This window comes from Nuphar pumila, chromosome 15, assembly GCF_984573655.1.
Source record: "Nuphar pumila chromosome 15, dmNupPumi1.hap1.1, whole genome shotgun sequence".
Taxonomy (NCBI): domain Eukaryota; kingdom Viridiplantae; phylum Streptophyta; class Magnoliopsida; order Nymphaeales; family Nymphaeaceae; genus Nuphar; species Nuphar pumila.
The window spans coordinates 16,108,700-16,180,788 of NC_143263.1; the positions used below are offsets into that span (position 1 = coordinate 16,108,700).

A 72,089-nucleotide genomic window follows, 5' to 3' on the forward strand; every position below is an offset into this window, starting at 1 on the left:
TTAAGGTATTGATTTTGATTTTGGCAAATAAAATGAATGTTTAGTTAGGGTTTCTTTTATGCTCTTTTTATTTTCAATTAAGCAAGAATTCATTAATGAATGATTGATTTTAGTTATCAAACCGTTAAATCTTTGATTTTGTTAGGATTTTAAAATTTTATTTTGTGGTTTCAAATTACATGAATATTTAACTAGATTTTCTAGGTATTTTTGAGTTTTTGTTTTCAATCAACATTGGACATGGTGCCATGAATGCATGTTTGATTTTAATTAGGATTTTAAGGTTTTTATTTTCAATTAGCATATCTATCTATGAATGATGTTTGTTGTGATTCGAGGTTTTGATTTGATTTTTAAAACATAGCATAAATGTTTAGTTATGGTTTGTTTTTTTCTGTTTTTTTTCAATTACCATTAGTTATGAATCCATGAATAATTAATGCTTTAGAAGAACTATTTAACTTTTTTAAACATATTATTAATAATTTTTTTTCTATACTTTTGTGCCCACCCTTGTTTAAATTCCTGGCTCCACCTTTGCTTACTCCTTACCTCTTGCCTATGTCTCGGACCTAGTTCAGGCCAATATTGGGCACTTTTCATTAAATATTAGTGCAATATCAGCCAATGAGAACCCCATTATTTGACAGAGGATGGGTCCAATCCAATATTCAAACTAGCCGTCCATCAAACTGTTGCATTCTCACCTCGACGTGGATTGATCATAGTCGTCCAGAAGCGTCAAGTGGATGGCTAGGATAGACATAGGATGGTGACACAAACTTGAAGAGGGGGGGGGGGGACTTCCTAGAAGAGAACGTAGGGGGTAACAAAGATCATTTAAAATGAATATTGTTAATTTTTAAATTGTTGTTATATTAAATTAATGAGATTCGGAAAATCGTCTTCGGAGGGATCAGTTTGGAGGGGATTTACGCAATCGAACGCTCACGTCTTTAGGTTTGTTCCAAAAAGACTTTAGCAATGACAGGAAGTTAAATAAATCAACCTGTACGTAATCTGTTGAAGCCAGGTTGCATCAGCTCAGGTGGCTTCTTTGAGACGTTTCACCAAACAAGTGGTGGACATCTCGCAAATAATGTGCAAATCATTATTGTTCATATCATATGATATGTATCATTACCTTTTAGAAAAATGATATGATATACACTCGTATCCTGGTACGAGTCATACATATTATAATTGTATGATACAGTATCAATGCACTTTAAAAGGGCTTAAAAAGTAATTTTTCATTTTTTAGTTTTAAACACTACTTGAGGGTCGACTCTCTTATTTGTGTAGAGATCATTAGAGAGGTATCTACACATCCAATATAAGAGTACATTTTCATTATGTTTCCACTCAAATAAGTGAGTTAAGGTAAAAAAAAAACATATTTTTTTGCTTCATATTGAGTTTTTTAGGAAAAGATAGCATTAAATGATCTTGCATGACAATGGGACACTCGAGTAATGAGTAGAAACCGATTAAAATTTGAGTGCAACTATTGTCATATTGCTTTTCGGATGATATCTCTCGGTTGAAGCATCATTTAACTGAGACACATTAGAATGTTGCCTTTTGCATGTCAAAAATTTACCGAATATCATGAAATGACAATGTGAACAATTACTAACCGATTTAAGAGAAAAAAGACAAGAAAAAGAGACGAGTGAGGCAGAAACAAGATATATGTAGCCTTGGAAGGACGAAAATAAGCTCTCTACTTCTGATCCTACGGTTAAGTATTAATAAACTTGGTTATTTTGTTTTTTGTTTATGTAATATGAAAGTATGACTCTTGTGGCATGTTCTTAATTGTAATATATTAATATTTTGCATTGTTCTTGTGAGATGATTGATGATGTCTTATGTAGCTCATAGAGACATAAATGTTTCATATGTAATTTTATGGTTACATTTTGTATATTTCATCATAGTTTTGTGTGTTATGATTTTTTAGAATTTTTGCTATTTTTTAACTTTTTTTTATTTTTTATTTTAATTTATGATTTTTTACGATACAATATGTATCTTATTTTGGGTCTGATCAATATGGGTTACGATACAATATTTATAACCTTGACGCAAAGGGTTATGACCTGATTGAAACCACATGGTTTCAACTGTGAATCTAATCCCAATGATGTTCAACAATATATTACGAAAAAATATCATATTTTAAACTAAGAAGTCAGCAAACAAAATTCACTCTAGAAAAATTAGATTTTTCACAACTACTACAAGATTGAAAATAAATAAGATTTTAATGATTTCGCAAAACAAAAAATTAAAGCATAGATTAACGCTGAAACATTTTGATTTAGGGTTTCAAACATAAATACAAAAATATTAGCAAACAAAATTTTTGCATAATGTCCTTGTCCAAAACAAGTTCTCAAATCGGGTTTAATATTTATGCGACAAACAGAAAACATGAATCCAGTGTTTAAAACTAGTGCAAAGAAAAATAATAGTCATGGAAAAAAATATATCAATATTATTCAAATATTTGAGAACAATATTAATAGTCCTACTTTCAATCAAAGAGGACTTCAAAACTGAACCCATAGAGGGTCGGTTTGACATCAAGTGTTGGAAAAAATACATGTTCAATCCTGTTTTTACAACATATTTAAATCAAACAAGAAACCCCAAAATATATTCAATATGAATATTGTGTAAACAAGGTTCTAAATCAGATTCATGCACATACAATATGAATATTATGAATAAGTTTCAGTAAACAATATTTAACAAGAAAGGGGAAACACCCAAATTTGGTTAGCGCCAGCGGTGAGAGGTTGGACAACATAAAATATGGTCTTCTTTCACGAGTTCTTTTCACTCAAAAGGATCTCACAAGGTCAATGCCCGACCAACGATCTTACACAGTGACACACTAAAGAGAGGGGGAGCTCCACGCACTTCCAATGGAGTTTTTTTTTCAAAACACAAGTTTAGGCCTTCTTTTTCTATTTTTAGGGCTAGAGCTTCCAATGTTTTCTTAAAGAAGGGTTTTAGGGTTGTCTTCCCCTAAGCCCAATGAAAGGGATCCAAACCCAACAGTCCTTTTTTCAGGCCAATAAGATCCCTTAGTTCACAATAGCCATATTTGGTAATCTAAAAAGATCCGAAATTTTAAATTAAAAAAAGATCCATAACCAAAATAAAAACTATCCAAAATCCCTTCAACCCTACAATAGCCCTAAAGAGATCCTAACAGACTATTCGATCTAGATTCAGATATGATTATTTAATTGAATTTAAAAAATATATATTTCAAATTAAAAATAAAAAATAATTCCTAAGTCCTAATGAATAACATTTTCAGATAAAAATTAATATCCAAGAAATTCAAAAGTTTAAAAAGTACCAAAAATTTCATCTTATGTTTGTGATGAATCATGCTCATAGGTTGATGAGACATCTTGCTCGAACATGTCTTCCACATGTGTGGTATCAAATGAGATCCTTTCTGGATTATTCATGGATCCTACAATGCATATAAACATGAAAAGTACATCATGACCTCATCCAAAAAAATCATTTCTTTAAATGAGTAATGAGTAGCTTCTAAGCCATTCTAAATGCTTCTAAAATGCATAACTGCATGTGTTTTTTTGCTTAATCATAGTCTATATAGGTGCCCATCATTACTTATTCACTAAAAGTCATGCATTGAATCAAATCTATCGATGCAAAACCATCAATTTTATTTTTACCAAGTTTTAGTGCAATATGAGCCATCGATTCTTGATCACTCAAAATATGCATCTAAACACAAAAAAAATGTTTAATCAAATACATGTTCTATTAAGCTAGCTATAGAAAATACGAGTTAGGGTTAAGCAAACACTCAAAATTTTGTTCCTTTGAAGTCATTTAGGACTATTTAAGAGTCATTCATTACTTGCATTTAAATTGCATATAATATATTTGTCAGTTAGATTAAGGAAACACCTATCCATATGTTTTTTTGAATCAATTTTTATATTATATATATATATATATATATATATATATATATATATATATGTGTGTGTGTGTGTGTGTGTGTGTGTGTGTGTGTGTTAAATGGGTTTTGGGGGGTCTTCCGGTGTTTTTTTCATAAGTCTAACATCATAGATGTGTTTGGCATAGTCCATTTACTAAGAATGAATACCTAAATTATGTTTTTTAAATAAAAAAAAAGATAAGTTTCAAACTCCATCAATGTTTATTAGAATCCTACATCTTTATTTTTCCTTTTTATTGCAAAAATGTAACTAGTTAGAATTCGAGTCGGATAGCCAATACCATACCATGACTAATATAATGTTCACCAATTAGATTCATGTTTAGATGCTCAAAAGCTCATACCGAATCTGTTTTTTTACATGTAACCGGATTCGGATGCCCATCATATTCGATAGCAAAAAATCATAACCATGTTTACATCCAAAATCGGATACATTATTGCCTTACCAAATTCGAGTTAACATAATCAGATTTAGTGATCAGATAAAATCTTCTCCACCAACATCCCTCTTTGACCGTATCAATACGTAGTTCAAAGAAAATCATACCCAAAACTTTTTAAACCCTCATGTACCAATAGGGGTGTCATCTGGTTAGGTTTGGTTCGAAACTAGGTGAAACCACACTTGGACCAGATTTTTGGATATGGTATCAGGTTCGAACCCGGGTCTAATTGGGTCTACTATAAGAGAAACCATACTTGGACCCAATAAGAACTACATGAACCAAACCTGGACCATACCTAGTAAAATAATATTTTTTATCACTTTTACATTGAAAAATTTCAGGTCTTAATCAAAATTTGGGTCGGGCTCAGGTCTGATATAAAATTTCATAAACTATACATCGGTTCATGTATTAATCGGACCTTTGGGTCTAGACCGGGGTCTTAATCGGGTCTTCTTATTTATCACCATACCCGGACCCTATAGGGTTTGGTCAAGGTCGGGCCCGGGTAAACCTGACCCATTGACACCCCCACATACCAGTACCTTAGACCCATATCTTGGATCAAACCCATCTTTGAACAAGCCTCTGAGATGGCCATGTTGCCCAATACCCACCCTAGCCATTTGACAATAATGTCCTTTCTTTTTTGCATAATCTTGAAAATTATAGACACCACATTTTTTAATAAACACCATATTATGATTTAGAAATTTTATAACCACCACATTTTTTAATAGAATATTGCTTGATTAATAAGATAAAAGTAAAGCTAGAGCTTGCATGGCAAAGAAACATATAAACTCATTACAAGTATAGGTAGCAATAGTAGCGACTCAAAAAAGCGGCTGTTGTTGAGTGGGTAATAGCAGCGACATTAAAGGTGGCTACTGATACATAGGTATTAGCAGCCACTTTCTTAAGTGACTTTCGATAATCTACTACATCCACATTAGTGGTTGTTGTTGATTAAGCAACAATTGCCATACTTTTAGTGGATACTAATAACCGTGTATTAGCAACAACTTTCTCAAGTGGCCTTTGAAAATTTACTACAACCACATTAGTGGCTGCTATTGAGTAAACAATAATGGTCATACTTTTAGTGGTTGCTAATACAGTAGCCTTTGTTCATCTACTCTAGCCACTGTTATTGGGTAAGCAATAACAGTCACACTTTTAATGGCTGCTAATACTTGTATATTAGTAGCCACTTTCACAAGTAGCCTTTGATAATCTACTGCAACTACATTAGTGGTTGCTATTGGGTAAACAATAGGTATTAGCAGCCACTTTCTCAAGTGGCTTTTGATAATCTCCTACAGTCTCATTAGTGCTCTTATTGGGTAAGCAATAACTGCCACACTTTTAGTGATTACTGATACCTGTGTATTAGCGGCCACTTTCTCAAGTGGCCTTTGATAATATACTCCAGACACATTAGTGACGACTATTGGGTAAGCAATAATGGCCACACTTTTAGTGGTTGCTAATACCTTAGCAATCACTTTTTCAAGTGGCCTCGCAGTGCCATTGGGTAAGAAATAACGGTCACACTTTTAGTGACTGTTGTGTATTAGCAGTCACTTTCTCAAGTGGCCTTTGATAATCTACTACAACCATATTAGTGCATGTTATTGAGTAAGCAATAACAACTACATGTGTATTAGCATACACTTTTTCAAGTGGCCGTTTTAAATGATCTACTGCAGCCACAAAAGTGGTTGTTATTCGAAAGAAAATGTAATGTTGCTATTGAAAAGTAGTTGCTATTAACATTTTTAGCAGTGACAATGTAATATCGATGATATTTACCTTTTCAATAGCAACCACAATGTAAAGTCGCAGCTATTAACATTATCAAGAAATATAATTTTTTATGCTTGCATATTTACAAAAATTCTGAGATGTTGATTTTCAAGCCTTAAAAGATACTTCTTATACATAGTAATCAGATGAACCAAGAGTTCGTTTCTATGAAATCATGCATTTTGATCGCGTGAAATTTTAGAAAAAAAAAAACTTATGAAAATCTTAGTATATACCAGTTTACATATTTTAGTTACCCTAGATCAAGGAAAACTGGAATATGTAAACTCAGAAAATATATAAACTGGTATGAACCAAGGTTTTTATAGGTCTTTTTGCAAATCTAACATTGCATATACACTCAACATGGTCCATTTGCTTGGAATCAACTATTAGATCATCGTAATAGGATCAAGAAATATGATTTTTTATGCTTATATACGAGAATTTTGAGTTGTTAATTTTCAAGCCTTAAAAGATCATTCTTATACATCGTAATCGGATGATCCAAGAGACTTTTTCTATAAAACCATGCATCTATATCACATTCGTACGGTAAAATTTTAGAAAAAAATAAAAAATACTGTAAAAATCTCACTGCATACCAGTTCACATATTTTAGTTACCTTGGATCAAGGAAAACTGGAACATGTAAACTAACAAAATATGTAAATGGTATGAACCAAGATTTTCATATGTTTTTTTGCAAATCTAACCTTTCAGATGCGTTCGAAGTGGTCCATTTGCTTGGAATCGATTATTGGATCATCGTAATCAGATCAAGAAATATGGTTTTTTATGCTTGCATATTTATGAGAATTCTGAGTCGTTGATTTTTAAGCCTTAAAAAATCATTCTTATACATCGTAATCGGATGATCCAAGAGTCTGTTTCTATAAAACCATGCATCTATATCACATCCGTATGGTGCAATTTTGAAAATAAAAAATAAAAAAAGCCTATGAAAATCTCAGTACCAGTTTATATATTTTAGTTACCATGGTTTAAGAAATATTGGAATATGTAAACTAACAAAATATGTAAACTAGTATGAACCAAGATTTTCATAGGTTTTTTTGTAAATCTAACCCTCCGGATGCATTCGACGTGATCCATTTGCTTGGAAACAACTATTGGATCATCATAATCTGATCAAGAAATGTGATATTTTTTATAATATATTTAATATATAATTTTATTAGTACATGTATAATCATATTTTTATATAATATATATATATATATATGACTCTTCCATGACTCGGCCTAGTTTTGTAAAAAATGAGTTAAACATATTTTTTGACCCAATGATGGATGATTGGGGCTAAGTCAACCGAGTCACCTGGTCAACCGAGCTAGCTTTTAAACTATGATTCAAAGAACCACTTTCCTTATTCATTATTATACACTCTCTTGTCATGTCGTGCTCCAAATTATGCAAAATCAGGGTATTTTCGAAGTAAAGGGAGAAAATTGAGAAAAAAAATAGCTACTTTATTAATGGTAGCAGGTATCTGAACTTTTCATAATTCAAAAAATGGGTCAAGAATATACTTTCTGCATATTTACTGACAATCATAACAATAACTGATCGATAAATTTGGGTTCTGTAAGAGCTTGGGTGTGGGTGACCCCACTAAGGGTTTACCTTTTCCGAGGGTAGGCCCATTAAGTGACCCCGTTCTCGGCGAGGGTTCCTCGTAAAAAAAACTTGGCCAACTCATGGGTACCAAGCCATGTGACAACTTAACTACCCATAGATAACCCATTTTTTTTTGCACAAATAAATTTTGTAGGAAATAAGGCTCAAAGAATTAAACCATTTAGGTTATAAGAACCATGTACATGTTGACAATGTCTCTCTCTCTCTCTCTCTTTCTCTCTCAAGGTTGTCAAGATGACAAAACTAAAATTCATTCTAAAAGTAATTTGCCACAAGAAATCCAAGCCAACAATCAATTCAAAGGAAACTAATCAAACTGAAGATCCCTCAATCCCTATGAAACTACTTTACAGGGTATAGAAATGGATTGGATTTTCCAAAATCAATATAGATAGGCTTCAGACTTTTGTAGGATTTCTAGTCTTGAGAGCATCGAAGGATTTTCGATGTCTGCTGTATTTTGCAAGCAAACCGACGTGCGTCGACTTTTCTAAACTCACCAAAATCTTGCACCTTTTATTGTACTGTGGTGACAGGTGATGCTAAAAATCATTATAAGCAGAAGAATCTGCAATTGGTACCTCTGCTACTATGCAACTCAGGAATGCCCAGGATGGCTGCTGATGCACTTGAGAGGCAATTGGCAGCAGACTGCAGCGCCTATGTGAGCATCTGAAAGGATACACCACCCGAAATCCAATAAACGAACTATGACAGCAAGCCCAGCTGGAAGGACTTTGAGAATAGAGCTCATGGTACAGTGGAAGGCAAATGGATCCACCACCAGCAAAGTGAGCTGCATCCTCTAAAAGCTCACATGCATAGATGGTCGTGTGTTGTAAAAGCGCATAGGTGTTGAGGGGTGTTAAAGGCTGAAAGACAGTCTGTCAAATAATACAAAGGGATACACCAATCTTAGAGATCAATTACATCCTTCAAAAGCATTCTCTCAAATTCCTGCTTAAGCGACTAGGCAATTCTCAAGAGAGGGTGATGCATATTCAAATTTTGAAAACTCAGATCTTAATCCAATTATCCTAGTGTTGAAACTTGTGAGGCCCATTCATGTGATGCCCCCTCTTATTTCTGAGCTTGAAGGCATTGTACAACCCACCTCATTGGCGCCCCACCTAAAAATGGAGTTCAAAAAGTGGTCTTAAGTGTCTCTCTAATAATGAAAAAGAGAAGTCCAATATGAGGAGTCTAAAAATGATAAGACCCTACTTTTAGTTTGGTCCAAAAAGGCTTAACCAAGAATAGCAAAGTGTTTCAAGGTTTACTTAGAATTAGCCTTAGACTATTTAGATTTATCTAGATTTAGATTTTTATTTATTTTTTTGTAACTTGTAAAAGCATTATGTGACCCCTTGGCTTATATATAGAAGCCTTGTTTCTTTGTTTAAGCATTAAGAAATCAAATTTGAACTTAAATCTCTCTCTCTCTCTCAAAGCCCAGTCCCTCTTTCACCTTGGTGTGTTGTTTTTTCATGGATCCAACTCACTAGCTCTGGCGTGCTTATTCTTAGTAGGTCTGCTCACTGTAGTAAACCAAAACTGCAACCAAGGCCCACCTCAATCAGATCCCTATTTGAATCAGCCTCTCTAACATACCTCACTGAGTCAGCTTAAGCTAGTAAGTCATCTGAGCCCATTTTCTTAAACCTAGTTTAGAACATGCTAAACCCATTTTAGCCAAACCTGAATCCTAACGAACCTTAAAAAGTTGACATTCTTCTAGAATTCACCAAGCCCTAACCGTAAGGTGTTTGAGCTTGAAAATTGAACCCAGCATACTTTAGGGTGTCTGGTATCTACCTTTTGAATTTCACGATTTATTGAGCTCTTTGTACAAAGATATCAATTTTACACGTCAAGCATGTTTGTTACAAAACCCAGCTTGTTCACTGGTAAAAATCATCCCTCTCAAAATAGTATTTCCTGCACTTTAAAATTGGTTCATACTTTGTCCAAAGTGTTCAAATAAATCCCTCAAAGTTTGAGATTTTCCTATAATGCCATTTAAGCCTGTTAGAAAACCGCACCCTGTCTACCCAAGTTTACTTTTGACCTAATTATTGACCTAACTACCCTAACCAAAAATTTGAACAAGCCCAAACGCACATTAACGAAGTTCTACCACCTTCCAAAAACCGCCTTCCACTTGAGCAATCTGAGGCAGGCTATGCCTTATACATCAAGTGGTTTAACCATTCCTAATTTTCTTCTAGTCTGCATGTAGTGACGAGTTATACCCTTATTTCTTGACGGCTTACATGTATAACTTTCTCATTTTGGTTGCCCATCGACAATGCATTTTTCCAAAAACACATTTAAGCCAAAATTCCTCCAATATTTGGATCTGAATACATAAATGGTTTTGGAGCTTAAGAGATGTGTCTGTTGCAACTCAGAAGGGATGGATATCCAACGTCAGTGGAACTATAAATTTGACCTGAATGTTTTCATTGCTGTATAGATGCATCTTGCAGCTGCTTCTATGATTAAATAAAAACAAAAAACGAACAATAATACAAAAAATGGACGATTACTTGGATCAGTACAAAATAGACTGACATAACATCCTCTTTTCTTAAGCATCCTTGGATTTGGATAGACATGTTAGCACAAAAATGCAAGCTGCCTTCTACTCTCATCCCTGGACCATTCCTAAAACCCTTACTGACCATGGTGTTTCAACAGCAGGGCCACCTCAATCAACCAAGAATATCCATCATACAAGGATACCTTTCTGTTGCATAATGACCCCATTGCATGGCATACGATAGATTTGTCACGAGAAGATCAACAAAGCAAGTCCCCATTGCCAACGAGAAAGGGATCCTCAATTATATACATATCAAGGTATCAGCCACCAGTATGAAACTGTTTTTTGATTTATTCGCTGTAGTATACAGGGGACGATCCAGAGCCTTCATCATCTTCATCCATATTATCATCACCATCATCCCCATCCCCATCCCCATCCCCATCCCCTGCACCACCACTGCTATCATCATCATCATCATCATCATCCCCATCTTCACCACCACCACCACCAATGTCATCATCATCATCATCATCACCATCCCCTGCATCGCCACAGCCATCATCATCATCAGCATCCTCATCTTCAGCATCCTCATCTTCCTCTTCACTGAGCATCCCACCTTCGCTTCTCCCACTGTAGACACCATTGTAATTATTCTCCGGATCATCAAACTCATCTTCAGATGCTTGCTCATTGTCATCAGATTCAGATACGTCTGATGCACTATTTCCATTGTCCCCATTCAAGCGTGCAGAAGCTGCTTCTTCCACATCCCACATCTCCCTGGCCACTGAACTTCTCGACGACTCCTTTCTGCTGCTACCACGTCTAACACCAACCTCACCAATGAAAGGAAGCAATGTGATGCCCTTTCTATCCTTCACTTTCCTTGACAGCTGCTTCCCACGTAATGTGCGTGTACCCCGACCACGTCCTCTTCCACGAGTCCGACCCTTCCGTCCACGCCCTTGCACCAACCTTGAAGAATGCCCAGCATTTGCCTTAGAAATCTCCAGTCTAGAACCACCACTCACTCTTCCTCCCCTACCAGTCCGACCACGACCCCTTCCCCGCCCACGACCACCTCGTCCACGCATATAGGTCCGTCCATTCCCTACAACCAATTTGTCCTCTTGCTGATATTCAGTTTCATCTGCCACATCCACAGGCTCAAAATCTTGGACACTTCTAACAACAGTGAACCTTGAAGGCATTTTCTGCAAAAGATGGTAAAACAATTATCACAGGAAAGGCTTCAAAAAGCATAACATAATTATTCCAGCATCATAAATAAAACAAAATTGATGGGGAGCAAACTTTTCAGGATTCAGAAAATCGCATGATACAGAAAGGACTTCCATCAACAAAACTCAGGTTGTTATTAATCCAAGTTAACATCAATCAGTCGGGATTGCAACCCATGTATTGGAAATGCTGTCGTAGGAGTAAAATTCAATGTCTTGACATTTTTTGTCATCTATATCATGTCAAATTTAATGGAGATAAGCTGTCAATTATTTTAATGAACTCTGAAAAAGGTAGCTGCGCATTTTTGCAGACATCAAAATTTTAGGTGCCATCTGAAATTTTACATTAAATGGAATTGATATAATAGATAAACACAAAGCACTTCAACATTAACAAACGCATTTTCAAAGCAGTACTCTGGGTGATGCATGACCACACTCGAACCAGTGAATCAACAAGCAGGTGATGCATGCTTTTATGTGTGCATGTATCATGGCATATATTATATCATGTATAAATATATGATTGCAGAATGCACGATGCACTTCGAAAATCAGTTGTTTTCTCCTGTCTAGTAATAGTAAGTCAGCACTCACAACAAAGTCTTTGGTTTCCTTGTCTCTCTGAGATGCTAGCCCTTGATGCAGCATGTAAGAAATGGAGGCATCGAACTCCAAAAGCCTGAGCACAACAGCAGCTGTCGTTTGTGGTATCCATGGAAGCACAGGAGCAGATCCTGGGATAAATGAACCATCAGCATCATACCAATGTCCATTGGAACCTATCAATTCTTTGGCTGTTTCAAAAGTCTGAGATAAGTAATCCCGTTTAACAGCAGCCTCCAACATTGTAAGGATCTGAGAAAAGTAAAAACAACACATACAACTTAGTTTTCTAGCTCACCATTAATGAGATCCAATTCAAAACTGTTTGGACGTGCACATCTTCACAAAAAATCTACCTTGAACAAGATAATATGCATCATCGATGCATATTTCACATGATGACATGGTTGAACTTACATCAATCATATAAACTACATGAATGTAATAACATACACAATAAACCATGTGATGTTTCATAATCGTACATTTATATGTATGGAATGAAAAATACATATAAACTAAATTAAGAAAATAGATGTAGATGCATCAAATATTCAAAAGTAACTGGTTATGTGAAGGACAAGCAACATGTTTCATACAAGAACAAGCCAAAAGAAAGGGTATGATTTTGTCAAAGGTGAATAACAATATCCACATGCATAAACAAACCCAACACCCCTCTCCCCCCACCCCTCCCCTCGGCAAAAAAAAGAGTTGAGTATGCAGCAGCAAACAAGCCAAACATTGAGAAAAGACTATCAAGAGTAGGTAAAAAAACTAGTAGCACCAATGTATGTTATATGCCACCTATTATTACACAATCGCCCCATTACAAAAAAACTTGTGTTGAAATACCAAAAATCTAGAATTTTCATCCATATTTTAACCTGCCATTTCCATATTGTTATCAATTGTAATGAATGTCAAGAAAGAAAATTGCGAGTTGAAGAAGTGAGAATGCCACTAACCACCGAATAGAAATGGAATTAGCACCAGTCTTGGATTTCATTTGGAAGAACAGGATAAAATAGAGACACAAGCAACACAAGTTATGTAAGCAATAAAAATTATTAACCATATCTTTCTGAACAGCAATTGATTCGCAAAGATCAAAGCAAACTCAATCGGACTTTATTTATTTTCGCTTTAAAGGCCAGGCAACAGCGAATCAAATATCAACCTTTTCACCATAAGTTTCTGCGTTAATGGACCTTCTGACCAAAATCCATGTTTGTGGTCAACGTTTGAGTCAATACTGACTCTTGATTCATAAGCTACCAGCAGAAAATAAACTGAATGCATTTTTCATATTAATTTGTTCTTACTAATGTCAAAGACGACAAAAAGGTGTTCCAAATATTATAAAGCTAGGAAGCATAAGGCATTCAAAACCTGAAGAAGGTCCTCTGAGGAGGATGAAGTACGCAATTTTCCACACCATGATTTCCGATAGACTTCTGTCCAGAAAGTCTTGAGTGCTTCCGATGGGAGTGAGACCTGAATTCCAAAAATGAGATCTGCATCAAGACTCTGCCCTTTACCCAACTAAAATGGCAGTAAGAGTGAAAAGTTGAATTTAATGCTCTTATACTTGTGTGAGAGAGAGAGAGATCAGGCATTATCACTCACCTCAATCATTGCTAACAATGCCCTTAGTAGCCGAACTCGCATGGGGAGTGAAGAATTTGATCCATGAAATTTCCAATTAGGGTCCATCTTTTTCTTCTCTTCACAGTCATTGACATGTTGAGTAAATGAAGCATCAGATTTATGAGAGCTCTCAAAAGTTTCATGACAACAACGGCAATGCTTGTCTTTGGAGAAATATAGATCGTAGCACACTTCACAAGTAGAAAGAAGTTCAGAGCATCTTTTCTTTCCATACTTTAAGGCACATAAACTCGAAGGGTGAAAGCACTCCATCCACAACCATCTCTGGAAGTCATGGTATCTCTTTAAAGCATCAACTTTCTCAATGTTATTCCACCCTAGATCAATCTTAAATGATTTTGAGTACTCCACGGAGTCAGGACTATGACCACAAACAGTACTTGAAGGGCTACCAATTTCAACATTATTAGCATAAGAGGAAGCTGCTTCACCATCATCAGTGTTGGAAGCAAGTCTGTTTAGGTCAGTAGAGGCTAAGCAAGACATATTCTTTTTTATAGCCTCTTTGAATGACCTCTCTATTTTCTGCAACATAGAATGAAGATGGGCTTCTCTTATTCCGCGAACATCTAAAGCTGACAAAAGCACATCAAAAGCCTGCAAGAAGGAACACAGATGAGGAGAAAGAATTTAAGGACAAGACAGATTCATACTCAAAAGCCCAGAAGAAATTTAGCAGCATCTAAATACAAATACAAGCAATCAGGGAAAAAAAACATATCAATAGATGAAACCTACAAAAATGTAAGAAATACAGAAGCTTGGAAACTTTTAACCATTTGTTATTTTCTACCTTGTTTTTACAGTCCAAACATAAATCTAGTTATGAGAGATCTCAATGAGGGACACATAAACAACAACAACAACAACAACTACGCCTTCATCCCAAAACAATTGGGGTCGGCGATATGAACCAACAAAGAAAATCATTCTGGGTCTTCCACATGAATCCTTCTCCTCCATTCATTTCTATCCAATGCCATGTCCTCGGTGAGGTTCAAAGCATTCATATCCTTTCCTATCACCTCCATCCATGTCTTCCTAGGCCTACCCCGACCTCTTTTAACTAATATATTTTCCCATATGCATAAAAAAACAAACTCGCATAAAATTCATCATGAAGTGACCAGTAAGATGCAATAAATTATGAATTACGAACATAGGAGATAAAAAAACATTCACATGACAAAATACCTCACCACGAACATGAAAACGATCTTCAGCAGGAGTTTCCCAACAGAATGATTAGAAAAATATAACCATTAATAATCAAGGCTGTGGGTTACGTCAGACACTCAGAAACACTTAGCACAAGTATCTCGTGTCAACGTGACATGACAGTACACATCACAGGACACCAAAACAAATGGACATAGTCAATCTTGTGTTGGAAACAGTCAACACTGTGTCCTCAGCTTCATCTTTTTCTTATGAAATCAGTCCTTTATAAAATGATTTTACCGTTTTATAATTTGTCAAAGAAAACATGCATTTGAATTTTTAACTTGGATATATTATTTTATTAATCATAATGGCTTAGAATTGTTATACATGGATTTCCACTTGCAAGAGATGGTATGCATACTTTATCGCTCTAGATTAAGAAAACAATGTGCGTATGATGCACGGTCATGCCCTTGTGTTCTACTTCTATGTGTCCACGTCTATATAACACCAACTTGCCAGCTCAATTATCTAGACTCACATAATGCATACCTCCTCTGTATCAATCAGCCTCCAGCAGCCATCTTTAGACTCAAAAAAGATTCTTCCTCGTCCAGGATCATTCCCCGAAAAGGTAACAAACTGCCAATACCTATTACGCCTACGATCTTGACCAAGAGGCAAAGATCTATAGACATACAACTCTTCTGCCCGCTGCCCAATGTATGTTTTCAGCTGGGATCGTGACTTCTCAGCTGCAAATGCAGATTGCTGCAAAGGTGAAATTTCTGGGCCCATAGAGGATTCTTGCATTGGCAAGTTTCTTTCAATTAAATCATTACTGGGATAATTATTTGCATCTTCTGAATCAAGGATCTGCTCTTGCTTGCCCTGTGGGAATAACGGTGGATCATTCACCTTGTTATCAACCCCAATTAAAGGGCTTTGCCCATCTTCTATCGTGGCACTATTTGGCATTCCCTCAGCTTTAACAATTGTAAAAGATGAGACCTGAAACTTCGATATGTTCTCCTCTTTCATGCGCCTTTTATCCAATTGTGCCTCAGCCCACATTTGCCTTTTCAGAGCATTTGCTGCTTCGAGGCGTTCCTACAAAATGCTTTCATTCAGTAAACAGCATCTAAGTGAAAGCAGTCAATAACTGTATCTGATTTACATTTAGAAAAGGTTACCTCAAGCACAACACGGATTGAATTGCCTTCTATTGCTACACTAATCAATGCAACAAGGGCATTAAGCCTCTCCTCCACACTAAGATCTGAATATTCTCCTTCCATTAGGCCTTGAACCCATGGTTCACCAACACTACTTTCATCAATCTCAATGTCCTCATGATCACCACTAGTTTCCACAAGACTGTTTGTATCATTATCATTACTCTGATAGTAGTCACCAGAATGCTCCACGCCTTTTATGCATTCCAAAGGAGATGAATTATTCTTATCCATGTTCCTTGCTGCTCCAAGCTTTTCCTCATCATTAGGAAACACACCATCCCTTACTTTTCCAGAGGAAGTTGATTGAACAACTTTACCAACATTTGAAGAGAAGACTGGCTTACTTGAATTACCCAGATTGACTGGCTCATCAACTTCAGGATCATCTGGGCCATCACATTCAAAATCCTCATCTCGTTCAACTTCATTATCTTCTGCATCCTTCTCAGCTTCTTCTGAATCAGAGAGACCATTTTGAAATATTTGTATTTTCTCCCTGGCTGCTTGTAGTATTGCTTCTGCATCAGCAGGATCTTTTCTAAATGGTGGTCGTACACAATATGTAGAAGGAGCAGTTCTTTCGAAAAGATTAGCATCTCTTGATAGTGCTGCAGCAATAGATGCCTCTGGTGTCTTACTGGTTGTAAGGTCCCGAAGGCCAGATTTCTGCAGACAGAAGACATCAGTAACAATCCATGTCAGGTAACAAAAATGACTTGCTTCCTCAAACGACAAAAAGAGAAGACAGTACCTGAATTTTATCAGCAGCTTCTAAAATTGTAAGCCCTCGACTTCCTTCAAGTGAGAGAACATGAAATGCTGCATATTTAACTGTTCCAGGTGTCAACCGATGTCTGGACCTCCGTAAATATGAGAAGCCTTTTTCGTGCATCACAGCAACAGCACTTTCAGCAGCTGCCCCACTTCTTAAAGTAGAAACTACATCTATACCATCATTTCCCTGCATCCATTGCAGAAATATGCAATCTTTAAAACAATTAAAAAACTCAAACGATGTGAATGTGAGCTTGATCACACATTGTATTGTGAGAATATGACTGTACATATGCTTCATTAGGGAATACAGGCATAATATCATGAAAAGTTAGCACTTTGTTTGAATTAGAACTTATTTGCAATAAACCATAGTTGGTATCTTTTAATTTACTAATGAATCTAAAAAGGGTATCCCTCACAATTGAAGGAAACTTTGGGCTCACAACTACCAAGATGCTCACTTTTTTCCTTGTTCTTATTATTGGCTTTGATATTGTAATCAGGACAAAACTGAACCACTGGCAGCCCATAAACAAAAACTAGAATGAAATACAGGACCACCATTAAACAGAGGCATCATAGGTTAGTTAAACACATTATCATGCATGAAGCATAAAACCGTTATATGGAGAGAAATAAAGCACTCTAGAACAATTTTGTGAAAAGCTACAGCACACATGAAACAAGGCATGGTCCTCGAGGAGCTGAAGTGTAAGCTTCGTGAACAAATAACCAAAATGCTTAAAAAAAATAATACAGAAAAACCACAAAAAACTTTGATGCATGCAAAACAACAATCACAACTTTTAACTTTAAAATATGAATCAATCTTCAATTAGCAATTCACAATTTGATAACTATAAACATATAAAATGAAGTATATGACATTATAATAAACCATTAACAGCCACCAAATAATCAAATATAATTGTGTGAATGTTTATCACAAGTTGCCTCCATGGATGTTCATTCAAGGAGTTGAAATGGTTTTCTGGTTAAGAATGATGTGACGTGACTAAGGCATTAAAGTATGCCACTCTAAGGTTAAATACAAAGAGTAAGGAGATGCAACAGTAACTGCATTGACATTAATACCAAAAACATCTAAGCTATGTCACAGGGATTCGGCCAGACAGGTGCCGCACCTGCGTCGACGCGACGCGGGTGCGGTCAACGCACCCAGGGTCATTTTGGTCCATTTTTGGATTTTTTTTTTAATTTGCCCTATGAAATGGGCTGCGGCACCCGTGCCGGGGGGAACCCCCGGACCCCCTTCTATATATATATATATATATATATATATATATATATATATATATATATATATATATATATATATATATATATATATTTTGCCGCACCCGCACCCATGTGACATAGCATCTAAGTTAAATGCCTTGATGGTACAAGTACCTCATTCTGTGATCATAGTATACACATGAATGACTGGGGCTGAGCTCAGGCTAGCTATCCACTGTTTCAGACCTGGTTTATGCATGTCCACCAGGTCCTTCTAGGTCCAACCCAATGCCTGTCATGCTAATGCTGAATCATTCAATAAACAGCCCAAACTTGAAACTATGCAAGAAATCTAGACTTGCCTGGAATGCAACTGAGTGGTGGATGGGCCAAAAAGCATTAGTCAAGACTCAAAAGTGCTAGGTGGTGCCTAGATGTTGCCCTCCCCCCTCAGAGGTGCTAGTTGTGGCCTATGTGAGTGCTTAGGCATCACCTACTGACCCAAAAAAATATTTATTTAAAATAAAATATAAAGTTCATAAAAAATAAGATAAAATACAAAATATGCAGCTCCACAGTGATTATAACGTTTTAAACATCACAAAGAAAAAATATAAAATACAAAGCTAAGTGCCCCACTTCAAGCCTGTGCACTAAGCTTGCTCCGCCTAGGTGCCTACATGATCACCTGGGCATAACTTTAACTACTAAGCGAATAGACTCTAGTTGAGTGGGAGAATGGCGTATAATGGATCCACGTCAGTAGATCACCCAAAACCTTGATCCAAGTGACTCCCACTTGCATTTTTCCTAATTGCTACGCAGGTTACCTAGACAAAAAATGAATCCAACACGCAAGTTCTAAAAGAGAGAAAAAAAGAAAAAGGTTATAGCCAACAGATCTTGTTTGAGACAATTTTGTCATTATGATTCATATTATGGTTGTATTCGTAATGTATCAAATGTATGTTATGATACAAGAATTTAATGGTTCTGAACCTATACAATACAGTTTCAGGGGTATATTCTGGTTGTGTTGTATTTGTTGTAAATACTGAAAATCCCTGAGTTGTGATTTATTATTTATTTTATTTTGTGTTAAAGTCCGGTCACTTTTGATTAGACCCCTTAAGTGTAAGGGGCCGTTTTCAATTCCAAAACACACCCTAGTGCATTTGAGAGAGTATGAGTGTGGGATTTGAGAGTTTCAAAAAGGGAAGATTTTGGTTTTTTTTATTTGTTTTTGTATTTTGAATTTTAGAGAACAATTTTGTGCCTGATGGGCTTCATTTCTGACTATTGAGGCAAAGGTGAGCTTTACTATTTTCAACATTTTTTTGAAGTCTTTGAGGTTAAAAACCCCTCTTTTTCCTAGGGTTTTAAGTTTTAATGGCCTCCAATGATTAGTGAAGACTACAACTTTATTCTTTTAATCTACATTTAACAATGATGGGAGGAAGAGGCTGAATAAACATGAATGACCAAGTGTGGAAATATCATTCAGTAACTGATTATGGCAAATTTCTGAAGTGTCAGCTTTGTCAACCCAAGATTCCCATTAGCTAGGTGGGCTCAATAATTTCAAATGCTAAGAGGTGGCTACTATCCACAACCATGCATCTCTCCCTATACTTTGGATCATGTTCATTCTAAAATAGTTAGTAGTTTCTGAGAAAGAAGTGCACAAGATGCATAGCCACTACCAGAAGCATAACTTGCACAGCAACTGCCGGAAGTCTTCTCGGATTCTAATTCCCGAACTGGAGATCTTGTATCAAACAATTATTAGATGAAAACAAAATTTTACGATCCACAATTTGGGAAACGAATAAGAGGTTTAAATTTAATTTTAGTATTACTCTAATATTTGGTAAAAAAAAAGGTTTGATGTTTTTGCAAAGACCCAAAACCTTTGATTTTTAAAGAAGTTTCATCGATGGTTAAAACATAAGAATCATTTGAGTTAGTATGACATTTGGATAGTGTGGACTCATTTAGGGGCATATGAAAAGAAGCACCGGAATCAAGAATCAATGATTGTGATTTACAACCACAGGATCCAAAAATCACAGGGCATTGCAAACATGTAGAGTTAGAATTGGATAACTATAATCTTAAAAGTTTAAAATAGGCAAATTTTTGTCATAAATTGTGATCTTTCAAGTCAATCTTAGATCAAAGCTTGAACTTTGAATAGTAAGACTGTGTTTTAGACTTTTTAGATATTATAATTGTGTTTGTTGACTCTATTTTGTGTATTTACTACATTTAGTTTCATTCATAATCACTATTATATGATTTTTAATTTTTTAGGATTATATTACGCAATTATATGATACATTACAATATAATATTTTTCTTTACAATTACCATATGAGTTACGATATGCATTTTACAACCTCGATTCCAATCACACCAGCATACTTGAAGAACCAAGCTTACCGAGTGATTGTTTCAAGCATCAGCTACTATCACCATGAAGATGGCATGTATAGGATCTAGTTTATCACTTAGCAAAACAGACAACTGCCATATGGCTATATGGATAGGGCAGCATGATTAGATTTACCTTGTTCTACAACTGCATGGCATACTATTCATTATAAAGATCTTAATAAAAACTACACAAGTTCTTCATTTACAACGGTTGCACTTGCATGCACATAAGATGGTCCCATGGCTGGATACACAACAGAACCATCCATGTTGCCATAATTGGGTTGTGTATGCTACAGGACCTGACAACCAGGTGTAGATATGGAGTCCCAAATAAATAATATCAAATCAACTATAATATATATATATACACACACACACACACTCCCTTTCACACATTTTTGTAAGTGAGAAAACATGGGAAAGACTCTTAGTTACCAAATTTTATGAAAATAAAATCAAAGTTAGGTTTTATATGTTTCAACGATTTAGGCACTCTATGGTCAATTTCAAAAACTTATTTTGATCTTGACAAATAAAAATTTCGGGGCTATTCAAAGGATTTAAAGCTCAAAATAGGATTGTGAGAATTAAAGACAAATTTAAATTATTTTTAATATATTTTGGGCTTTTTTAAATTCACTATAAGAGTAAATTCAGTGTTATTAGTATTGTATCGTACAATATAATACGATATATCAGTGTTGGTGGGAGAACCGATACGATTTAAGTAGCAATCATATTTGGTACAATTATCGTATTGATACGATATGTATCGTACGATACACCTGGCATTGTATGAGTTGAGCTTTTCTTTTACTTTTCTAGTGCTGTAAAAGTGACGACCGGACACTTATAGAGGCCATTTGTTAACCCCCATCCATGTTTTTTATGCTCTCCCTCCTCAAACCTCTTTCTAAGCCTACACACCATATTTTGAGATCAAATCCACCCTAAAAATTGAGGGTTTTACTAGATCCGAGCCCTAGAAGTGTGGATTGCCTCAAATCTCACCCATTTCCTTCCTACCCAACCCTTTTTTGGATTCTAACCCTCAAAACCGAACCTCAAAGCCCCTCTTTTACCTTAAAACCTCACATCTTCATCCTACACACTCGTTTTTTGGCTTCTAACCATCAAAACCGAGTCACAATGGTGTGATTTACCCTAAATCCACTCATTTACATCCTACACACATTTTTTCAACTTCTAATCTTTAAAATCGAGCCCTAGGAGTTTAATTTGTGTGACATTGAAGTTTGAAAAGGGTTTCAAGCATCAACACCAAGGGTAAGTTCATTTCTTTTGATGTTTTAATTTATTTCTTTTTTTTGCATTTAGCATTTTTTTAGTTCTATATGTGTTGTTGATTTTAGTTTTTTTCTTTTTCTCATCTTAAATCACCTATTTTGTATTATTAAATATCAAAATGGTGCCATAAAGGTCAATGGACGGTGGAGGTTGTGGATCAAATGATCTAGCATAAAAATATTGTAAACCAATGGATTTAGGGATACCTTTGAAAGGGATAATAAGGTGTAACTTTTGTGGTTTTGTAATGCATGGTGGATTGTATATATTTAAATGTCACACCGTAGGGCATCGCAACTCCACCATACAGTTATATACTCATCATATTCCCTTTGATGTTCGTGTTGATTTTCTTATGAGTCTCATAGAAGATAATAAACAAAAAGCACGAGTACATACAACATTCACTGAAAAAATATTGCTAGAAGTTGTTCCTGATTCAAAAAATGAAGATGAACCATCAACATCTCAAGCTAGGGAATGCTCACGCTGCAACAAACGAAGAAAATCATTCAGTTGATATATATATATATATATATATATATATATATATATTGAATCTTTAGTTTGTAACCGTGTATGACCTTTCTTGGTCTTGTCTGTTATGTAAAGTTGTAAACCTTTTGACTTTGGTATGCAGTGATATTTTATTTTAAGTTTTTATTATTTGCATTTGTGATAAATTGATAATTAGATTTAGAAATGGTTGGACGTGATAACCCAGTGTGACAGTATTGTGAGATTGTTGATGATTTTGGGCGGCGTAATGTGTTGAGATGCATATTCTGCCATGCATCGATTAATGGAGGTGCACATGCATGAAACAACACATTGTTCAAGAACATGGTGCTTCAATGGGACCATGCATGCAACCTCCAGATGATGCATGTGCTATAATATCTGCTAATCTTGGTAAGATATATAGAAGGCAAGAAGTAAGATTACAATAATTGGCATGTGGGCAGGGCCTTCATGCATTGGCACAATGCAATGCAAAATTTGATTTGGATGAAGAACAACATGAGGAATAAGCCCCACAAGCGCTAACTGCCCCACAAGGAGATGCTATTTCTAATAATGAACGAGGAATGTTTGACAATGAAGATGATTGATGAGTCTTGTTGTAATGAATTATGCAGTTGTAGTAAACTTTTGAGTCTTTTTACTTTTTTAGTCATGTAGTCAACTATGTAGTCGTAGTGAACTTTTATGTTATTGACTTTCTGAGTTTATGTAGCGAACTTTTTGAGCATTTTGACTTTTATAGCCATGTAGCAAACTATGTTTTTATGTTCTATCAAGTATCATTATCATCAATGTTATCGACTTTATCTAATGAATTACTGAGCTCTATTTCATGTGATTACATGCTTTTAATTCTTGTACTCAATCTATTTTATTCATTTTTTATTGTGTTATACGTTTTACATTTTTTTTAGATTTTTCCTAATTTTTTGTCATTTAAAAAAAATGGGCTAATTTAGCCCTTTTTCATGCTTTTTTCTAGTATCTTACAATACAATACTCCCATATAGCAGGCTCATGCGATACGGGTTCCAATACACTAATTACATCATTGGGTAAATCTACTATTAAACACAAGGTATTTTGAATATTACCTTTGAAAATTTATGAAAACTACACAAACTATTAAGACTGTATATGTATATACAGGTCCAGATCTAACCCATACCCTTGTATCTTCACATGATAGATTATCTCTGGAATATCAGGTCTGGACTGAAGAATCACAGACCCGATCCAATCTATGTATTTTATATTTGCATCAAGGGATAGGGCATAATGCTATTCATTTGAGAATCGTTCTACCTGCTGCAACCTTCTCCCTTCTCCCCCTTCAGCACTGACAAAGAGGAATCTGACATACACAGGTGCGTGATTTCTTTCATGGTATCAGAGCAGGTCGAAGTCTAACGACCAGGTCGAGTTTCTCCTCCTTGATCTCTTATTCTAAATCAGATTCCATCCTTTTCATTCCTTAAAAAAAATTGATTTGATCATATTGGGACATTTTCCTTTCAGTTATTCTTTCTTCTCTCAACGCCAATCTGAATCTGATCATGCCTGATCAGATTTGTCATCCTCTTTTCTTTCCCCTAAACAAATTTTTTTCTCTATATCGATTCAAGACGCGTTAGCCTGATTTTCCCCTTTCTTCCAGAAGTGGCAAATCAAATCTGATCATATCAGATCAAATTTGATTCTTTTGAATCCCGATCACCACCCAATCTCTTCCCTAATGTCGGATCTGATCATTCAGATCAGATCTTATCGTCTGAAAGCAGATTGAATTTAATTTGATTGCGTCAAATCGAGTTTTTCCTTCTTCTAACATCAAAACTGAATTTGATCATATCATATCAGATCAGTTTCTTTTCCCTTCTACTCTCGTTTTACATCTGATTTTTTGTTTAAATCGAAAATTGTTCTTTTCTTGCATATATTGTTGAATCACGATTTTTTCTAAGTCAAAGCATATAACTCAAAGCACGAGTTGATTTTTTTTTCGAATATCTTGTCCACACACGCCACAACAAAATATTGTGACGAAAAGAAAACACCGACACATCGTAGAAAGTGCATTGAGCATGATACATGGTCTTCATGTCCCTTTAAGCTTGTGGACGGAAGCTTTTCATTCTGTCGTGTACATCATAAATTGACTGCCAATGAAATTGCTTGTGAATCAATCTCCTTATTTTACACTCTTTGGGACTCACCCTGATTATAATGAATTGTGAGTGTTTGGTTGTATATGTTATGTTCATATTGACAGTTCTCAACGTGTCAAGTTTCAGAACAAGGCAAGCAAGTGTAAGTTCGTTGGTTATGCTGATCAGTACAGAGGTTATCATTGCTACGATCCCACTACTAGTCGAATCAGAGTCTCACAGAATATTGTGTTTGATGACTCATACTGAGAGCCCGGGAAGGGTAGAAGAACACAGCGTGGATGATGAAGGTTATCAGTCGTGGCTTGCTGCTGAGATATTCGATCAAATGGCCACATATGATGCTTCCTCGTGACATTCCATATCGACTGAACAAAATAAAACTGATGTGTGTTCACAAAGGGAAGAATCATCAAATACCCAGGGCACTATGCCTACCGTTTCAGATCTTACCAACTTTCAAGGAGCGATCTATGTACGGCGAAATAAAGACAATGCTCAGCAAACCGATGTGCAACCTAGAAGACCTGAGAGGATTCGTCATCCTATTGAAAGATGGGTTAGTTATAACAACTTCTCTACAGACTTATAGTTGTTCATCTCCCAGATTGAAAAACGGATGAACCTATTAGTTTGTCATAAGCATCTATGTCACTCAAATGGGTTGAAGTCATGAATGAGGAAATGAAAGCCTTACATGAGTGTGGAACTTGGGAGATTGTTCTTAGACCATCAGACAAAAATGTTGTAGGGTCTAAATAGGTCTATAAAATAAAGTATAAACATGATGGATCCATTGAGCGTTACAAAGCAAGGTTGGTGGCAAAAGGTTTCACTCAAGAATATGGGCAAGATTACGATGAGACTTTTAGTCCTGTGGTCAAGATGAGAACTGTTCGATTAATTTTGTCTTTGTCGGTTCAGTATGGATAGACTCTTAGTCAGCTTGATGCAAAAAATGCATTCTTGCATGGTAGCCTGAAAGAAGAGGTGTATATAGAACAACCATCTGGTTATACAGAATACAGCCCCAGCACACATGTTTGCAAACTACGAAGAGCCATCTATGGGTTAAAGCAAGTTTCTCGTTCTTGGTTTGACAGTTTTTCCCTTGAAGTTCAGCGATACGGTTTCATTTGTTCTCACCTCGATCATTCATTGTTTATCTTCTGTGATTGTCAGGTACGTACCTTGATTCTTATATATGTGAATGACATTATTATTATTGGGAATTCAGATGAACACATAGAAGTCACCAAGGACTTATTGAGTCGCCAGTTTAAAATGAAAGATTTGAGAGTCTTGCGTTATTTTTTGGGAGTTGAAGTAGATAGACAGAATGGATCTCTTTCATTAACCCAACACAAATATACCTTGGATCTATTGGAAAAAGCAGGCATGATATTGTAAACCACTATCCACTCCTAGTGTATTAAATCACAAGCTCAGTTCTCAAGATGGGGAACCATATAAAGACTCCAGGCAATATCATAGTCTCGTTGGTATGCTTCAATACCTCACCTTCACCAGACCAGACATTGTGTATGCAGTGAACCAAGTGTCACAATTCATGCATGACCCACGAACAGAGCATATGAATGATGTTAAGAGAAATCTTCGATATTTAAAAGGAACTCTTGGAGATGGTCTAGCTTATAATTGGTCCAAGTTCAAAGGGAAGCAGCGTCGATTGGATGTTTACACAGATGCAGATTGGGCTGGAGATCCAGATGACAGGCGATCAGTTTCTGGATATTGTATTTTTCTTGACGGGAACTTGATAGCATGGAGTAGCAGGAAACAGCGTGCAGTTGCACGATCTAGTGTATCGGTCTATGGCGGATGCTACTGCAGAAGCTACATGGTTGAGACATCTTTTGACTGAGATCGGAGAATCTATTATGCCCACCAATCTCTTTTGTGAGAATCAGAATGCCATACAAATTGCCTTCAACCTCATTCATCACAGTCGTACCAAACATATAGAGATTGATCAACACTTTGTTCGGCAAAAGATCGAAGATAGAGAAGTTGAGCCAGCCTATGTTCCCACGGCTGATCAAGTGGCAGATTTGTTTACTAAGGGACTTACCAGAATCCACTTTTGGTTTTTGAAAAACAAGTTGTGCATGGTACAAAACCATGCACAACTTGAGAGACTATTAAAACTGTATAGGTATATATGGGTCCAAATCTAGACCTGTATCTTTGTATCCTCACATGATAGATTATCTCTGGAATATCAGGTCTGGACTGAAGAATCACAGACCTGATCCAATCTGTGTATTTTATATTTGCATCAAGGGATAGGGCACGATGCTATTCATTTGAGAATCGTGCTACCTGTTGCAGCCTTCTCCCCCTTCAGCACTGACAAAGAGGAATCTGACATACACAGGTGCGTGATTTCTTTCACAAACTACCCTAGAATGGATGTGGGATAAAGCCTAAGTCTAGCGTTGAACATATTTTCTAACAAATTTTCACAATATGCACACCAATTTTCTTAGGAGTATTTTAGGCATTTCACGCATTTTTATATGAAACTTTTCCTTGAAAAAAAAAAGATCAGTTTGAATTGGATCACTCAAATTGGATCCAAACCAAACCCAATTTGGACATGCATCAAGCTTAGATCAGATCCTAATCAAACTTTTTTCCCAAACATATCTCAAGAGAGAGATAAAAGGGAATTATGAATGAAATGATGATCAAATTAACAATCCTAACTCTAAATGGAGATGAACAAACTAGCTGCACCAAGTTTGCTAGAGACATATTTAAGACCTTAGTGAACTACATTTAAGTGTCTACACCAGGTACTAACTATCAAAGCAGGAATGTGTGTGTGTGTGTGTGGGGGGGGGGGGGGGGGGGAGGAAAGGATTCAAATTGGCGGTTAATGAACTTAAAAGAGAGAGAGAGGAATCTCATTATAGAACTTAAAAGAGAGAAGGGGCAAGGATAGACTCCACTCCCCATTTCTTTCACTTTCAAATTGTTAGAAAGGCATGCTAGCAGCAGTTCAGAAAATGTGAGTGTGAAGGCATAAACTTCAGCCTCCAAGCCCTCCAAAAGCTTATTGGTAGTAAACAACAGAACAAGCATAAAAAGGATATCAAATAGCACGAATACAAAGCAGCATGTTTACTAGGATATAGTATTGTCTCCTGATCACATAACAACTGCATAGATTGAACAACCATTTAATAAGGCAATCAAGCAAAACAAGTTGTTACCGTTTAGCAATGTCATTGCCAAAAGAATATGCAATAAGTTCATATGCACTTCTAAGTGAATATGATGGATGAAGTAGCATGCACAAAAAACATTATGTTTAGATACTTCAAAAGTACCTCATTGTCATCTCGAAAGCATGGTCTTTGAGTACTTTTCTTCCACCTTGGTCCAAATCCTGCTGATAAAGCAAATTGACGCAACACTTCAGGCCACGTCAAAGGATTCAAATGGCGCTGCCAGCTTCGTATGTCAAAACCCCAAGCATATGCCTGAATCCGTTTTACACATTCACCAAAGAAAAGTTTGACAAGATGAGTCTACCAATCTTTGTTTATCACCAAAAGATGAAAAAATAAAGCAGTGCATAGCATCTTACTCCTTCAACGATTTGTGGGTGACCACCCCCTGGGTTAGCAGCACTATTTTGATTGGCTCCTAGTCCAAGGGAGGGTGTCCTGGCCACATCTTCAATATCTTTTATGATGGATTTCAGGAGAGCAATGTGCACCTCCCCCAACAATCTTGGGTCCTGTTAAGACAGAGTGATTTAGTAGTTTGATTACATATATGGATATTTTAAAGCAGAAAACTGCAGGGGGGAACCCTAATATGCAGTAGCAGATGACCACAACTCACGTAATCATGGAAAGCTTGAACAAACTCATCAAGTGTAAACGGCCAAAGTTCAAGAACATCAACAAAGGTAATCAAGAACCTCCAAACCTGAAATGTACATGAGCCATGTCTTTAAAAATATGTAGATATACAGAAAATCATAGAAACTTCTTGTACACAACATACTGTATTAATAATGATAAAGCAAATCTAAACACAACCCAAACAAGTATACTCTATCGTTCTAAGCCTTGGGCATAAGAAAGGATTCTGCAATAAAATGATTTAATAAGCTATGAACTGAGAATCAGAAAGACATACCATGAGAAGATTTGCTATGTTCTCAGAACCAATCCAAGGCCGAAATCCGAAAGGTGCTTTCAACTGTACTGACTTGGGGGGGAATGGGCTTAATTTATCTGGAAACAGAAAAATACTCATGAAGATCAAATACATAAATTATGAAATTGTAAGAGCAAAGATACTTCTATATGTACAAAGATTGGCAGAAAATTATGCACAAAGAAGCCTAAGCATTAATGAATACAAAAAATCAGGACACAGCATGCAAATGAAGATTTCATGTGTATGCGTGCAACACATTTTTTTTTCATTCTGCAGACTCTGAATTGCTACCTTCCTTTCTTGAGCCCAAGAAGTAGCCAGTCATAGCATCATATTTTGACGTAAAAGAATACTGGCTACATAGTAAGGCATTTAGCATTGTGGTAATAGACATGAAAGTACAAAATTTCTCATGAAATGGATTGTCCCTCAGTGTAATCATCTGCAAACTACATCAATCCAGAATAAATCAATTAGAAACACTGGTCAGAAAAGAATGCATCAAAGCAAAGCTCACCCCAACAGAAACAATTTACAAATCATCCTTCAGACAGCTGCTAACTTTAGTTCCTTCTTTACATTGGTCACACAAATTAGCTCCATGTTGAGGGAAGACTGACAGCCATAAAAGGCTCTGAAGGGGATACAAAATGTGGAGGAGGCAGACAAAGTAATGCGCATGTCAAACTAAACCTGCATGAGGAACACCTCATGAAGGATCGCACTGAATAAACTTCCACTCACACAGAAAAAGGCACTACTTAAAGGTGCCTTAAGTTGATTGATTTTTTTAAAGACCACAGCAAGGGATTTCATAAAACCTGCCGCTAATGCAGTGAAAATCCACATGTACCAGTTGCCACTTATTCAATGAACCAACTGAATGCAGGATTGCGGATCCTATTGACCTTGTCTAAGATAATTTAAAGAGGAAAACAATGTATTCTTGCATGTGTTGATGAATCCCAGTAAGCCCGTTAGCATAGAGGGGCTTGACAATTGTGACCAAGAATGTTGTAGAAGATCTAGTTAGAATGGGAGAAATATAAAAAATTTATTATATCTGTTTCATGTTTAATATCTGGTCAAGATACCTTTGACAGCTTGCTAATTGAAGAAAAAAAGACCTCATAAATTAGATATGGGCTATGTAACCGGGACACGGCACTTAAGGTGTTGTACCCGTGTCGACACTGGTACTGGTACCTGGACACAGCAAATGCTGTGTCCTATATTATATTATATTATAATATATATTTTCAATATATAATATATATTTTAGATTTATAATATATATTTTCAGTATATATTTTAGACATAATATATTTATTTTACTATATATTTAGCCATGTCCCCATACCCACATTTTTTGAAATTGCCATGTCGTACCCGTACCCGCACATGTACCCGTACCCGTACCTGTACCCGTACCCGCACCCTCACCCGCACCCGTACCCGTACCCGTACCCGTACCCGTACTCGTACCCGTACCCGTACCCGTACCCGTACCCGTACCCGTACCCGTACCCGTACCCAGGTGACATAGGATATGGGAGTCATTTCTAGTCAACCATGTTTTAGAATTTTGTCAAAGCCTCTCTCTCTCTCTCTCTCCTTTTATCATCATCTCCAAATCACTAATGATCAAAAATCATCATCAACATCATATTAATCAAATACTTTGATAATGGACAACACGATTAATATCACATCATATGCAATTATTATCAAGAATCTCTGCATGATTATGATTATCAAAAACATCAACATCATCATCATTCTACTGTCATCACAAAAACCTTTTCTGTTTCATGACCATCACCACCACCATCATCATTGTGACCAGGTTCATGATGATAAGATAAACATCAGCATTTATCACTCTCACCAAGACCACTATCACCACACACATCATAACCAATAACCATCATCATCAACATGACCTACACTACATCACCACTATAATCATCATTATCATCAATATACCAGCCCCACTGTCAATATGATCCCTATCACCATATCACCACATCCTTGACATCATCATCAATATGTAAGCCACAGCCACCACCACCATCTCCCTCTCCAACACCCTGCCTCCTCCCCACAGATTTTTCAATTTCTTGTGTCCATCCAACCATAGGTGGGTCAAAAAAGGTAGGGAAAGTGCTTTTTAAATATTTTCCTACTTTTTGTTGAGCATCCACTGCAAGAAAAGAAAAAAAGAAACAAGGACAAAATACTCATATATGCATTTCCTCTCCCATCGATATCTGTGTCTGCGTATGAGACAGTTCAAGTTTGTTGGTAAAAAAATGCAAACTCCTCAAAACTATGTCACATGGGTGCATGTACGGGTGTGACACGGGTGCGGAGCAATTTCAAAAATTTTGGACACGGGGACACAGCTATATATATATATATATATATAAGATTGTAAATTTTAAAGCAATAAGTTGACCGGTCAAAGTTGACAAAATATATATATAACAATAATAACAATAAATATATATAACAATCATAAATAGACAAAAATAGACTCGGTCAAAGTTGACCAAGTCCAAAATGTGGACAGACTCGACCCCGGTGCATTGAACAAGTCTGACACTTCGTTGACTGTGTCTGCCCCGTGTCCGAAGCCACACCCGTGTCCGCACCTGTGTCGGGTACGGGCGACGCGGGTGCGTCGACCTTTTAGCCGAGTCCGTGTGACTTAGCTCAAAAATCATACTGTAAGTTTGTTGGTCTAAAAAATGTTAAAAATAAAATCCTCAAAAATCAAATGATTGAAACATACAGATTAACAAGTCAACGATATCATAAACAACCTCAACACTTAAAGGTACCCGATGTTTGGCTTCTTAGTTTCAAATGACTCATCATCGCCATTAAGTGCTCGATGAGCAAGCAACAAGCATATGTACATACATGTGTATGAGAAGGGGTAATGTTAACAATTTAGACATGATTTCATGAACTTAGAACAACTAGAAGCACTCTTTCTTTATAGGCTATGCACCCTTCTGTATAAATTTATGTTTACTGACTGTTGGATGATTAGAAGGATCAACAATATGTTTACATGTATATTATACAAAACCATTATTAAAAGAAGTTGTTTAGTTCAGCTCTACAATCTTAGTAAATAACAAGCATACATTTGAATCCGAACTTCCTATACCAGTTACCTTCATGTGCTAATTTAAACCATGAACCAGCAGGAACATAAGGCTGGGAAACAATTATGAATATTTCTGGTGTTTAAAACAGAAATTACCTACTCACTGAATATTTGAATATTCTTCACTTTCACAAGATGACAATACAACAACAACAACTACGCCTTCATCCCAAAACAATTGGGGTCGGCGATATGAATTTCACAAGATGACAATAATTTGAAAAAATCAGCTGAAATGAAGGAAATTTTATTCTACAATTCAGAAAAAAATCATCTGTGCAGTTCAAGGCATCTGATAAAATAAAATGCAAATATGAACATTAAGCAAGCACCAAACTACAGCATTCCATCTTATCTAACCGTGCATTTCAGTGCCAGAGAAAACATAAATAGGCCCCGAAACAGGCATATCACCATGTGACTTGGATCCATCAATTTGTGGGGGACTAATATATCTACTAGATATGGCAGTTGATAAATTGCTCTATCTTCCAAAAAGCAGAAGCAAGAAACAATATGAGATTTAGATGGTTCAGATAAATCTGACTGAAATATAGGGCTATAATTGAAGTACCTCTGAACAGCTCAAGATGCTGCAGTGTTTCAGAGTCCAGAGAAATAATAGAAGGAAACCCTTTGCTAGATGCAGCTAACTCCATAAGTTCTAAGCGCTCATCTTCAATAAGCTCCAAAGACTCACGAGCAATTTTGCGGGCTGTTGCCCTTTCATTGGCAGCTTTAATCCTTGCTGCCTCTTTTTCTCTGCGTTGCTCTTCTTTATGCCTCATTTTCTCAGCCTGCACTCAAGCCAACGAACTTTAGACTCAGATAAATGTTTACTAGAGCTTTACTACAGTGCCTGCTTACTCTAAGATTTTCCTTCTGCAAGAACTTCTCCCTTCTTTCAAGTTCACGTCTTTGTTCTCGCTGGAACCTCTCCTCTTCTCTTTGTCTTTCACGCACTAGTCTTTCTTCATCTTTTCTCCTTTCACGGTCTTGTCTCTCCATCTCCCTTCGCATTTGCTCCTCTCTCTAAAAAGGAGTGGTTCACAAACATCAGAATGGATCTATATTACACTAAAGAAAAAGGAAAATTTTAGCAACAAAATGCATACAACACCTTTCGCCTCAGAATGTCTTGCCTCTCAAGCTCCTTTCTGATTCGTTTTTCATGGGCTTCAACTTCCTTGGCTATTCTAGCTTCTTCGCTCTGCATAGAAGAATTTTTTTTAGGATAAAAAGATATCATACTTGAAATGATTTCACGAAAAAATAAGATGTACCTTGCGCTTCCTCTCCATCCTTGAAGCATCTTCTTCTGAACAGAGCTGCTTTTCTGATGAAATGAAGGAATTTTCTAGATGAAGAACTGCATGAGCTCCAAACTGAGCATCAGCTCCATAAGTCGCCAAGGAGTTCTTGACTGTGATACCATCATGATCAGCAGAAGTTGGTGAGAACAGATGGCCATGTCTGCCATGTTGTTGCAAGGGATTGACATTTGGCATTTGACCTTGGAAAGTATATCCAGGGCCAAGATGTTCGTTGCTATGTGTGAATGGTCCGCCAGCAGGCAATGATGAGCTCCTTGCCCCAAAAGATTCAATTGGAGAATCATAAAAATCTGATTGGCTTGCCCTATCATATGTTTCAGACCTTACACTGGGCTGTTCTGGAAGAAACTGATACTCATGCAGAGCCCTTGTACCAGGTTGAGGAAGTAGCATATGAGTGCTGCTAACAGCAGATTTTCTCTTATTGCCAGAGGAACTCGAAATAAAGCCATGTTCCATTCCCGGAGTGACCAATGAACTCTGTGCATCGAATATCTTATTAATTTAAACAAATCTTAGTTGCATCCAGATGAACAAAATACCTTCTGAAAAGTCAGATAATGACAAGATATCATAACAAGTAATTTCCTGCTTCCAGATACCTACCTTCTGTTAAAATATATTCTTTTATACATATTTTCATAGTTTGTAAATTAGGGCATTTATGTAATTATTCCTTCTTTCTTTTGTGTTTTTTATTGTTCTTTATTTATGTAATAGGACATGCCCATTAGGGGCATTTTTTTTTGTTTGTTTTTTTTAGCCATTGGGACTAGCCCAACGGCTAGTTGAGCTTAGCCCTCCTCTATTCACTCGTATATATTTAAGGGATCACTCATTAGGCCATGCTTCACTTAAGCATTTTCCAATTAACAAAATATTATTTTTAAATTTTGTGAGCTGCCCTTGTAGAGTGTGTTCTTGTGCTCTTGTATTTGTCCATAGTGACTTTTGTATTGCGCCTTTAGTGGTTTTGTGAGTGTGCATTGCTTCATTACATGGTATCGGAGCCTTGGGCTCTTGAGATCGTGGGATCATGAGTTGGTTATTCGTGTGCTCGTATTTGCCCAAATAGGTATGCCATGGAGGGAAAATGACCAGATGCCACTAATAATTGGAATATAAAACAAGTTCTGACGCTCTCAAAATGCAATCAAGAGTGTGCTTGAATACCTCGGATCTCAAATACGTGCATTGAATCAAGCATTGGGTCAAAGATGAGATCCTAGGTAAACAAATGGTGAATGCCTGAATCTCAGACGCACCCCAAAATGAGGATCAAAGATTCATATTTTGATAGAGATTCATGTATCTCAGAGATACATGTATCTCAAGTACAATCAGAGTTTGATATTCACGTTTCCAATGTGCCATGAATAATCTAAAGGATATGCTTGATGAGTGCAGTCCAAGAAAACAGTTAAGTTTCTCAAGACCTCCAAATAATTCTAGCATATATATATATATATATATATATATATATATATATATATATATATATATATATATATATATATATATATATATATATATATATATTGTTATAAACAGTTTTGTAATAGGTAATGCCCTACGGGGGCATTTTCATCTTTTTCATTTATTGTAATAGTTGCTGTCCACTAGGGACGGATTTGTCCTTTTTCTTTTAGTTATTTTTTTGTCCTTTTCATGTTGTAAAGGGGGCTCTTTGGTCATTTGGACCATAGAGCTGTTGGAAGTCCCAATGGTCATATTTATGACCATTGGGAGCTCCCTTCTCTCTTTTGTAGCTTATTTAAAGGAGACTTCTTGTCTCTATTCTTTAATGCTTTTGCTTATACATTTTGTTTAATAAAGATATATTTTTTACATTTCATTATAGCGATCGACTTGTGCATGTGCACTTTGTATTTGTGATCTTGTAAGCCCTTAGAGGCTCTTGTTTCGTATTTTTGCATATTCCATTATATGGTAACAGAGCCATAGTGTTATTGGACCTTTGAAGTATGACCATCACGTGATCATGTTCGTGGGAAAGTGCTCGTGTGATCGTGGTAATTGTGGTGCCCAAGAAGACGTGTCTTTCTACATCTTTTTCTCTCTCTCTTCTAATCTTTCTCATGGAACACGATTCCAAGATTGATCCATCTTTCAAATTGAATGGATCAAACTACATGATGTGGGTCTCCACTATGGAGAACAACCTTAAAAGAAAAAAGCTTTGGAGACATGTGATCAGCATTATTCCCGAACCTCAACTTTTGCTCACAAAAGTAGAAGGAGAATAAGAGAAGGCTCCATAAGTAGACAATCATGCCAAAGTCATTCGTGACTATCAAGTCAAAACAGAAGATTGGGAGAGCAATCATGCCAAGATTCTTGTATGGTTTATGAACAATGTTGACATTAAAATGTGCCAACATTGCAAAGTTTAGAAAGGCCAATGAAGCTTGATCTTTTATGAAAGGAATGTACACTCAAAAGGATCTTGCAAGACAAATATTTTTGAAAAAAAAAATATAAAAACCATCAAACCAAGGATAAGTTATCACCAAAGGCTATTGAATATGTATTAATGAGATATGGTAACAATAAAAAAGGGTATCGATATTTTGACTCTAAAATGACAAGCTTTATGTGTCCAAAGATGTAACATTTTGGAAAATGAAAATGGATTCGATGAAGATAATAACAAAGAAGTAGACTATGCATTCTTGATTGATTTTTTGCTAGGGCAAGAAATTGATTCTTATAAATCAAATGATTGTGAGGTAAATTGTGATGATGCTTTTAGATAATAATGATCTTATTGAGAATCACAATAGTGGTTCTTTAGAATTGTCTTTTATTAATAACCACTTAGTAGAAAACCTTTCTTAAAATATTCAAGTTTATGCCCGGGAAACACCTAGTCAAGATGTGTCTCTAAAGAACATCACACTTACGAAATCTCATATAACTTCTCATCCACCAAATCGATTTGTGTCCTATGAAACTTTATCACCTAACTATAGGACATGCCTACTAGCTATTCATTCTTATTACGAACCCTCTCATTATAATGAAGCCAAAAATAGTCCTCATTGGGTTGACGCTATGAATGTAGAATTATAAGATCTTCGAAAAGCCCATACTTGGGAAATAGTGTTTTTGCCTTTAGGAAAGAAACTCGTAGGTTTTCGGTAGGTGTTTAAGGTTAACACTAAAAGTGATGAAACTCTGGAAATATACAAGGCTAGATTAGTTGCCAAAGGTTACTCACAAGAATATGAAATTGATTACGAAGAAACCTTTTCACCTGTAGCAAGGATGACTAGTGTTAGAACTATCATAGTTGTTGCATCCATTCAAAAATGACATATTTACCATGGTGATCTTAGTGAAGAAGAATACATGAATCCTCTGCCGAAAATTAATATTGAAAAGGAAAAAAAATTAAAATTAAAAAAAACATTGTATAGTCTTAAACAAGCCCATAAGGCTTGGTATGACAAATGTAGTAATGTTATGATAAGTTTGGGTTTTTGGTCTTGTTATACTAACGTTGTTCTCATTATCAAGAATACAAGTACAAATATTGTGATACAGTTAATGTATGTAAGCGATATGATACTTATGTTAAAATATATATATATATATATGTTATATATATCATGCCCACTAGGGGCAATTTGGTCTTTTCATCCATTTGTAAATAGACATGTCCATTAAGGACATTTTTCTATTTTTATATTATTTGGTTTTCTTATTTTCTTTTTATTGATTAAGGGGTAAAAAAAGGATTCTCTTAAGGGTCGTTAAGGAGCTCCCAACGTCTCTTTTGGGAGCTCCCCTTGGCCCCTCTTGAGGTATCTATAAAGGGGTCTTCTCACATTCTCTCTTTAGTGCTTTTTCAAGAATTTCAATAGTAAATTTCTTATTATTTTCAGTTCTCTCTTCTCTCTTGTGTGTGTTTGGTGTTTTCCCTTTATGGCATATTGTATCTTGTCCATTAGAGACATTGTGCTTATGTGACTGTGCCTTCTTGTAGTCACTTTGTGACATTTTTTTTTGGCACTTGTATTTCATTACATGGTATCAATGCCCTTAGGTATTTGAACACTCTTGGGACTTCTTTTTTTGTGTTTGAGTGTGATTAAGCTTTACACTCTTGTTATTCTTCAACTCTTCTGCAATGGCCGACAAAGATGCAAAGATTGACCTCTCATTCAAATTGAATGGGACCAACTATAGAATGTGGGTGGACGCTATGGAAAACAACCTCAAAGGCAAGAAACTTTGGGGATATGTATGTGGAACCGTTCCGGAACCACAATTAAAGCTCACCAAGAAAGAAGAGAATGAAAAAAAAAACTTTGGGTGATGAGGAAAAAGCCAAAACTATCGAAGAATATCAATCCAAAGTTGAAGATTGGGAAAGTGAGCATACTAAAATATTGGCATGGTTCATGAATAATATAGAGCTCAAGATTTGTGCTAATCTAGCTAAATTGAAGAATATGAAGTGTGGTTCTTCATGAAAGGTATATATACTCAAAAGGATCTTGCTAGGCATTTTTGTAGATTGATACAGTAGAGAACCGAGAGAGAGAGAGAGAGGAAAAGTCGTTCTTCACATTCAAATTAGGTCTAATCTCCTGTTTAAGTAGAGATTAGCCAAAAGAATAATATTACAGCTAGGTCCCTTATTATTTATAAAATATAAGAAACAACCTTAAGCATGAATAAAACTCTAATTAGTCAACTTATCTTAACACTCCCCCTCAAGCTGGAGCATGGATATCAATCATGCTCAGCTTGCCGCAACATTTTGAGAAATTGGGCCTCGCAAGAGGCTTTGTAAAAATATCTGCAACTTGATCCTCAAAGATTACATGCTTGGTAGAGATATGTCCAGCTTGAACCATATCTTGTATGTAGTGACAGTCAACTTCAATATGTTTTGTCCTCTAATGAAATATTGGATTATTGGCTATATATGTGGCTGCCTTGTTATCACACATCATCACCATAGGAGATAAAACCTTCACTTGAAGATCAGTCAACATTGTTCGAAGCCACATTAATTCAGTTGTTGTTTGGGTCATAGCTCTATATTTTGATTCAGCACTTGACCTAACAACAAACCTAGCAACAACAGTTTGCTTCTTGCTTCTCCAAGAGATTAAGTTACCTCCCACAAATACACAAAATCATGTGGTAGATTTTCTATCCTCTACAGACCCAGCATAATCAGCATCAGAATAAGCAACTACCTCCAGAGTGCCTCCTTTCTTGAATAACAACCCTTTTCCAGGAGAGAATTTTAAGTACCTAAGTATCATCATTATAGCATTTCAGTGTACCTCAGTCGGTTTGTCCATGAATTGTCTAACCTTGCTTACAGCCAGAGCAATATCAGGTCTAGTCACTGTCACATATAGTAACTTTCCTACCAATGAGCGATAGCTCTTGCTATCAACATGTTTTGACCCCTCATCAAACAAATGAACTTTGTTATCCATGAGAATATTTGTTGGTTTAGCTCCCAACATCCATGTCTCTTTTAGTAAATCAAGAACATACTTCCGTTGTGACAAAACCACACCCTCACTGCCCCTGCTACTTCTATGCCCAGAAAGTATCTAAAGGAACCAAGGTCTTTTGTAACAAAATATTTTTGAAGATGAGCCTTTGTAGCTGCAATATCATTCATGTTATCTCCTGTAAAGATGATGTCATCCACATATACCACCATAACTACTATGCCTGAGTTAGTTTTCTTAATAAATAATGTGTGATCTGAGGCTGATCTATTAAAACTAAGCTTTGACATCACCTCAAACAACTTTTGAAACCATGCTCGAGGACTTTGCTTTAAACCATATATCGCCTTTCTTAATCTACACACCTTCTGACACTCCCCCTCAACCTCGAACACAGGAGGTTGTTGCATGTAGATTGTCTCAGACAAATCTCTATATAAGAATGCATTTTTCATATCTAACTGACACAAACTCCATCCACGGTGAACAGCTACAGAAAGAACAAGACGAATGGTGTCCATTCGTGCTACAGGAGAAAAGGTCTCAAAGAAATCGACATCATATGTATGACTATAGCCTTTTGCTACTAACCTGGCCTTATACCTTTCAATTGAACCATCTGAGTTATACTTAATGGTATATACCCATTTGCATCCAACAATGTCTACATCCTCTGGGGAATCAACGAGGTCCCATGTCTGTTGAGACAGTAAAGCATCCATTTCATCTTGCATAGCCTGCTTCCATCGACTATCAAGAACTGCCTTTTGATAATTCATACGAATAGTTTCAGCAGTTAAGGCTGAAATAAAAGCTTTCATCTGATTACCGAGTCTGGCATCTGACACAAACTTAGATATAGGGTATAAGGTACATTGTCGTGTCCCCTTCCGCAGAGCGATTGGCCTGTCATCATCAACATGAATGTCATTGCTATCAGGAGTACTTACCTCAGGAGAAGAAGTAGATGGAGGCACCGGAGGAGTTGGAGCTCTACGCACATACACCAATGGAGGATTGTGAAACCATGAGGTAGGTGGAGTTGGATTTGATAATAAGGGCACTAATTCCAAAGGAAAAGGAGGAACAAAAAGAGGAAAAAAGTCATCATGATCAGCTTGCAGCCGAGTACCAGTACTAGAATAGTATGAAAGGGACTCCAAGAAGGATATATCTGCACTGATATACTCCTGACGAGAGATTGGATCATAACATCGATACCCCTTTTGTTTTTTGGATAGCCTATAAATTCTTATTTTGAAGTGACATGTTACCAAAACAATCAAGATTATTTACAGATAAAATTATAAACAAATCAATGACAAATTTTAGAAAGAAAAAAAACAACCAACTTCTGAAAGCATGACATCGGGAAATATTTATATATTTAACTATTTTAATATTATATGTCCTATCATGTTTAAGACTCCAAATTCTTATTTTGAAGTGACATGTTACCAAAACAATCAAGATTATTTACAGATAAAATTATAAACAAATCAATGACAAATTTTAGAAAGAAAAAAAGCAACCACATAGAAAAGGATAAGTTCATAAAACACATAGATTAAGATAAGGACATGCTGAAACAGGTTTGACTCAGTTCAGGGAATGTAGTGGCAAGTCTGATATCCATGTTGATGCAGTGGTTTTTTTTTGATAGGCAAGCTGGGGTTAGGCTGACCCCCACCAGTTATACATCATAACATTGGTATTGGAACTTGCATCCCAACACAAGTTGATGTGCATTAACAGCTCCTACCAAACAAGTGGAGCCCCTGTTGGTATGTTGATGCAGTGTTGTATCAACAAGAAACACTCATGCTAAGTTTGTATCTAACATCATTGATAACACCATTTAAGTCATTTTGATTGATCTATGGCCCAAGACATGAATGAATCTCTAAAATGCTGCAAACTGCAGATTAAACACTTAAACTTCAAAAAACAATGAAGTTTACCATTTACACGTATTCGCAAACATGAAGGATATTCTTATATGAAAGCATAAACATTAGGAAGGCACTGTTACAAGAAAAACATAAAACACACCTTGATAGATTTCCCATCTTGCCTTTCATATGTTTTGCTGTCATACTGCCACCCACTGTGCTTTGGCTGACCTATTATGAGCTCCACATGGAATATACAGGAGGTTAAGAACATTGTATATGATTATAAATTCTTTAGAATAGGAACAATTGCTACCATGAATCTAGGAACTTTTGCTTGCATTGCCAAAACGATTAAAATTTCGCAAGAATTCAGTGGACAAAAATACATTAATACATTGCATACATTAAATGTGCATGTGAGAATTGTTCTTGGCATTGTCATGATATTATTATTATATCGATTTAGGGATTTTTCAAAATCCCCTTCTTGAATATTTTTCATTTTCCTTTTTCTTTGATTTCAAGATATAACAAAAAACTTTCTAAAAGTATAGCAAGACAAATATGTGTATGTGGTGTATCTAGATTAAAAGCACCAGAAAATAAGAATCAACCACTGAAGCCAAAAAAATCTATATGCATTTTCAACATAAATCCCAAACCTCGCTTCAACAAGCCATTAGCAGTTTGGAAGCCATGTGGCATGTCAGCTGTAGGCTGAAAATTAATGTAAGCCCTGATTGGAAAAGTGCAAAGGTTAGCACCCGATCCATTATTATGTGGTCCAAATTGATTCATAAACAACTACTTCCAGAGTATGGAGTTTTTCCTAAAGCTTCTCGAACACCAACAAAGAAAGCTTTTACTGGAAAATGAAGGAGGATGCAAAAGGGTAGTAGAAACAAGAAGTCACAAGAAATTCACAGTGACTAAGGGGGGGCTTTGATAGCAGGGGGAAATTTCACCATGGGAGAAATTTCCCCCGCTTTTTAGGTGGGAACCACATGTCCATCAAACAAAGTAAAAGTTCGCCCTTGTTTTTGGGAAGAACTTTATCTCAAAAAGTGGGGTGGGGAGTTGTGTCTCCCAACCCCCCCAACGTGACTTTAAACCCCTTCAAAAGATCTTCCCAAAAAAAAAAAAAGTCCAATCCCCAACCGCATCCTCAACCCACATCGCCCAGGACAATCCACCTCAGCTCATTGTTGCCAGAGGCCGTCTCCACCTAGACCCTCATCACCGACGTCTCCTCCACCAGCACCTCTCTCTCTCTCTCTCTCTCTCTCTCTCTCTCTCTCTCTCTCTCAAACAGGGGATAAATTTTTATGATGATTTTTTTACCATGAACCAAAATGAGAATTTCGTTGGGGCGTTCCCTACTGAGGGACGCGCTGTACTCTATAGGCCCGGAGGCAGTGATAAATGGGCAAGGGTTGCAAGATCGTCGCCCAGAAGCGATGCGCCACACCGACGCCCGGGTGTGGTCTCAAATAGGCAAAGATTCCCTCACTTTGTGGACGGGTGGGGGTAAAGAAGATAGTTCAAGACCATAAAATTAGGTTAGCCACTTGGGACATAGGGTCTTTAACTGGTAAGTTGGTAGAGTTAGTAGATGTTATGTGTAGGAGAAAGATGGATATTTTATGTCTACAAGAGACCAAATGGGTAGGTGAGAAAGCAAAAGTGATAGAACCTTGGGGATATAAGATTTGGTATGCAAGAACAAATAGGAATAGGAATGGAATAAGGATTGTTATTTGTCATGAGTTTATAGATAATGTAGTTGAGGTCCGTAGGAAGGGTGATAGGATTTTACTTATTAAATTAGTATTAGGTACGGATATTATTAATATTATTAGTGTTTATTCACCTCAAGTAGGTTTAGATGATTCCGTTAAGCGTCAATTTTGGAAAGATTTGGATGGAGTAGTACAAGGGATATCTTATGGAGAAAAGTTGTTCATCGGCAGTGACCTTAATGGACATGTAGGCATTAGTAGGGATGGATTTGAGAGTATTTATGGAGGCTATGGTATAGGAGAAAGAAACGAAACTGGAGAAAGGATTTTAGATTTTGGTTTGTCCTAAGATATGATCTTAGCAAACACTTGGTTTAGGAAGAGGGAGTCTCACCTAGTAACATTTAAAAGTGGGGTTAATACGAGTCAGATAGATTTTTTCCTACTTAGAAAGAGAGATAGGGGTTGTTGCATCGATTGTAAGGTTATACCGAGAGAAAGTATAGCTACACAACATAAAGTCTTAATTTTAGATCTTAGAATTAGAAAATGCCACAAAAGGAATAGACATAGGATAGATCCTAGAATTAAGTGGTGGGCACTGAAAAGAGCTAAACAAGGAATGTTTGTAGAGCAGGTAGTTAAGGAAGTTGATTGGTGTCTCGAGGAGGATTCAGAATCAATGTGGAATAAGATAGCGGGTGGCATGAGAAAGGTAGCTAAGGAGGTATTGGGTGAGTCTAAAGGCGGTGCACCGCTAGGTAATGATACATCATGGTGGAACGAGGATGTCAAATTAGCTATTAAGGTTAAAAGAGAGTGTTATAGAAATCTAAGTAAGAGTTGTGATAATGAGAATTTGGAGAAGTATATGATAGCAAAGAAGGAAGCTAAAAAAGTAGTTCGAAATGCGAGGGATAAGGTATATAAGGAGGTTTATGACAACTTGGATACCAAAGAGGGCGAGAAGGATATTTATAGGCTTGCAAAGATGAGAGATAGGAAATCGAGGGATCTGAGTATGGTTAGATGTATCAAAGATGAAACGCAAAGGGTTTTAGTCAAAGATAAGGAGATTAAGGAGAGATGGAAAGATTATTTTGATAAGCTATTAAATGGAAGTCATGCTCAGGATCTTGGAGACTTCTCTATTCTTTTCAATGAGATGAATCGTGACTTCATGCGCAAGATTCAAAAGAAAGAAATTACAGAGGCTTTGAAGAAAATGAAATCAAGAAGGGCAGTTGGCCCAGATGGTATATCTATCGAGGCTTGGAAATGCTTGAGTGAGAAAGGTTTAGAATGGTTGACAAATCTTTTTAACAAGATTTGGCGGAAAAATAAGATGCCTAATGAGTGGCCTCTATATAAGAATAAGGGTGATATACAAGATTGCACAAACTATCGTGGTATAAAACTCATAAGTCATACTATGAAACTTTGGGAGAGGGTGATTGAGTATAGGTTGAGGAAGGTTGTCATGATATCGGAAAATCAATTTGGTTTTATACCTGGAAGATCAACTATAGAAGCTATACATCTTCTTAGACAACTTATTGAGAGATATAGAGAGAGGAACAAAGATTTGCATATGGTTTTTATTCATTTGGAGAAGGCATACGATAGAGTACCTAGGGATGTTCTCTGGTGGACAATGATGAAGAAAGATGTTTTTCTCAAGTACATTAGTATAATTAAAGATATGTGCGAAGGAGTAGTAATCAATGTCCGCACTTATGGAGGGGTGACAACCAATTTTCCTATAACGGTTGGGTTACACCAAGGATCTGCTTTAAGCCCCTTCCTATTTGCTACAGTGATGGATGAGCTTATGAGATCAATTCAAGAAAATGTGTCGTGGTGTATGTTGTTTGCTGATGATATTGTTTTGATTGATGAGTCTAGAGTTGGGGTTAATGCTAAGTTAGAATTATGGAGACAGACATTGGAAGCAAGAGGTTTTAAGTTGAGTAAGAGTAAGACAAAATACATGGAATGTCGGTTTAGTAAGCAACGAAGTAGTGATGAGAGTGTAGTGAAGCTAGGTGAGCAAGAAATACCGGTGGATGATTGTTTCAAATATTTGGGATCTATCATTCAAAAGTATGGAGAAATTGATGGAGATGTAAATCTTAGGATAAAGGTTGGGTGAATGAAATAGAAAAGTGCAGCTGGAGCGTTGTGAGATCGTAGAATGTCATTGCGGTTGAAGGGAAAGTTTTATAGGACGACAATTAGGCCCGCTTTACTATATGGTATGAAATATTGGGCGGCCAAGAGGCATCATATTCAAAAAATGAGTGTAGCTGAGATGCGTATGCTTAGATGGATGTGTGGAAATACAATAAAAGATAAAATTCGAAACGAGGAGATACGTAAGAAGGTAGGCGTTGCATCCATAGAAAATAAGATGAGAGAGAATCATTTACGGTGGTTTGGACATATTCGGCGAAGGCCTAATGATGCTCCAGTTAGAAGGATGGAGAAATGGAAAAATATATTAGTTAAAAGAAGTCGGGGTAGGCCTAAGAAGACTTGGATGGAGATGATATGAATGCTTTGAACCTCACTGAGGACATGGCATTGGATAGAAATGATTGGAGGAGAAGGATTCATGTGGAAGACCCAGAATGATTTTCCTTTTTGGTTTATATCGCCGACCCCAATTGTTTGGGGATGAAGGCGTAGTTGTTGTTGTTGTTGAAACCCTGCATTTTTTTTCCTGGATGTTCTTATCATGAAAAAAAATCAAACACGGTCAAACGCACCCTAAATGAAGAAGCATCATTCTTCTTTCCAAAAAAAAAAAAACAATTAAAAGGTGCTACTCAGGCTTCCTAAAAGCTGGGATAAACCAAGCAACTGTCACCAACTGATGTTAGACCAGATCACGAGCCACAACACAGCTTGCAACTTGAAACAAGCCCACATGACATGAGCAAGTCTATGATAATCTAGCTGTCTAATGCTCCTCTTTTAGCACAGCAAGTTTAACTTAACCCATAAGAATTTGATATCAATAAATAAAGCAAGACTCCGTGAAACAATAAAGAACAAAAGAGAAAATGAAAAACACCACCTGGACCTAATCATCAAAGCAACCCACTGATTTACATACAGTTATTCGAAAAGCATAAGACAACCTTTACCACTATTTTATCTTCATTTTGTCAATCTTCTGATGCATTAAGTAATTATAGCGTATCAAATATTACAGGTCAGTGGTGAGATGTGTTTAGACACACTCTTTTATGTTGATTAATGGAGCAAACATCTTGTCTGCATTGCAGACATTTAACACAAAAGGTAGGCTAGTGAAACGTGTTTAGCCCTTACTTTCTCCAGAAAAGAGCAAATGAAAATTTTTTCTGTATTGTGACGTGAATATAAGGCTATATGACAAATTTCACCAGCATTTTGAAGTAACATGGATCAAAGACATGGATAATAAAATCCAAGATTTGGTTGCCCAAAATCAATCATATCCTTGAAGCACAGCTCAGAGCAACACCATGCTAGTGTCCTCGACATGATCTCTCACCAGTTAAAATCAGCAAGCAACATATTTACAAAACCTACTATCACGCTCACTCTAAATATCTTCCATCAAGGAAACAGAATTCACCAACAGATAATTAGATACCCAAAATGTGTCCCACAGCCATATTGTAATGACCTTCCATCCATTACTATTGTTTGATTGGACTACCCATACCATAGCCTCTACAACTTTATTTCTAGGCCATCACTTGCCAATTCGTGAATCTCATACCTCAATGCACGTGTTTACCCTGTTAACCTCAGGGTTTATGGTAGGCCTAAAAATGTCCACTAAATTATATTGCCATGGAAAAGTGTCATTTTGATGACACTTAAGGGTATGAAAATTTAAAGGCTAACCAGTAGCATACACAACGAATCCATATGTAGCTAATGATGATGATGAAGCCACTGATGATAAGCTGATGATGGTGGTAATAGTTACAATCAAAATGATGGTGATATTGAGTAGCTAGCTCTCTACTATTACTAGGGCTGAACATGATGCTGCAATGGTTAGAGTTGAGACAGGAAGGTTTCCACTCTCAAATGCCACTCTTCCTAAATGTCACCCTTTCCAATGCCAAAGAACAATTTTTAATTCTAAGCTTCCAGAACACATAAATGGTCCGTCTGAAATGTATGCAGCAGTTGATACAGTAGTTGCCCTTTTCTTTTGAACCAATTCTTGAACCTTGGAAACGAAGGAACCTCTGCATGAAATTGACATGATACTTCCATGCGTCCAAGATAGTATTTCCCCTGAGACACAGTGATTTACCCCCTCCCCCGCCGACAAATATAGTCAGTTGACTCAAACTCCTGCCTTAGGGGAAAAAATAAAAGAAAATACTTGAATTTTCACAAAGCTATCAGTGCAGGAAGAGTGAAAAATAAAACAGAGGAAGAATGAATTGCATTACCCACGGACTGCATTATAGGCCTTCCGAAAGCATCCGGAGGCAAGGGGTCGAATTCGACGCCAAGAACGGGTCCATCCTCGCGCAGAGGTTCCCCGAGTTGCGCCTCGACGACAGAGATTGCATGGAGCTCCGCCATCGACGGCTGCTGATGATGATGGTGATGATGCCAAATAACAGGAGGCGGCGGCGGGACAGCCAGAGAAGGATCTCGGTACCTCTTCACCAACGCATGAGGCGGGGACGGCCCGTCGCAAACGATCCTGGGCACCGCCACCGACGCAGGGCTCCCGCCAACGACGACGCCGCTGTTCCGGTGTTCGGGCAAAGCGTTCCAATCGTCCCGCCCAGGGGAGTCGTTCACATCCACGTCTTCCTTCTTGGCCTTCTTCTGGGCGACCTTCCTGTCCTTGAGCCTCCTGTGGCAAAACCACATCTGAAGCTGCCTGTCCGTGAGCCCCAACTTCTCCGAGAGCTCCGCCCGCAACGCCTCCGACGGGTAATTCTCCCCTGAACCCACAGATTCACACAAAAAACAACAACAACAATCACGATCCAACCCCTCCCCAAATCCTCAAACTAAAACCAAAAACAGAAACCATGGAGAGAAAGAAGAAAGGACGGACTCAGGTAGGTTTTCTCGAGTAGTTCGAGCTGACCCGCGGTCTTCATCCTCCTTTTGGTCGATTTCTCGGCCTCCGGCGGCCGCTTCTTCTCGTCCTCCGAATTCTCCATCAAGATCTCTGCAGATGGCAGATTCCTCCCCAACCCACCCACCAAAAAAAAACCCTAACCCTAATCTCAGATCAGGAGGAGGACGATAAAGAGGGACAAAAAGAAGACGTATGGCAGAGAAGGAAAGCAAGTAAAGCGATGATTTCACTCGCGGTTATCCACCAAAGAATAGTAACGATAACAAAGAAACCGCTCCTCTTCGGGTCGGCCTCGAATATCGCAAAGACAAAAAGAAAAAAGGAAACAGAAGAGGGAAGCAACACGCATCCCATCCGTCGATTGCTTTCCAAAGAGAGGAAAGCAAACGACGACGAAATTTAATATGTTGTTGCTCTTGTTTTTGTCATTTTTATTGAGGAGTTTGAGGAGGGGAAAGAACAGGATTCGATAAAAGAAACACACGAACAATGAAAACGAGGGGGCGAACGGAAAAGGGAATTTTGGGGGAGGGTTGTGCGATGAAAGGGAGAAGCGATGAGGAATTTTAAAACTTTTGTTGTTGTTATTATTATTGTTATCATTATTATTATTAAAGCCAAGAACAACAACAACAACAACAACAAGAGTAAAACAATTACGACTCCTCATCACGCGCTCACAGTCTTCTATCCTTCCTAGACAACTCCCACGATTACGTTGATGTCTATGTTTTTCTTTTTTTCTTTTTCGAGTTTTTCTATCATTCAATTCAATTGCTCTTTTTTCTTTTTTGGGTTATCACCAATTCATACAATTGCTTCAATCTATCACGTATCTTTCTTTACCAATCTTTTGATCGAGTTTTGTGGGTGGGTGGACACGCATGTCAGAGTGAAACCCATGTGCACCAAACTAGACCGTCTCTCTCTCTCTCTCTCTCTTCTTTCTTGATACCAATTCTCGTGTTCCTTGAGACCGCTACTATTTTTTGTTTGGTTTAGTTGTAACATATGAACTTTTCTTTGGTTTGTTGGGCATGTGGGAAATGAACTGAATCCTGCATTCATTCTCCTTCGCCAGTAATCCTTGGCGTCTTTTTCGCTCCTACGTGGTCTAATTGGTCATCGGTGGACCCTCTCTCTCTCTCTCTCTCTCTCTCTCAATTTCAGACCCCAAAGGGATGGGCCCTTGGTTGTTTGACTGGCAGTCAGGTTTTGATTCTCATGAGTGTCGCCCCCCGTGCAATCCGATGCCCAGCATAGGCCCAGGGGCCAGGTGTCCTAGCCTCATAGTTTCAGCAGCACGACGAGCATATGATTGTCTTGAGTATGGTATTTTTTTTTTCGGTCAACATCTTTCTTTGCCTGTTTACTCTTTTGGAGCGGTAGTCATAACTATTAAGGCCAATGTGCACGTTGAGTGAGGGTGGAGTGCTATGTGTAGAGGGTGTTTGATCCCACGGACAGCATTGTCTGCAAGAGGCACTGATGGGCAGCATAATGCGTTTTACTATCCCATAGTGTTCCGCCCTCTCCCTCAGAACAAGGGGGACAATAATTCACAAGATAACTTGAAAAAAAAGATGTGATCACTCTACTATCCTTGTCTAGCACTCTCCGCAAACAAGACAAGACAAGGTATCCTTGCACTACAAGAAATTATATTTTCTTGGAGTGCGTGCAAACTGTGTGGAGGAAGTCCAGCCACAGCTGACCATCCTTAGTTACAATTTTGTGTTGTTCGGGTCGATTTTTGAAGAAATTGCCCTACCCAATCTCTTTATGGGTTGATTTGAGTGCAGAAATATCTCATGACACCACCTCTTGTCTTACGTAGCATTGTAGCACTCTCTGTTAGTGGAGAGCACCCAGCAGAGCTCAATTCACTGTTTCCTTTCTTTGCTAAGTTTGCAAAACTTGTTGGTTTTTTGGGTTTTGTCACATGTATATACTGGATCTATGAGGGCAGGAGCCCTTAAGTGAATTTTTAGAATACTTGTTTAGGTTGTTTTGTCGCAATTATGTGTGCTTTATCATTAAATGAGTTATGCATGTGGCATATTCTAATTTAGCATAGATCGGTTTTTGTATATACTTAATTGCTAGATATAGTTAATGTAAGATTAATTAGTAATTTAAACATATAATTTAAATTATTTATTTAACAAAATAAATTTTGTTTTACATTTGAGAAATTCTGAAATTTTAATTTTTGCCTTGAAAATTGTGTTGCACGCTAAGTGTTTGGTAAAATGCTTAAGAGAAAAAAATTTCTAGTTTTAAATACGGTTTTAAAATATCGATTATGTGTATTTAAAACTTAGTTTCAAAATAGTTTTATACATATTTATGTCACGTACATCGAAAAATCAGTTTTGTACAAGTGCTCATGTATTGTATATGTTCGCAATTAAATATGCATAGATTTACGTGTTAATTCAATTTTAGATACTATCAAATGCTTGAACCATGCACATATATGTGAATTGTCATCCAGGTACCATAAAAATATAATACTTAGTGCAAGTATCGCAAAGCGACTATTGTGCCAATGCACTTTAAAAAAGAAAATGAATGCAATGCTTATGAAATCAGGTAAACTACCCATGGTGAGTGTATATGATGCAAAGCATGGCACAAACATTGCAATGTACCTCAAAGATAATGTAGAGCATGATTTGAATGTATGAGAATAAAAGTATTTTTCTTGTTGTGGTACGGAGATCATGTTTGACATGATTTTAGAATAGAAAAATATTAAATGCTTTTACAGGTACATGTTTGCACGTGCATGATTGAAATGAATGCTTGTGCATCATGAATATATGCGAAACATGTCATGTATGATATGAATATGTCATGCAAAAGAATGTGAAATGAATGAATCATGCATGTAAAAAAGAATGAAATGTGACATATATCATGCATAAAAGCATGTTATGAATGAATCATGCATGAAAGCATGCATAAATAAATCATGCATAAGGGCATGAGAAGGTTATCCTGTGAGATAATGGGATTGAAATGTGACGTATGACTTTAATAAAAGATAACCCTGAGATCACGAGTCTAAATGAGACGTCGGTAAAATCGGGCTCTCATAAATGGCTGGGTCCATTCCGATCTCAACAAGATGGTTGAGTCCATCCCGATCTCATGTCTTCCTTGGAGAGGAAAATGAGGTACAGACCTCGTGGAGCATTTGAGATGTTAAAGGACTATGTGTTCCTTGTTCCTGCCCTGGGTGCAGGGGTGCAGGAAGGGTATATATATTTTAAACAGTTTTAAGTCAACACTACATGTATGTGTGTGCATTTATGTATTTATTTATATAATATAGATAAAACTAAACTTGGTTAGGATTAACTGAATCTACTTTTAGACAAATGAACCTCAGTATAGTTGACTTCACCAGACAGGAAGCCGTGTCCCAGTGTCGTACCCGCATGAGTGTTGGTCCCTGTTAGAAGATCCATGTTATATAGATTACAAGTATGTAGAGGATAATACTGTCAATTAGCAACAGATCCATTCCCCAACAAAATGAAAGTAGGGTCCTAAATGTCTCCTACCTATTCATGAAACATTAGATTTAGGCCAAGACACTCTAGCAGCCAAGAACACGTAAGATTGAATCAACATATTTATCAAGTTACTTGGAATTTTAGAACCTCTTAAAAGCCTTTCATTTTTTTCCCTTCAAAACTCTCCACCATATGGACATAAGTCAATGATCAGCTGTCGCAAATTCAAAATTTGATTAAATTCAATCTTCAGGTAACCCAAGAGGTATTGAAAATGATCTAGAAGTAAGCGCAAACCCATAGAAGATGGGCACATTCGCATACCATAGCATATACTGTTTGCCATGGTTAATCCCCATAATTTGCAATCTGACAAAGGTGTTAATTCTTCCAGATAGAACCATCCAAGTGAAGAATCTTGAACTCTCCAACACGAAACAAGATAGTAACTGTCGAGGCGGCTTAAGAGAAGTTGGGGCTTTAATCATATTTCTTTGGAGGCCCATATTTCTCCGTATTTTTTTTCATTGGAGGTCTTCAATGAGGCACATACATGTGCCATGTTTCATTGAAGGCCCTCAGGATCAGGCACATGCATGTGCTATGTTACATTGAAGGCCCTCAGCATATGAAATATAAGTGTTAGATTTTTTTTCATTTGAAGCCCTAGGCAGTGGCCTCAAATATCAAAGAGGCTAGCCGGCCTGGTAATCACAACAAATGAAAAAATGAGTGTCACGATAAGATATGATTGAAATAGTTACGCCATGCAAATGAACCACTTTCTTTATATAAAGATTTGCATGACTCTTAGGGGTTTAAGTAACCTGAATAGGTAAGAGGTATGCTGACTTGGTCAATCTATCCATGATTATCCATATGACATTATGTAGACGACGAGTCTTGAGTAGCTCCACAATGAAATTCATAATAATCTTTTCTTATTTTTCACTAAGGAATCTCAATAGGCTGCAATAGACAACTAGGTCTTTGATGCTCGATCTTGACTTGCTAGCAAGTTTGACACTTAGAAATATAAATTGTAACATCTTTCTTCATGTCATTCCACCAATACTTATGCTGAAGGTCTTTAAACATCTTGGTACTGCCAGAGTTGATGGTATATCGAGATCTGTGAGCTTCAACTTGAGATCATAAGGTACCCAAATATGGTCACTCATATGAATACCTCTGACCTCGTTAAGGTAAAAAGACACATCGCTTACCTGAGTAAGGGACTTCAACTTCTCAAACTAAAGGCCCTTTTGTTGTGCTGCGATGATCCTTACGAAGATATTGGGTTGCACGACTAGGCTAGCTAGCTTAATCGTGGCTTGACCTACAACAAAGGGCCTTCAAGCGATGAAATCCTCTAACAGTTTTCATCCTCTACTAAGACAACTAGATAGAACACCAGTAGACTTTCTGCTAAGCGCATCAGCCACAATATTAGCCTTACTCGGATAATAGGATAAAAAAGTCATAATCTTTAATGAACTTCAACCATCTTTGTTGTTGTATATTCAACTCTTTTTGGAAAAATAAGTACTTTAAACTCTTATGATTCGTGAACACTTCAAGCTGCTCACCATACAAATAATATTGTCATATCTTTAATGTGAAAACTACAACGATTAACTCAAGATCGTGGGTCGGGTAATTGCACTCATGGACTTTTAACTGACGCAATGCGTAAGCTATGACCTTACCATGCTGCGTCAAAATACACTCCAAACATGTGCTTGAATTATCCGATTAGACCACGAAACCACTACTGCCAGATGACAAAGACAAAACTGGAGCTTATGTGAGCTTCTTCTTAAGCATCTGTAAGCTCTTCTCATACTTATCTGACCACTCAAACTTGACTCATTTCCTCAGAAGTTTTGTCATAGGCAAAGTGATACGAGAGAAGTCTTGAATGAATCATCAATAATACTCAAACAAACCGAGAAAACTCCTAATCTCATGAATATTCTGCGGTTGCTTTCAATTCAAAACTGCCTCAACCTTGGCAAGATCCATAGTCACGCCATTTGTCGATATAACATGGCTAATGAAAGAAACTTCTTTGAACCAAAACTTACACTTGGAGAACTTGGCATAAAGTTGATGCGCCTTAAGAATCTCCAAAACCATACACAAATGCTCTTGATGCTGACTCTTGTTCTCTGAATAAATCAAGATGGAATCGATAAAGATGATCATGAACGAGTCCAAAAATGGCTGAAAAATATGATTCATCATATCCATGAATGTAGTTGGGACATTTATGAGTCCAAATGACATTACCATGAACTCATAGTGCCCATAATGAGTTCGAAAAGCAATCTTGGATATATCCACTACTTTAATTTGCACTTATGGTACCTAGATCTCAGGTCAATCTTCGAAAAGACTTTACAAGATCATCAATAATACGAGTGTCACAACAAAAGTAATAAAAGAATAGATATCTTGTAAAGATATAAGCACAAAAGTCCAAAGCAAAGTTTTACCTTAGCCTTCAACAACTAGTTGAATAGGTCTTTGATATAAGGTAATTGATACTTATTCTTAATAGTGACTTGATTAAGTATACGATAATCGATGCATAACTTCATCAATCCATCCTTCTTCTTTACAAAGAAGATGGGTACTCCCCATGATGATATACTCAATCGAATAAATCTACGCTCCATAAGCTTTTGGAGTTGCTTCTTCATCTCCTCTAACTCAGTTGGTGACATATGATATGCAACTTTAGAGATTGGAGCAGTCTTCGGTAAAAGCTCAATGTCAAACTCTATTACTTGAAGTGGTGAAAGTTTCAGTAACTCATCAAAAAACACATCTGAGTAGTCTCACACTACGATAAGATCCTCTAAAGATGAAACTTTAGGTTCCTCTGAAGTCAAACTCACCAAAAATGCGATATCTTCTTTGCTCATGTACTTTTGAGCCTTAAGAGATGAAACAACATGGTGTCCCAGGAAATGTCTAGACACATGATAGGAAATTTCAGAAGAACCGAGTTGTGATAAGACTACTTTCTCCTCTCGATATCGGATAATGGCATAATGCTCATACAACCAATCCATGCTGAGGATGACATGAAACTTGGTCGTCTCGAGCAATGCAAGATTGATAGGTAAATTCTGCCTATCCAACTCAACAGATACATTTTGACAAATAAGAAGTACAAATATAATTATCGCCTATAGGATTGCTAACATCTAGCATATGATTTAAAGATTCAATAGGCAAATCGAGCAGAGATAAAAGAGTGAGTAGCACCACTATCAAACAATACCAAAGTGGCTCAACCAACAACCAGAATAATATTTTGGACTAGATCACTGTCTGGCTGGTCACTCCCGAAAGCTCTGTAAACATGGCCAAGTGCTCGCTTTGTTGTTGAAGTTGCTTACCCTTCGCTTTCTACTTGACTGCTCTCTTATCAGCATTTTGCTTTTTAAAGCAAACTTGAACAAAATGCTTACTTTTGCCACAATAATGGCAGGTGGCAGATGCGACAGGACAAGGCTTGTCGCCATGGACACAAGTACACCTCGTACAACGCTCCTCTTCAAATGTCTGATGCTTAGGTTGTTGCTTGCCTTTTGCATGCATAAATAGCTTCTTGGTAGGCAAGGTGAACTTCTATTTCCCATGAAGTTTCTACTTTTGTTGGCTCCATCCAGACTCTTGCCCAAAAGACTCCTTGAGCCTTCGCATTAGAAGTCCAGTCTTCCTCCAGAACTGTGGTCACTTCCATGACCTTCATAAGTGTCTCAGGTCCTTAAATTAGAACTTTGATTTGAAGCCCAAACTTTAAACCTCGAGTGAATTTCATCTCCCTTTCCTTGTCGGTGACATATACATTTGGGCAAAAGCGCTCTAGCTCTCTGAATTTGGCTATGTAGTCGGGCAATGACATGGCTCTCGGTTGGAGCTCCAAAAACTCCTATATTTTTTAGCTTTCTCATGTTTTGAGAAATAGGCTTTGAAGAATACATTGGTGAACTAAGCCCATGTGACTGTCTGGCTCTCAAACTTCACCTAGTGGACTATCTTCCACCATCGTAGAGCTTGTTTCTTCAATCAATAGGTGGCAAAATCTATCTTACGATTATCAGCAATATGGAGCACCTTAAAGATATGCTCCATCTCCTTGACCCAGTTCTCTGCCTTGATCGGGTCAACCTTGCCTTTGAATATGGGTGGGTGCATATCCATGAACTTCTTATACCCAATGTCTTCCTCCGCATTTTGTCTACACTTTGCCATATTTTAAAGATTAGCCCTCATGGACTTTATCGCAGTCGACTGCCTCTGTACTACCCCAACCATAGTGGCTAAAGTGTTCATGAGATTATTTACTCTCCCTGTTCATGTCATATAGCCAAGAAAGTAACAACACAAAAATATTTGTGAGTCCTAACATATTTTTAGATTCAATCACACCATATCAAATATCATATATGTGTTTCATATTTAATATCAAAATATTAAGCATGAGTGCATACACAATATTAACAAAACAAATATCTTACCACGAAGGTGATCTTGCTCGTATCTTGAGGTTACTTTTACCCTTGCTCATATACCAATTGTAACATCCTTAAAAAAATCCAACCTTTTAAAACTTTTTCCAAAACTTGAAATTTCAAGAAAATTTAAAATTGTTTATTCTTATAAAAATTTTTTATGACTTCCAAAAGTAATGCATCAACGAGTTCATCTAGGGCTATATTTTAACCGTTCTAAATACTTGATGGTTTGCCTGAGCGCAAGCATGAACTTATATTATCCTCCCAGTATCAGATACAATACAAAACCATCTGTAGACACAATTCGATTGAATTTATTACTCTAAAGGAATTCATATATTAAATGTGAAAGATGAAATTTATTTAAGGGTTAAGACCTTTGAGGAGTTATGTAAAAGTTGAGATCTGTAATTATATTTTACTCTTTTGCATATAAGAAAGGAGCAATATCTATCAGTTCATCCCATTCCAAAATATTTATAAGTCTTTAAACGAGTAATGATCTAGAATAATAAAAAGTTAAATGTTCACAATTCCACAAAAGAACAATAGTCTAGATCTCCCAAAGATCGTAGTGAGTAAGAGTATCTCTTCGAGTGCGTAGCAACCCGTTCTTTGCTTTATTTCTCTACAATAATATATGTAATATTGTAGGGCATTAACAACATGCCTGTAAGAAACCCAAAACCAAACTTGAAGAATACAAATCAAGTTTGTAATGGTACAACCATAGTGTGATTTCTATCATTTATAAAATGAGGGCCAAGGAAATTCATATTCATAACATTCAATTACATTGCATTCATTCATTTATTTATTTTCATGACATTCATTTGTTCATTCATTCATTCATAAATATGATATTCATACATTCATTCATTCTCATGACAATCATTCTCATAAATGCATATGGAATTAAGCAATTTTATATATAATTGCATAAAGTAAATTAGTCAAACCTCATTGATCGTATCTAACGTGAAACACATGCACATACTTTTTAAACAAGTCAAGACATATGAATCTCTCATGATTATAATATATACATTACAAATTTGCATATAACAAGCAGGTCAAAATTCCATTTGACCATTCTAGCATATTTTATATGTGTATGCCTTTCGAGTTAATAAGACATACAATTATATGGAACTTAAAACATTCACATTCATTTTATAAGAAAAGTATAAACATGTTCATCTCATGACTATGATATGCATTATTATATTTTTGTAAGTAACAAGTCCATTATCATAAGTATTTATGCACTTTTGCATTTGTGCATCAAATATGAATATGACATTTCTCTCGACCTTTTCAGTGTCTCACACACACGGACCTCACATGTGTTTCAATCAAGTCAATGACTTGAATCATCCGGTCAATCACATGACTCAATATATGTCTTTTTCATTAACGTGTATGCTCATATGCAATGACATTTATAAAAGAATTTTTAAATGTCTACATCTATATGTTTATGCACATGATAAAAGTGATTGTACGAATCTAATGCATTGCTTCTCTTAATTATTTTAAACTCATTTGATACAATAGAGGATATAGTCATCCATAAACAATTATAGGGGTATTTATTATGTTATGTATTTTTATTTCCTCTCATGTGGTTTAACTGAGTCTATCCTAGGTAGTCAATCTTGTAATGCATTAATTGAGAGATGGACAAAGAGTTTTTGTACCGGCCTATGCTCGCGTATGCTGCTCAAGATAAAAATAAAGAGAATGTCTTCCCTTACTCTGCAGAGTTTCTTGTCCTACCTTGTGAATCCTCGGATAGGCCTGTCCCCATAACCTTCATTTTTAAAGTGCCGCATAGCCACATTCGCACCCGTATCCGCACCCACACCTATGTGACAACTTGTAATTTGCATAATGCCTTTTTGTCTACTCTATGTCTCAAACACCTTAAGACTTTCCAAACTTACGATCTACGTCCCCAACATAATTTCCTGTGTTTAGTGTGGCATCCTGTTTTATAGCTTGTGCAAAACATTCACACCTATATTTCCACTCACACCTATGTTGTCATGGGCTTATTTTTTTCAATAAGCCAATGTGGTGTGACGGTCCTTCCTTACAGCCGCAAACCTACTTATCGCTCTGTCATGGGCATAAAATGCTTCGCAAACCTGCAACACACCAAGCTGCCCAAGCTGGCCAGCCTAACAGCCAAAGGCCGCGTAACAACACGATTCCATGTGCTGAATCATTTTCATTGGCTCTATGCAAACCACCCCATGCGCAGCTGCCTAGCGGAAGCTGATCAAGCGCATTCCATGTAGTCCATGCCGCTTAGTGCATAGTTGTCTTATACCAGCTATCACATCCGAAAGAGGCACAAACTTTGCCTTAGCCTTGCATGCCATAAAGCGTCTTGCAGCTTCATGCGCACGATATAGCAAAACCTTGCCACTAAAGGAACACGACCTTGTGGCTCTCAGTCAGAAAGCCAGATGATGATTGAACACCATAACGAAGAGCACCACCCAGACTCATTCGTCGATGCCTAGGCATTCACTCTCCTATCCCTGAGTCACCATACTCGGTTGGAATCACCTAAGGTGATTCTTGAGAGAATTAGCCTTAACCCACACGCACCTCGTGCATCCAACCGGTATGCGTGAAAAACATCTTGCAAGCCGAGAGGTCCTTAACCAAATCTCCAAAGGCAACATCCTCTGATCCGCTGACACTGCTTAACCGAACAATGCTCCTCTGTGCCGCCGCACAGCGATGCACTAACGATGATACTGATGCCTATCGCATGCCATGCTACCACCGCATGTCACTGATCAAGCCAACACATACTGCGCGTTCTTACGCTCGATGCATTTTTCACTCAATAGAGCTCCGCACTGCACATGCCCCATTCTGAAAGATCAGCCGGAGACATATATGACATAGCTTGTAATTTAGACAATGCCTTTCAGTATGCTCTGAAGGTCTCAAACACCTTAACCAAAGACTTTCCAAACTTGTGAGCTATGTCCCCAACACAATTTTCTATGTTTAGTGTGGCATCCTCTTTTATGTGATTTGGTCCAAAGGTTCCTCGCCCAAGCTAAGATTCTTCACTTGACGTTTCTAGCAGAAATAGTTAAAACCTTCGACAGATTGAAAAATATGGGGATTAACCTTGCCAACAAGTGTATGCTATGTGAATGTGCCCATCTTTTATGCCTTTTTCTTTACTTACCAGAGCATTTTCGATACCTCCTGGGGGTAATTGAAGAATAATCAAATTTAGAATTTGCAGCAGCTGATCATTGGGCTTGGTTTTGTAAAGCGCTCTCAAATGAAGCAAAGTTTGGAAAAGGTTGGCTTATTCCCACATGCTGGAGAGTTTGAAAGGAACAAAACCAAAGGCTTTTCAGAGGTTCAAAATCTCAAAGTAACTCAGTAAATATGTTCATTCCATCTGACGTGTTCTTGGCTGCTAGAGTGTCTTGGACTGAATATGATGTTTCCTGTAAAGGCAGGAGACGTTTATCATGTACATACAAACAAATATATTTGGTCCTCTCTTGAAGAGAAAATCCAATGCCGTTTTGAATCTTGGGCATGCCCTTCACTTTCAAAATATAGTTGTGCCACTTTGATTCATCATGTTCCAAGTGGCATGTCCATGCACCCCCTTGTCCTCTTCCCGCTTGTACCCATGTTAACTGGAAGATGGTCTCTTGTCCTTTGAAAATAGGTGTCCCTGGAATTACGAGATTGGACACTTTGAACACTGCCCTACATTGTCGACCACTGCAAGAAAATTGTTAATTAGCGACGAAAATTTGCGACGGATTTTTTCCGTCGCTAATTAGCGACAGATTAGCTAGAGATAGAATCTGTCGCTAATTCGCGACGGATTAGCGAGGAAACAACTTTTATCGCTAATCTGTCGCTACTTAGCGACTGCAATTTTTTGTCGCTACTTTTTATTACAAGAACACCATTTTAGCGATGAATTTAGAGAGGAACTCTGTCGTCGCTAATTCGTCGCTAATTAGCGACGGCGTAGCGACAGAATATATTTCGTCGCTTTTTTGTATTTTGATTTAGCGACGGCTTAGCGACGGAAACATTCCGTCGCTAAATGTCGCGTAAATCCCTAATCCCATCCCTCTTTCTCTTTTTCCTGTTTCGCTGTATTGCTCCCGCCCGCCGCCCTCTCCCTCCCGCCGCCCGTCGGCTCTCGCCACCGTCCGGCCGCCGCCGCTCGCCAGCCGCCGCTCCCCGTCCACCGCTCGCCAGCCGGCGCTCGCCAGCTACCGCTCCCCGTCAACCTTCCGCCACCGCCCGACGACGCGCAGGTAATCACTTGCATCTTCTTCTTCTTCTTCTTCTTCTTCTTCTTCTTCTTCTTCTTCTTCTTCTTCTTCTTCTTCTTCTTCTTCTTCTTCTTCTTTTTCTTCTTCTTCTTCTTCTTCTTCTTCTTCTTCTTCTTCACGCTGTACGCCCCAGCGATGGCCGATGAGGTTGAGCCCGGGCTATCGGCGACGAACCTCGCCTGAGCTTGCCTTGCCTCAAGCTCATGGTCTGAGGTGAGGCTTCGCCTGAGCCGGGCTTGCCTCAGGCTCATAGCCTGAGGTGAGTCCTCGCTTGAGCCAGCCTCATGCTCGAGCCATAAGGTGTGCTCGTTGAGGCCAGGGTCGAGCCCTCGCCTGGGCCAGGTTCACGTCTGAGCCTCCCCTGAGGTGAGCTCACCTCAGCCTAGCCTCCATTCCTCACTTCAGTCAGGCTTGAGGTCTTGCTCATCCACGCAACATCGCCAGCCTGTTCGCTGTCCCTTGTGTGCATGTTTTCAAGATCCACAATCCTTCCATCGCCCTCACGTTGGTCCCTCAAACCTTCAAGTTGTGGGTCTTTTGCTTGGTTTGTTATTGGAATCATCAAAATCACATTTCTTCCTTAAGATTCCACATGCTTGTGTTAATTTTTTTTCTTTTTTCCACTTTGGTGATGATCATGAATGTGTGCATCAAGCATGAAAGAATCAGATTTTTTTTTTCCTACTTTGGGCGAAAAGTTTTGTAACATTGGTGCAATTTTGAATTATACTGAAAACATGGGAGCAATTTGAAAAATTAGCCTTTAGTTTTTCCATCGAGTTCTCACTACAATTTGATGTTTAAGCTTCAAAAATAAGGTTCGGAGTGCACTTATAATTTTTCTCCCTTTTTTTTAGGGGAAGACGCTAGTTTAAAAAAATATATCATCAATGCTTCTTTTTCACTTTATTTCATCGCATTTCATCATTAGATATATCATCAACAGTTTAGTTATTTTTTGCATTGCATAAGTGTTTGTGTTTCCCTAATTAGCTTCAATATTCATTTTAACACAGTGTTTTTTGCAGATTTCTCAACGGAACTCGCTTGTGCCCCGCCACCCGTGGTAAGTAAGTGACAAAAACAATGCAAATCAGGTAAATACCCGTGGTGAGTAAGTGATGCAAGCGCATCACATGTTATTTAATTTATTGAATGTAACACTTTATTGTTCACACACTCACTTAGTTGTTGATATCTAGGACTGCTTTGTTGGAGTTCGGAGATCATGCTGAGCATGATTTTAATGTATGAGAATAGAAGTGTTCTTATTTTTGGAGTACGGAGTCCATGCTATGCATGGTAGTAGTTAGTGGGATATTGAAGTGTGTTTGCTGCAGGTACATGCTTGACATTTGTTTGATATGAATTATTTCGATGTATTGCAATGTTTGATGTGATTGTATCCATGCTTACATGTAGTTACTTTCAATTTGATTATGTCTTCCATGTGAAATTGTATACTGAAAGCATGCTTCAAATGAATATATCGTGTCATGAATAGTTTGCACATGAAAATATTAAGTTATCAATGCATGCATCATAATTCTTGTGATTGTATGACATCATATATTGCATGATAAATTTGATATTTTCTTCATCATAGCATTCTGATGGTTCTCTTTTAACTGGTTAGGATACTATTCGTAACATCATACGACAGAATGACTGCAAACCGTGAATGGATGTACCGTAGGATAGTGGACAATGAGTTATTTCATGAATATATGGATGGTGTCGATAGTTTTATTGAATTTGCAACGGCAAGTGTTAGTACGGTAGATCCCACAGGTCGGATTAGGTGTCCCTGCAAGATTTGTAAGAATAATCGATTTGTAGAACGTCATGGCGTTAGACATCACCTATACAGGAAGGGTTTTGTGAGTGATTATCAGAACTGGACGTTTCATGGAGAAGAATTTAGAAACGATTTTGATGCATGGGTGAATGTGGTGCACGATAATCCATATACGAATTTGATATTTGATGCTGCAGGAACAGAACTGGGTTCTGCTATGAGTTCTAGTGATGTAAGAACTACCGTAGATGAAGAATCACCAAACGATGCAGCTAGTAGATTTTATGATTTACTTAAAGATGTTGATGAGCCACTTTGGAACGGTTGTGAGAGTCACACTATCTTGTCTGCAGTTCTTCAACTAATGAATTTGAAGTCCGAGTATAATTTGAGTCAATCATGTTTTGACCGTTTGTGCATGATTGTGAAGAGTATGTTGCCTAAAGATGAGAAATTGCCACAAAATTTATATCGTGCGAAGACAGTGATTACTATCAATCAGATGATGTCTATGACTTCGCTTATGGTCACGATGTTGCGCATGATATGCATGTCATATCTCCATTGGCCGATGAAACATTCATAGAGGAATGTGATCCAAATGATGTACCAAGTGGATGGGCAAACAATGAAGAAGAAGAAGAAGAAGAAGAAAGTCAAACTAGTGACGAGGAAGAATTCTCAAGCTAGTGAGCAAAATCTTATACTACAAACCTCTATTTAAATGCATTGTAATACTTGATGTGAGTTGTATTGCAATACTTGGTGTGAATGATCATAAATTTTATTTGAATGTATTGTAATACTTGATACGAATGATTCGAATGCATTGTAATACTTGTTGTGAATGATTTCAATTATCTGAATGTATTATAATTTATGCAATTAACGAATGATTTGAATTAGTGCAATACTTGATGCCAATGATTTGAATTATTTGAATGCATTGCAATGCTTGATGTGAATGACTTGATTGCATTGTAATACTTGATGTGAATGATTTCAATTATCTGAATGTATTATAATTTATGCAATTAACGAATGATTTGAATTAGTGCAATACTTGATGCCAATGATTTGAATTATTTGAATGCATTGCAATGCTTGATGTGAATGACTTGATTGCATTGTAATACTTGATGTGAATGATTTCAATTATCTGAATGTATTATAATTTATGCAATTAACGAATGATTTGAATTAGTGCAATACTTGATGCCAATACAACAACAACAACAACAACTACGCCTTCATCCCAAAACAATTGGGGTCAGCGATATGAACCAAAAAAGAAATTCATTTCAATGCTTGATGTGAATGACTTGATTGCATTGTAATACTTGATGTGAATTATTTGAATTATCTGAATGTATTATAATTTATGCAATTAACGAATGATTTGAATTAGTGCAATACTTGATGCCAATGATTTGAATTATTTGAATGCATTGTAATGCTTGATGTGAATGACTTGATTGCATTGTAATACTTGATGTGAATTATTTGAATGTATTGTATGACATATGTTATTTGTTAGAATATGGTTCGTGGAGGTTATAGTGGTCGCTCATCCAGTAGTAGCCAGGCTCAACCTTCATCTTCACGGGCTCCTGTGATAGGTATATCATATAACTAATTAGATGCTTGATTAGTTCAAATACACATTCTGAGAATTTCTAATGTATTTTTTTACAGATGATGTTGCGCCTGTACACGACCCACCTACACCAGTTGATCACACAAGTCAACAGCCAACACAAGAAACAGGGTCTTCTCAGGCTGGCATAAGAAGACTCATTCGAATAGTGTATATCGATAATCGACCGTAAGTATTTTGTTTTAAATTATTGCATATCTTTTAAATATTTTATATTGATATTTACTGTGTAACAATTCATGTGCAGCACGAGGTTTGAGCCACAAGAAGTAGTACGGGAGATTAGGAATTCACTTCTTCAACATCTACCAGGACCAGTTGCTCAATGGAAAGAGTACCCAAAGGAGGTGTTAGACAGATTGTGGTCCTCATTCATGGTATACAGTTGTTCCTCATAGTTAATGTGTTTCATATTTAATTTATTTAAGCAATGTCTACTAACTTTCTGAAAATATTTGTAGGCTTCGAATCGCTTCGCAACTACGGTGGAAGAAAATGATGCAAGGAAGGTGTGGCAGAAGGTGGCTGCTAATCGATTTGCAGACATGCTGCACACTATGAAGACTGCAGCAAAAAAAGCATCTGGCGTAGTAGACGATCCATTACTGTGGAAGGGCCATGGTCCTATTACTATCAGGAGAGATTACTAGGATGAAATGTGCGATAAGTGGGCGGGAGATGCATTTAAAAATCGCTCTGCGAAGGCTTCACAAAATTGATCGAAGATGCTTGAAGCCCATCTACACACAGGTGGATCTAAGACATTTGGGAGCCACCTAAAGAAAATGGTAACTCATCAATATATAATATTAATTTTATAAGTATTGTTGCAAACTTGTGTACTAAATCTTTTGTCATTTAACTTCGCAGGAAGCAGAAAAAGGAGGCAGTGTACCATATAAGGATGTGTTTGTAGAAACACATAAACGGAAGACCACGGGAGTCTTCGTATCAGAGAAGGCGAGAACGACAACGTATGTATTAATTCTATTAATAATCATTGCAATATATATGCAAGTTATCATAATGTTATCATTAATTATTAATGAATACTTTAAACATTATTTTGTAGGAGGCATATGAGCAACAAATGGTAGAGCGATATGGCGAAGACGCTACTCAACATCCATCATTTGATCCTACAGCATGGGTGACTGCAGCAGGTGAACCCAAAAAAGGTCGCGTGTTCGGGTTTGGGAGTAATATGAACACTTCACCAGTTATTGGTTCTTCCAGTTACGGCTCACCGACTTCTTGCGCCGACATAAGCTCCAAGCAGCCGATTATTCTTTCTGGTGATGATGTACGCGAGATCATTAATGAATCACTGAATAACTACTTTCAATACACCGTCGCCCCCTTTCTCCGAAATGAGATCAAGGCCGCTGTTCAGGATAGGGGATCTTCGATTCCAGGTCCCTCTCAGGTATAATCACATATTCAGTTTTTTGACTGCCTTAGAGCACATATGAGCATGCTATATTCACATATTCAATTTTTTGACTGCCTTAGCACACATACGAGCATGATCGAATCACATATATAGTTTTTTGCCTGCCTTAAAGCACATCTGAGCATGGTAGAATCACATATAGAGTTTTTTTAGATGCCTTAGAACACATATGAACATGCTATAATCACATATTCAATTTTTTGACTGCCTTAGAACACATATGAACATGTTATATATCATTTATGATAGAATCACATATAAAATTTTTGGCTTTGCCTGCCTTAGAGCACATATGAGCATGCTATATTCACATATTCATTTTTTTTACTGCCTTAGCACACATATGAGCATGATAGAATCACACACATATATATATATATATATATATATATATATATATATATATATATATATATATATATATATATAAAACTTTTTGTCTGCCTTAGAGCACATATGAGCATGATAGAATCACATATAAAGTTTTTTTGACTGCATTATAACACATATGAGCATGCTATAATCACATATTCAGTTTTTTGACTGCCTAAGAACACATATGAGCATATTATAATCGCATATTCAGTTTTTTGACTGCCTTAGCACACATATGAGCATGGTATAATAACATATAGAGTTTTTTTACTGCCTTAGAACATATATGAACATGTTATATATCATTTATGATAGAATCACATATAAAATTTTTGGCTTTGCCCGCCTTAGAGCACATATGAGCATGCTATATTCACATATTCAATTTTTTTACTGCCTTAGCACACATACGAGCATTATCGAATCACATATATAGTTTTTTGCCTGCCTTAAAGCACATCTGAGCATGGTAGAATCACATATAGAGTTTTTTTAGATGCCTTAGAACACATATGAACATGCTATAATCACATATTCAATTTTTTGACTGCCTTAGAGCACATATGAGCATGATAGAATCACATATAGAGTTTTTTTATTGCCTTAGATCACACATGAGCACATGATAGAATCACATATAGTGTGTAATTTATTTCATTATATTTTGTTTATCAATACTGACTGTTCTTTTCTTGTGTAGGCTGCTAGCGATAATCAGGGTAGTGGAGCTGAAGGGACAGATAAAGACAATGAACAAGAAGACGCACAAAATCTTGGCGATGATTAGAGGACTGTGTTGAAGAAGTTCTATTTTTTTTATTTTTCCTAATTGTAATTGTTGAATTGTAAATAATTAAACTTCTTAATTTTAAGGTGGAACGATTAATTGTTGTAGATTCTTGTTATATGATTTTTTTTGTGTGATTTGTTTTTTAATTACAGGAAATATAAATTGTACAGGAAATAGAAATTGTACAGTTCTTGGTAATTAATTTTCAAATAATTTTTTTTTAATTTTTTTTCGTGTTTGCGACGGATTAGCGACGGAACCATCCGTCGCTATTCATATTAATATAGTGACGGCATAGCGACGGAAGTAAATTCGTCGCCAAGCGGTGGTCGACGTTGAGTACCGGCGGATTGGCGACGGAATACAACGCTCGTTATTCCGTCGCAATTAGCGATGGACCTGGCGACGGAATAATTCCGTCGCCAGTTAGCATCGAAATATTCGCGACGTAAGTATACTGTCGCCTCGTTGTCGCTAATCTGTCGCTAACCATGTTAGCGACGGAATGTGGTCGTTGCTAATCGACTGCTTTGTTGTAGTGGACGGTGGTGGAGGTTGGCAACTATCGAGGCTCCATGAACCTGCTTCATAAAGATTAAGTACAAGCTTCAAGGTTCACCGACTCAGTAGTCAAGGAAATTGTGTTGGGGATGTGGGTCACAAGTTTGGAAAGTCTTGGTTAAGGTGTTTGAGATCTTCAGTGCGTTTGTGTCAAGTGGCCAACATCCAATTGAAGTCATATAGTTTGTCGCAAAGGATGATAAGTTTAGTGTGGCATCCTGTTATCTAGCTTGCACAGAAGATAATATGGACTGGTTTCCAAAAGATGTTATTTGGTTCAAAGGTCTCTTGCCAAAGTCAAGATTCTTCACTTGGATGGTTCTAGCAGGAAGAATGAACACCATCGACATATTGCAGAATGTGGGGATATCTAACCTTGCCAACATGTTTATGCTATACAAATGTTCCAATCTTATATGGGTTTGCCCTTACTTTTAGAGAATTTTCATTACCTCTTGGGGTTACCTAAAGATTTTATTTAATCAGATTTTGAATTTTCCGCAGCTGATCGTTGGACCTAGTTTTCTAAAACATTTTCCAAAATGCTTTCAATACTGAAAATGTTGGCTTATGTCCACATGGTGGAGAGTTTGGAAGGAACAGAATGAAATGCTTTTCAAAGGTTCTAAATCCCAAACTCAGTAAATATGCTGATTCAATTTGACGTATTCTTGGTTGCTAGCCTGAATATGATGTATCGTGGATACTGTAATACCTTACTTTCATTTTGCTGACTGTATTATCCAGTACATACTGTAATTTAGACTGCCGTTTTGTCTACTCTGCCTATCACTTTTTTTAATGAATTTCTCTCTTCTAAAATATATATATATATATATATATAAGAGAAGGTTGTAGTTTTTGCATACGTAGGGCAACCATTATGCACCTGTGAGACAAGACAATAATTGAGAAAGGTCTGCTTTTGCATACTTGGAGTAACCATTGTGCATGTGTGAGACCCCTTCAAGCAACTTTCTTTCTAATAAACAGGTTGCTTTGCTTGACATGCCATTTGCGGATGTAGTTTGGTTCAAGGTTATAGGAAGTGCCATAGCATATGGGGAATTGTGTCTCTCCGAAGTGCATTTTGAAAGCTAGAAACGCGTGGGGAAGCGCCAAAAAAATTTGAGAAGTGCGCTTTTCTCTTGCATTTTCTTATTTTTATATATATTTTTTATTTTTCTTACTTTTTCCTTTTTTTCGCTTCCTCCTCGCTTTCCCCTCTCTTCTTAGGTCGCTTTCGGTTCACTTTCGAGACGATTTCTGATTCGCTTCTAAGTCATTCCACGCTTCCTGTTTCTTAAAATTTTGGAAGTGCCTCACTTTCTGCTTTCGCTTCCTGAATCGGTTCCTACTTTCCTGACTGGTTTGGTCGGTAAAGCCTAGGAAAACACTAAGACCTCACAGGTTTCTGTCTCATTTTTATAAAGTCTTAGGAAAAGATTGCGAGGAGGTGTTTTGTATGGCTACTGAATGGGAAACTACTGAAAGAACTAAAGAGTTCTTTCTCATACTCAAGGACTTGCATTCTGAACAAACCAGTCTACATTCTCATAACTTTGATTTCAGTAATTGAACACAATATACAGCTTTAGACTATCGTTGTTGAGGACTATAACCTGGCATCTTGACAAAAAGCTAATAAAATATAGGTAATAATAAATAGAAAACATGTAAAGACAAATAGAGGAAGTTATGTATGCCTCAACTTGCAGAGAGTTTCAAGCGTCTAGTACTAATCCACGATTGAATTTTGAACATAGCAACATCCAGTCAAATTTATAGAGGAAATTAAATTGTGGATGGATATGGAAGCTTTTTTTCACTAGTATCCAATCTTTTTTTTTTGTTACTTGTAGAAGAAAGTCATCTGACCATGTTTCTTATGGCACCTTAAGGAGAAAAAAAAAAAGATGCGAAAAACCTTTGAGGCTTTAAAGGAAAAAAAACAACATATGATAGATTAATGATATTGAGATATTCAACCATAGAATGGAATAAACATAAAGTAAATACACTGCTCATATTGGCCTTCATAGATGCAATAAAAAACATGATCAATGCATTAGTAGACGAATTTTAAATTATTTATTGATTTACTTTTTTGATAGACCAAGAGAAACACCCCCACCTCCCTTTCCCCATCATTGACTGTACATTGGATGGCCTCTGGTTGGTAAAATCCTTGCTCACTGGGAAGTGCACCCAGCTTCGACTTAAGGCAAGGGACTCCACCTGTGGGTTTCAAACTTGTGATGTCAGGTCAACTTGGTAACATTCAGAAGTCACCCCTACCAGCTGAGCTAAGCCATTGTGGGTTAATTTTCAATATTTTAATAATAGACAGGGGTGTCCATCTGGCCAGGCTGCGGGACAAGCTGTCAGGTACCCGATTGTATCGGGTTGGGCTCGAGCTGCATTTTGCAGTTCAGGCCCGATTAAACTCCATCCTGGTTTGGGCCTAAACGACCCGGCCCAACCCGAGCCCGAATATTACTGAGTGAGGCCGGGCTGGGGCTTGAATATGGGTTGGGCTTGTCGGGCTTTTGTGCCGGCTGGATGGCCACTCCTAAGTATAGATATTATAAAACTCAAGTTATGAAAAGTGTAATTTTTTTCTTCACAACTGAAATGAATGCTTGATGTCATGGACGGACCTGATCATTGATAAAAAAATAATTGTTTTTAACCATAATTTAAAATTGGCACCTAAAACCGTAAAACGTACCCGTTTCTTAATCAAACATCTACTGTAGGGATGGCAGTGGACCGGGAGAAAACGGGGCCCTGCCCCCACCTCATCCCGTTTGGACGGGAGATGGAGGGCATGAAACAGGGATGGACTTACACTTTTTTCCACTCTGTCCCCTATCCCCATTAGTAAAATAAATAAAAAACCTTCGCAGTGGATCAGGGGAAAATGGTGTCCCTTCCCGCCTCGACCCGTTTGGACCGGGGATAGAGAAAATGAAATGGGAATAGAGGCGTGGATGGAGGTTAAAATCAGAACCCGTGCAGGGATGGAGGGCAGGGCAGAATTTTGAGATGGGAGCAGGGGTGGAGATCTTGTCCCTCGCCTCTGCCCCAGTCCACTGCCATCCCTAATCTAACGTTGAGAAAAATATAAATATGTTTACTTTATACTCTAAAGGACCTTTTAGCTTTTCACCAAAACCATCAAACGAAGGAGATGTCAATGCATTCGATTTTATCTGGTATTTGATTCCATTTAGTCAGAAATCATGTTCGATATGGTTGTGATTATTTGCTATAAAATCTGGTGAATATTCAGATTTGATGCATATACTTATCCAATTACTGTTGGGATAAGCCACAATGTGTGACAATTACCCACGTTTTTTGTAACTTTCCTTTTTGGTGTTCCTTCCGATAAACATACAAGGAGGGAACGATTACGCTAACTGATCCCCTGTTGCAGCTATAAAGAGGGTATCCATGAGCAATCCTAAATAAGCGAGCATGAAGAGAAAAACACAGAAAAGGGTTAAGGAAGAGATTTACCTTTTTTGATTTTTTTACTAAAGAGGGATCCTGCTCACCGACTACTGAAGGAGCCTGCGCTCATTGGAGAGTTGTAGTCCCACTGGGGAGCGAAGCTCATCCTGTTTCAACCACCAGCCATCATCAGGTTCTTCGATGGATGCCTTAGGTACGCTTTCGCTCTGGTTTTGTTTATGCGCAGCTAAGGATCCTGGCATTGGGTTATGGACCCACGCCGCACTTTTCCGCTGCGTGGCTCTGTTGGCTCTTTTTTCTCTGTGATTGTAACCATTGTGCGATAGTGTTTTCAGGCAGCCCATCACCGCAAGGCGATATGGTTCATACGGTATTCGTCCATCGGCGGAGCAGAGTCACCATGGGGCGACATTGGCTGCAGGGGACGACGACCAAACACACAAAAAAAGTTGGGGTCTTACCTGCATCATTGGGTTGCAGGGAGGCCACCGACACTGGGGTTGCCATAGACTGTCGCCGGAAGAGAGGGGGGGGGGTTGCTTTTGCTGGATCGCCGACATCCGTCCAACGACGTGCAACAACAAGGGTTTTAAAAAACCCCTTTTCCCTATTTCATCTGTCGTCGGGCAGTAGAGCTTTCTCGTCGTCGTCTGCAGGACATTGTGGGTGCGTCGTTGGGAAGAGGCGGTCTTTGTCGGTTGCTTCACTGATGTCGTGGTCCATCCGGCATCACGCAACATCCAGGGCGGCAAAACCCCCTTTTTGGCTTCCCCTCTACCATCGAGTGAGGTGGGTGGAGACTTCATCGGAGGCTATCGGGGTCGATGCATTTTTTCGCCGTGAGTCGGCCGGTGACGTGGGTCATCGGCAGGCGACATCAGTCATCGACATGTTGGATGGGTAAACCCCTTTTCTGTTTCACTGATTTTGTAAACAAAAACCCTTGGGTTTCTGTTTTTTAATTTTTATCAGTGGAACCGGATCGGGTATGGGTCTGATCCGAAAAAATTGGGTCTGGCCCAGGTTATGTTTATACCAGGTCAGACCCAGATCCGGTTCATATCGAGTCGGACCCAGATCATGTTCATACCGAGTCGGACTTGGATCTGGTTCATACTAGGTTGGACCCAAATCTGATTCATACTGGGTCAGACCAGGGTCCAGTTCATACTGGGTCAGACCCAGGTCTGGTTCATACCGAGTAAGACCCAGATCCAGTTAGTACTTGGTCAGTTTCAGATTCAGTAAGGGTCCAAACACTATTTGACCTAAACCAGATCAGGGACTGATTCAGCCATTTTTCAGGACCGGTTCAAAGCCGTTTTTGACCAATTCTTTCTATTTTTTCACTTATCCTGAGATGTTAAGACCCTGTTTTCATAAATATAAGAAGATACAGGATTTTTGGCATACAGTTATAGAGTTTTATGAACTTTTGTTTATACTTAGCACCGGTTCATAAGGTTTAAAACCTGTTCAGACCCTTGGATGGCCGGTTCGGGGCTATTTCACACCAGTTCAGAGCATTTTCAGACCGATTTCTACTTGAGGACCCAAGGTTTTACCCATTTAAGCTTGGTTTTTATTATTGTTCATGCATTTTATTTGTAATTATGCATGCATAAATGTATGTATAGTATTGGCATCAAGGATAGCTAGATGTCTTAGTGAATTCATGTCACCAAAGTGACTGAATACACATATGTTGTCAAATTTTTGTTTTATCATATAACTTTAGCTAA

General features: G+C 37.4%; 2 protein-coding genes across 2 annotated transcripts; one reads left to right on the forward strand and one right to left on the reverse strand.

Annotated features, from left to right (window-relative positions):
- Positions 1-10,387: 10,387 nt before the first annotated feature.
- On the reverse strand, positions 10,388-48,374 carry LOC149814626 (homeobox-DDT domain protein RLT2-like). Its single transcript, XM_089988331.1, has 18 exons — positions 47,808-48,374; positions 47,185-47,691; positions 41,140-41,210; positions 33,533-34,063; positions 33,370-33,459; positions 33,117-33,281; positions 32,824-33,046; positions 29,048-29,145; positions 28,748-28,834; positions 28,488-28,640; positions 28,228-28,380; positions 17,167-17,376; positions 16,371-17,081; positions 15,730-16,287; positions 13,972-14,610; positions 13,735-13,839; positions 12,334-12,594; positions 10,388-11,706 (listed from the first exon to the last, which is right to left on the reverse strand). The coding sequence occupies exons 1-18, from the start codon at positions 47,914-47,916 to the stop codon at positions 10,837-10,839; spliced, it is 5,541 nt and encodes a 1,846-aa protein (XP_089844457.1). The 5' UTR covers positions 47,917-48,374; the 3' UTR covers positions 10,388-10,836.
- Positions 48,375-64,834: 16,460 nt separating this feature from the next.
- Positions 64,835-66,407, forward strand: LOC149814627 (uncharacterized). Its single transcript, XM_089988439.1, has 2 exons — positions 64,835-65,114; positions 66,217-66,407. Exons 1-2 carry the CDS (start codon positions 64,893-64,895, stop codon positions 66,301-66,303), a joined length of 309 nt encoding a protein of 102 aa, XP_089844565.1. The 5' UTR covers positions 64,835-64,892; the 3' UTR covers positions 66,304-66,407.
- The last annotated feature ends 5,682 nt before the right edge of the window (positions 66,408-72,089 follow it).

Bases quoted from the DNA above. Each gene is read 5' to 3' on its own strand.
- LOC149814627 (XM_089988439.1), top strand. From the start codon at position 64,893: ATGAACACTTCACCAGTTATTGGTTCTTCCAGTTACGGCTCACCGACT. The intron at 65,115-66,216 runs GTATAATCACAT...TTTCTTGTGTAG, and splicing joins CGATTCCAGGTCCCTCTCAG to GCTGCTAGCGATAATCAGGG.
- LOC149814626 (XM_089988331.1), bottom strand. From the start codon at position 47,916: ATGGAGAATTCGGAGGACGAGAAGAAGCGGCCGCCGGAGGCCGAGAAA. The intron at 28,835-29,047 runs GTATGTCTTTCT...TGTACATTTCAG, and splicing joins ACATAGCAAATCTTCTCATG to GTTTGGAGGTTCTTGATTAC. The intron at 13,840-13,971 runs GTGAGTGATAAT...TTTGGAATTCAG, and splicing joins CATTGTTAGCAATGATTGAG to GTCTCACTCCCATCGGAAGC.